Consider the following 67,500-nt stretch of genomic DNA (forward strand, 5'->3'; position numbering starts at 1 on the left):
TTTTTGGATTTTTTTGGTGTTTTTTCGTGTTTGGAGTTGACTCTGTTGGTGTTTTTGGGTGTGTTGGTGTTTTATATATAGTGTGTGGACGTATGAGTGATAGGGATTTGTTATTTTAGGAGTTATTCGGTAATATATAAGGACATCTGGTGTTGATGGTGGTTGGGGTGTGGTTATATTTTTCCTGTTTTTTTGGTGTTTTTCGTTTTTGGTATTGACTCTGTTGGTGTTTTTGGGTGTGTTAGTGTGTTATCTATAGCTACTGGACGTATGAGTGATAGGGAAGTGTTAGTTTAGGAGTTATTCAGTAATATATAAGAAGAACGAAATTGTGGTGGTTGGGGTGTGGTTATATTTTTCCTGTTTTTTTGGTGTTTTTCGTTTTTGGTATTGACTCTGTTGGTGTTTTTGGGTGTGTTAGTGTGTTATCTATAGCTATTGGACGTATGAGTGATAGGGAAGTGTTAGTTTAGGAGTTATTCAGTAATATATAAGAAGGACTCGGCTGATGATGGTGGTGGTGGTGGTTGGGGTGTGGTTAGATTTTTCGTTTTTTTAGGTGTTTTTTCGTGTTTGGTATTGAAATGTTAGGTGTTTTTGGCTGTATTAGTGTGTTATCTATAGTTGATGGGCGGATGAGTGGTAGGAAAGCGTTATTTTAGGAGTTATTTAGTAATATATAAGACGGAATGGTGATGGTGGTAGGTTACTTGTGGAAATATGTTGTTCTTTTTGGTGTTTCTTTGGGTTTGGTATTGAATTTTTAGGTGTTTTGGGGTGTATCAATGTGTTATCTATAGTTCCTGGAGGTATGAGTCTTAGGGAAGTGTTATTTTAGGAGTTATTCAATTATATTTAAGAGAACGAAGCAAAGAGTGATGGTGGTGGTCTGCTATGCGTGGCGTGGTAAGCAAACTATTTTCCTTTTCCATTATTTTCCTATTTTCCCATCATTCTTATGGCTTATATATACATGCTTAACTTTTCATTTTTTCATATTTTCCTTTCTCTGTTTCTATGTCTGTTCTCTGTCTTGTCTTCCGTTTCCTTCCATCTCCCTTTCTTCACATTTTTTCTTCGTCTCTCGTCTATCTTCCTTTTCAATTTTTTGTCTTTCCTCTCTCGTCATATTTACCTTCCTCTCAGTGTATTCCTGTTTTTAGAGTTTAGTTCAGCATCTACACCTGGTTTAAATAAGAGCTTGATTCTAGTTATATTAATAGTGTTTTGAGAGTAAGAAAAATAGGTACCACACGATAAGCTTATTTTTTCACTTTTTTGCTATTTTTATTTGTTTTACGGGGATGTTGAAGGTATTTTAGGCCTTTTATGGTGTTATTTACAGAGGGTGATAGTGAGAGTTGGGTATAAGGGTTAATTTAGGGGGTTATTCAGCTTATTCACACCTGTTCACACCTGTTGTCAGCGCTCACGTGGTCCCAGGTGAGGCGAGATGCAGGTGAGAGGAAGGAGGGGAGGAGGGGGGGGATAATGAGTACTTAATTACCTCCTCCTCCTCCTCATCCTCTTCATCATTATCAGTCTCATTAGTCTAGCTTAAAATCTAAACTAACCTATCCTACCTCACCTCAAAATATCTAATAGTAATCTAGCTCATTGTAATTATAAGGTGTGTGATGAGCTCTTAATTACCTCATTATCATCATCATCATCATTATCTGTTTCTCATTAATGTAGCTTAGTAATTATCTAAACTAATCTATCCTACCTCACCTAGCCTTATCTAATTAGTAACCTAGTTCTTTGTAATTATAGGGGGGGGGGGGGGTTGAGCTCTTAATTTCATCATCATCATCATCATTATCTGTTTCTCATTAGTCTTTCTTAAAATTATCTAAACTAACCTATTCTACCCCACCTCACCATATCTAATTAGTAACCTAGCTCTTTGTAATTATAAGGGGTGGGGGGGTGATGAGCTCTTAATTTCATCATCATCATCATTATCTGTTTCTCATTAGTCTAGCTTAAAATTATCTAAACTAACCTATCCTACCTCACCTAGCCTTATCTAATCAGTAACCTACCTCAGTGTAATTATAGGAGGTGTGTGTAATGAGCTTTTAAGTCCTTCATCATCATCATCATTAACAAATTTTTTTTATTGTCTAGCTTGAAATAAAGTAACCTTGTGTAACCTAACTTAGCCTCACTTCACCCAAAATGGTAACCAAGCTCTTTGTAAACAGTAACCCAACCCCATATAGATTTTAGCCCCCCCTCCCTCCCCCACCCCCTTAGTCACCCTGCCTCATAATTGGTGGGGAAACCTAGGGAGGGGAAACTGTGGTAACCTGGATGTCACTCTTACCCTGTGTCCCGGGGTGATGGGTTCCCTCCCACCACAAGCTCAAGGGCCAATGTGACAGAGATGAGCACTAAGGCCATGTGTAGTAGGTACAGCAGATGTCCCTAACTTTATCATTGTTTGAAGGTTTATTTTTATTTTTATTTTTATTTATGATTTGGCTAGTTTAGCATAATATAATCTAACCTAACCTAACCTCACCTCACCTTATCTAATCAGTATTCTAGTTCTTTGTAAATCTAGGGGGGGGGGGGGGGGGGATGAACACTCAGGTTGGTATAAAAAAACACTCATGCTTCTCACTTTAACTATTTCTAAAGGTCAAAGAGGGGGTCAGTCAGGTTCTAGTGAGTGTTTCTTCAGGTTCACGGTACAGAAGAAGACTCACACTACCACCAGGGTCATAAAACTACCCCTGGAAATGCCCACAACTCCTACGAAAGCCTTGTCAAAATATGTGTTCTTGGGCGGCAATATGTCTTGTATTACGACCCTTAATTGCCTCATTGTCATCATCATTATTGTCATGTTTTTCATTAGTCTGGCTTTTAATACTATCTAACCCAGCATAACCTAACCTTACCTTACCTCATCTAAATAGTATTCTCTGTACTTCTTGTGTCAGTGTTGTAACTTACCTTTCCTTGGCAGATGTGTCGGACTAACGAGCACTCCGAAACACCTTGGCCATGTAAGGTGAAGAAGAGGAAGAGGAAGAAGAAGAAGACAGAAGAAGATGCCCTCCTCCTCCTCCTCCTTTTCCTCCTTCTCCTGCCAAGGTATGTGCATTTTTTAAGATTATTTTGTTGTTTTTGTTACGATAATTTTTGCACCAGCCTTTTTTTATTTATTTTTGTGTTTTTGGTTTGATTTATTGTGTAGAAGTGTTTTTATATGCACAATAAACCCTCTATAAATTGGACTAGTTGGAGAGAGACCATATCTGGATTACCCATAAATCCAAAATATCCGAAATTCAAAAACTCATACATACCCAAGTTGTTTTTGTTATGGTAATTTTTGCACAAGCCTTTTTTATTTTTGTTTGTGGCTTTGGTTTGATTGATTGTGTTGAAGCATTTCCATACGTACAGTAAACTCTCTATAAATTGAACTAGTAGGAGAGAGACCATATCCGGAATGCCCAAAAATCCGAAATATACCACGTAATTAAAAAATCATACATATCCAAGTAAAGCTGTTCTAGAGGTCACCAGCGATTCTGTTTAATTCTTTCATAACAGATTGAGACACCACAAGGAGGCTGGAGTATAGCAGTCATATTGATGTAAATTTACGTGACTCTGAAGTACACTCGCAGTCAACTAGATCATATGCACTGCTAGAGATTGTGCAGCATAGAGAGAGATTGATGGTAGTGTGACGGCAAGGTTGATGGACGTAAGCAAGCATTAAGCATATTGTACCCTTGCGAAACTGAACGCAACAAAATCATGACGTGGAAAACTTCAATACCCAAGACAATATCAAACACGCTCGCAATAAAAAACAAGAAAAGTATATATTCTTCTAACATTATTTACCATTTCTCCTTGTATAAAAGAAACTAATTGGTGGTAATCTTACTTCCTCCTCATGCATATGCTGTCTGGACCCACAGTATATATTCCAAATTTTTTACTTAAGTGTGCAAAATCTTCCTCATATAGATATTGTCCGGACTTGTGCCGTAGAGCCTAAATTTTTGCCCGATTCACTGATATGCATCCGTAGCCCTGGAACTCCGATTTACCCGATATCCATTATACAGAAGTCCGATTTATAGAGGGTTTACTGTATTTTAATTATATATATTGAGATTTTTTTTATTTTGGTTGGATTAATTTAGTATGGAATTTTTATAGTATTTGATATGTGTTGCTGTGTTTGTAGTCCTTTTAAACCACAAGAAATGTATTTGATATGGGTAAGGTAAGTTTTTATTTTTTGTCTTGAATTTATTGGACCTTTCTCATTTTAAAAGGGATCTTTGTAATCACTTTTAAACGCCAAGAAATGTTATTAGTATGGGAAAGGTAAGTTCTTGTTTTATGTTTTGATATTTTTTTTGTATCCATTCTCATTTTAATTTTACAAGGAAATATATTTATGTGGGAAGGTAAGTGTGTGTTTAATTTCTTGTTTATCGGGTATACTTGTTTTTCTACACGATCGGAAAGTGTATATTATGCGAGAGAAAAATTTTGATTATCCTCCCATCATATGTTGCATGTGTCCGGAGCCCTGACAGTCCGATTTACCCGATATCCATTATACAGAATTCCGATTTAGTCTGTCGTGTATTGAATTTTTCCACGTTATTTCTCTTTTGGCTACTCTCTACTTTTTACTTTTGTGGGAGCGGCGAGTAGCGGGCTTTTTTTTCTGTACTCTTTTTGTTGCCCTTGAGACGCTTCCTTTGATGTAAAAAAAAATATATATATCGTTCCATTTTGTCGAGTTTCGTAAAGCATATATATACGATGTTTAGTGCTTGCGTCTATTAATCTTGCCCTCTGAACATCATCACTCTTTCCATCATCACAATTCATGCTTATTTACCCTCCCTTCAATCATCATCATACATCATTATCATCATTCTAGTTTTTCACATTATTTCTTCCCTTTAAATATTTATACGAATCAAAAGCATGAGAAGTTACGAGTGTTTTTTCTCTGCTTTCGCATGCACTAAAAATAACTGTGACGTGGTGGTGTTGAAGGTGGTGGTGGTGGTGGTGGGGCAGGTAATGGGAGTGGAGATGTCAGATTGGTGATGGTGGTGGTGGTGGTGATGACTGCTGCAGGAAAGATGATGGTTGTGGTGATGGCATTAAGGGAGGGAAGATGATGATGGTGTTAGTGGTGATAATGATGGTGATGAAGATGGTGATGAAAAAAGGTGTGTTTAATAGGTTTTGTGTGAAGAGTAAAAGGGAAGAGAAAGGGGAATTGAAGAAGAAGGAGGAGGAAAAGCAGAGGAAAAGGGAGAAGGAAGGGGAGGTTAACTGTGTGAAGGGAGATGAAGGGAAGGAAGGGGAGGGAAGGAGTTGCATTGACAGGTGGGGGTGGATAAAAAGTAGGATTGGGGAAGGGAAAGGAAGGGAAGGTCAGGGATGGCAGGAAGAAGAGGAAAGGGAAAGGAAAGGGGAGGGAAGGGAAGGGGTTGAAGTTTTGGGGGTTAAGAAACAAGCTGCAATACCTTTCATTTTTAGGTAATATTCCCTTCTCTTCACTCTACTACTACTACTACTACTACTACTACTACTAACTACTACTACTACTTCCTTCTTTTTGTTTTCTCATTCACATTTTTCTCTTTTTCTCATTTTCTCTTTTTCTAACTCTAAATTTGCTGATGACACAAAGATTGGTAACTCATTCCTCTCAGACCAAGACCGGGAAAGCCACCAAGAAAACCTGTATAAAATCTCAGCTTGGTCTGATCGATGGAGATGCCCTTTAATATAGATAAGTGGCGTGAAACTCAAAAGCGTAGTGGGTGTCAAAATTGTGTCAAACCTCAAACTCCCACAGCAATTCATCAACGCAGCAAATAAAGTAAAGAGAATGCTGGGCTTCTCATTTATAAAGACTTAATACTTCCTCCGTTCAATAGTTTAGTCTGACCCCACTTGGAATATGCAGTACAGTTTTGGTCTACCCATCATGTGAAGGACTAACTTGAAACAAACTTGGCGGCCATTTCCTCCACCTTAATATTCGCTAAGATAGAGCGTCTTTGTGGGTGCTTGATGTAGTTTTGTTTAGGTGTAAGGACAGACCACCTTGCTTGGACCTAAGGCTCTATATTGTCTGACCTTCTATGTAAATCTCTATAATATTTCCCTTCTTTTTCTTATCGGTTTTCCTTCTTCCCTTTCTTATTTTTACCAATATCATCATTACTTAATTTTTCTTCTCTTCTCCTCTTCCTTAAAACACCTTTCCATTGCGTGTGTGTGTGTGTGTGTGTGTGTGTGTGTGAATGAGCCAGTCAGCCAGTGTTTATAGCCCTCGCACACACACACACACACACACACACACACACACACACAGGTAGCAGGTTTGGCAGATAAGAGAAATAGCTGACTTTCACTTTCAATCCTTTAACTGTGCATACATCTATTTGCTTATGTATTTTATTTTTATTTTTTATTTCTGTTTTGTGATTTTTCTTTATTTCTTTATTTCGCTTTGTATTCTTCATTTTTTTATATATTTTTCTTTTTATTCATTTCTTCTTCTTCCTCTTTCTTTACTTTCATTATTTGTATTTTCTTTTTTATTTATTTATTCTTCCTCTTTGTCATCTTCCTCCTCCCCCTCCTCCTCCCCTTTCCCTTCCTCTTCTTCCTCCCCTCCTCCTCCTCCTCCTCCTCCTTTCTCCTCCATCTCCTCCGCAGCCTCATCACCATCATACATACATACATACATACATACATACATACATACATACAAGGAACAACAACAGCAACAACAAAAACAACAAGAGGTAGAGAGGAACATAGGGTTTATTGGCTAAATCATAAAAAAATAGAAGAAAAAAAATCAGAATACATTATACATTTCAAGAGTTTCATGATAGCAGTGATGTATATATTTATGTATACCGTATGACTATGTATAATGTATAATGGTCATTGGAAACTGATTAGATAATATAAATAAGATAAATTTTTTTTCATTATTTTTATTTGGTTCTGAAGTCGTGTGTGTGTGTGCGTGTGTGTGTGTGTGTGTGTGTGTGTGTGTGTGTGTGTGTGTGTGTGTGTGTGTGTGTGTGTGTGTGTGTTTGGAAAGTGTATGTAGGTAGCTTCTGTGTGTGTGTGTGTGTGTGTGTCTGTGTGCGCATGTGTGTGGAGAAGGGTAAAAGCTTGTGTGTGTGTGTGTGTGTGTGTGTGTGTGTGTGTGTGTGTTTCTTAATTAACCTATTGGCAACATCTCATCACCGGCTTGTGTAATTATCTACCTGTTCTCTCTAATTACCTGCATTTATCTCACTTTTTCTCATTTCTTATCTTCCTTTCTTCCTCTTTTCCTTTCTTTTTTATTTCAGTTTCCCTTTGAATGTTTTTTTTTTACCCTCTGCAATTTTTTCTCTTTTCTTTTATATTCTTCTATCTTCCTTTTCTTCTTTTTCTTCTCGTGTTTTTGTTTTCTTTATCTTGTTTTCTTTGATTCGTTTTTTCTTCGGTTACCCTTTTCTTTAGTGGTTTTCTGGTTTTCTGTTTATTCCTCCTCCTTTATATTCATCAACCGTCTCTTTCCCTTTTTTATCATAATTTATTGCACTTATTCTTTCTTTACTCTATCTTTTACGACGTTCATCCCTTTCTCTCTCTCTCTCATTCACTCATTCTTAACATTCATCTTCCTTTTTATTCCTTTCATTCTTTCTTGCATTCTCCTCTTCTTCATCTTCTTATGTCTCCTTCTCTTTCTTCGTTTTTAGTTCTTTTTTCTATTCTCCTCTTCATCTTTCTCTTCTTCCTTCTCCTCTTCTTCTTCTTCTTCAGCTCTTCCTTTCATCCGTATCTTCTTTCCTCCTTCTCCTCCTATTCTTTGCTCTTCTCCTTCTTCTTCTTCAACCTTTTCTCCTGTTCTTTCTTTCATTCTTTCCTTCTTACTCATCTTTCACTTTCTCCTCCTCCTCCTCCATTCACTCCCAATATCCTCCTCTTCGTTAATACCCTCCTCTTCTTCCTCCTCCTCTCCTGATCATCCATTCGTCCACATCTTCTTCCCTCCTCCTCCTCTTCTTTGCTCGTTCTCGTTCCTCCTCCTCCTCCTCCTCCTCTTCTTCCTCGCTCCTCCTCTACTCCCTAAAGTTCACCTCCGTCTGGCCGAAGTAGCCGTTGGAGGAGTCGTAGAAATTCGGGGAGTCCTCGCAGGGGATGGAGTGCTCCGCGTGGTCGCACACTAGGGCCTCCTGCAGATAGGGTGAGAAAGGGAGAGTTTAGTGTGAGTGCAAGGGGTTAGAAGTCGTTACCAGTACGCCTCTTGCAGTCTCCCTATGTTCTTATGTTCTTATGTTCTTATATCGACTTACACTCTTTATCCTGTTCTCTCTGACCATGAATTGATCTTAGGTGGAGTTAGAAGGGGTTAGAATACTCCTTATCCTATTACATACTCTATCCTACACATACTAAAGCTTCCTCTAATTAGTGTGAAGAAATGGTGAGGAAGAGTGATTGGAAGAACATTAGGAGGAGGAGGAGGAGGAGGAAGAAGAAAAAAAAGAAGAAAAAAAAAATTGTGAGAAATACGATTTAAAAAAAATATATATACAGGTAGAAATATCAAGGTTAAAAGGATTATTTACAGGTAGAGTCTCAGGTGTAAAGGGATTAATTACCTTACCTGTTAGAAGGGCTGTACAGGTAAGGGAGTAGGTGTGGGAGGGGTGAAGGGGTGAGGGCGTGAGGGAGGTATTATGGGAGGGTGTGAGGGAATGTATGGGCGAGAGAGAGAGAGAGAGAGAGAGAGAGAGAGAGAGAGAGAGAGAGAGAGAGAGAGAGAGAGAGAAGAGAAGAGAAGACAGACAGACAGACAGACAACGACAACACACACACACACACACACACACACACACACACACACACACACACATACCACTTATAACTACAAGGAATAAAACACCACTAACGGCCCATAAACAACAACAAAAACAACAACAACAGCAAAAATCTATAAGTAGGGAAACCATAGACGCCGCAAATGACAAAGCGCTTAAGTAAAAGTTTCAAGAGTCTATTAGTCGGTTGAGTAAGAGGAAGAAGGCAGTGTTAAAGGGCTTCTGGTTTCCTTATTGCCCGACAGATGGCGCCTCTTAACCACAAGGAAGCTATGGTCACACTCCTCTTCCTCCTCCTCCTCCTCCTCCTCCTCTGTAATCCTTCACGGTTGAGTTGACAAGACCACATGATTAGTTTTTTTTTTCTTTTTCTGATGTCGCTTTTCTTTCTCCTAATCTGTCTATCTATCTATCTATCTATCTATCTATCTATGTCTATCTATCTTTACAGCTTTCCTATTTTCTCCCTTCACCTCCCTCACCTATCTATCTATCTATCTATATATCTATGTCTATCTATCTTTACTGCTTTCCTATTTTCTCCCTTCACCTCCCTCACCTATCTGTCTATCTATCTATCTATCTATGTCTATCTATCTTTACAGCTTTCCTATTTTCTCCCTTCACCTCCCTCCCCTATCTTCGTCCTTCTCACCTTTAATTACCTTGCTAAACAGAACACACTCAACAGGTAAATATAAAAAAAACTCAATTAGCTTCTTCTATCAATATTCTTCTACCGTTTCTTTTTAATCTACTTCTTATTACTTCACTTTTTTCTCCTATTCTACTTCCCCTTCCCATTATTCTACTTTCTTGCTTATTTTTCTATTTTCTCGTTATTCTGTTTTTTTCCTTTTCCCCTTTTCTACTTTTTATTTCCCCACTTTTCTCTCTTATTCTACTTCCCCTTATTTTTCTATTTTCTCATTATTCTGTTTTTCCTTTTCCCCTTTCTACTTCCTTCTTTCATTATTGCTCCTTCCCTCTTTCGTATCTCAACTTTCCATTTATCATTATTCTTTTTATCCTGTTTCTCCCTTTCCTGTTTTTTCATTTTTCCCTCTTTTTTGTACTTTTCCTTCATTATCTTATTTTCCTTTATTCTTTTACTTTTTTATTATCTTATTTTACTCTTCTCCTCATTTTACTTTCTTCTCTTATTATTATGTCATTTCCTTTCTCATTATTCTTCCTTCCTTTCTTATTTTCCTACTTCCATCTTTCGTTATTCTGTCATTCTCATTATTCTTGTTTCCCGTCTCGTTATTTTTTTCTACTCCCCTCTTTCTCTTTTCCATTTCACCTTTTCTCTACTTTCCCTTCCAATAATTCAACTTCCCTCTCACCCGCTAATCATTCTACTTTCCCCCTCCTCACCCATCCAGCCCCCCCCTCCATCACACACCTGTCTCACACACTCATACTTACCTGGTTGAACACGCTACTTAAACCACAGATGAAGGAAAAGATGGGTAACACCTTTTTTTGGTCATTAGTGTGGTAACAACTTTACCTGTATTCTCTACCTCCTCTTCCCTCCCTTTCTTTCCCCTCTTCTTTTTTTTTTTTTTTTTTGGCCATTAGTCTGGTAACAACTTCACCTGCCCTCTCTCTCTCTCTCTACCTCCTCTCCCTCTTCTCTTTTTTTCCTCTTCGTTTACACCTTCTCACCTGTCCAGCTATCTCATTATGCACACCTGTTTTACTTCTCCGTCTCTCTCACCTGTCCTTCCCCTCCCCGCACCCCTCGTTAACACCTACCTACCTGTCTGTCTGTCTTCCTCTTTTATCTTGTACACCTGTTTGGTTTTCACTCTTACTTTCCTCACCTGTCCACCCCCCCCACCACCCACCTTTAGCCCCCCCCCCCCCCCGCGGATGAAGACAAAGTGTGATCAGTTAGCCATCTGTTCTTCTCCTGTTTTCTTCCTGTGTTGTTTTCTTCCTTTCTTCTTATTTCCTCGTGTGTCCTTTTTCTGTTCCCTTGCTTCTGTTTATTCTTTTTTTTTTTGTCTTCGTTGCTTTTTTTTTTTCATTCCTTCGTTTTTATCATCTCTTTCCTCTACTCCTATTTTTTTTCTTCTTTTGTCTTCCTTGTTTTCTTCCTTTCATCCCCTCGTGTACTATCTCCCTTTTCTTTACTCTTCTTTATTCCTGTTTCGCCTTCTCTCATCTCCCTTTCCTTCACCTCTTCCCTTCATTCCTTCTTTCTCCTTCGTTCTGACACTTCAACTCTCTCTTTCATCTCCCTTCCGTTCTTTCATTCCCCTTTTATCATCTCCATTCATTCCTCCTCTACTCGAAAATACCCTCACTCTCTCCTCTCTCTCTCCCTTTCCTCCATTCCTACAATACCATATCCATTTCATTCATTCTCTTAAGTAACTACCATCACCTTTCACTTCATTCACTCTTCTTTCATTCATGCATTCACTCTTCTTCCCTCTCACAAAGCACCACGATTCTCTCTCCTCCTCTTTCTCGTCCCCTCCCACCTGTGTCACTCACCTGGTTAAACACGGATCCCAGGCCGCAGATAAAAGAGAACATGCGCGTCCTGAGGAACTGCTCGGCGTCCAGGTAAGGGTAGCACACGTGGAACACCCGGCACGCGTTGTTCACGTCGGCGTAGTAACCGTAGGCCAGCCCGTCACAGCTATACATGGGAAGGGAAGGAGAGGTGTTAGGTTAGGTTAGGTTAGGTTAGGTTAGGTTAGGTTAGCGGTAGGAGAGGAATGGTTAAGAGAGAAGTGTGTTGTTGTTGTGTTAGGTTAGGTTAGGTTAGGTTAGGTTAGCTGTAAGAGAGGAAGAGATAAGAGATAAGTGTATTGTTGTGTTAGGTTAGGTTACGTTAGGTTAGGTTAGGTTAGCGGTAGGAGAGGAATGGTTAAGAGAGAAGTGTATTGTTGTGTTAGGTTTGATTAGGTTAGTTGTAAGAGAGGAAGAGATAAGAGATAAGTGTATTGTTGTGTTAGGTTAGGTTAGGTTAGGTTAGCTGTAAGAGAGGAAGAGATAAGAGATAAGTGTATTGTTGTGTTAGGTTAGGTTAGGTTAGGTTAGCGGTAGGAGAGGAATGGTTAAGAGAGAAGTGTATTGTTGTGTTAGGTTAGATTAGGTGTTTATAAGCGAAGATTTGAGGGTAGGGTAGGTTAGGTTAGGTTAGGTTAGGTTAGCTGTCATTGTCAGAGAGGAATAGAGAAAAGAGAAGTGTATTGTTGTTAAGTTAGATTAGGTGTTTGCTCTAGAAGGGAAGATAAGAGAAGAGATGAGAGGGTAGATTAGGTTAGGCTGGGTTAGATTATATTGTATTATGCTTTAAGCTGTGTGATAAGATAGGAGAGGAGATAACTATAAGAGGAATAGAGAAGTGTATAGCAGCGTGAGGTTAGGTAGTGATCTTTAGCTGTAGAGAGAGCAGGGAGAAGAGAAGAGGAGACTTGGAAAGGAGACAAGAGTTAAGCTGTGTGATAAAATAGGAGAGGAGATAACTGGAAGAGGAATAGAATAGTGAGGTTAGGTAGTGATCTTTAGCTGTAGAAAGAGCAGGGAGAAGAGAAGAGGAGAGGTGGAAAGGACACAACAGGAGAGGGTGCTTAGGTTAGGTTAGGTTATATATTAGGTTAGGTTAGGTTATATATTAGGTTAGGTTAGGTTAGGTTAGGTTAGGTTAGGTTAGGTTATATATTAGCTATAGGAGAGAAGATAAGAGGGTGGTTCTGTTAGGTTGTGAATTGGATGTTGAAGCGAGGGAGAGAGGAGAGGAGAATAGAAGGATAGATAATGAATATGTTTTGAGTTAGCAGTAGGGAAAGTTAAGAGAAGAGAGGGCGTGAAGAGTTATGTTCGGTTATGTATTAGCTGTAGAAGGAAAAGAAGAGAGCAGAGAGGGAAGTGTTAGATGATATACGAGGGAGGCGTCAAGGTATATCCGGGAGAGGACCAAATAAAAAAAAGGTGTAAATCAACTCTTTAACAGGTGAACGAAGGAGAGGAAATGAAGGGAGATAGATGGATGGACTTGTTAGGGTGAAGAAAAAAAGGGTTAAAGAAGGGTGGAAGAAGACAAGGGTGATTAAAGGGTGTGTTAAGCTATGTCGATGTATATATGTTAAAAGGAAAGGGAGAAGGGTGATAGAGAGAAACAGGGTGAGAAAAAGAGAAAAAAAGAAGGGAGGAAAAAGGGTGTAAGAAGACTAGGGTGTTGGAAGGGTGTGTTAAGCTATGTCGATGTATATATGTTAAAAGGAAAGGGAGAAGGGTGATAGAGAGAAACAGGGTGAGAAAAAGAGAAAAAAAGAAGGGAGGAAAAAGGGTGAAAGAAGACTAGGGTGATGGAAGGGTGTGTCAAGCTATGTCGATGTATATATGTTGAAAGGAAAGGGAGAAGGGTGACAAAGAGAAACAGGGAGAGAAAAGGGACAAAGAAAGGAAAGCAAAAAGAGTGAAGAGTTACATAAGGGTGAATGAAAACAAGGGTGATTAAAGGGTGTGTTAAGCTATGTCGATGTATATATGTTAAAATGAAAGGGAGAAGGGTGATAGAGAGAAACAGGGTGAGAAAAAGAGGAAGAAAGAAAGGAAAGGAAAAAGGGTGCATATTCCAGGGTGATAACTATTCAAAGGGAGGACAAAAAAAGGGTGTAAAGGGAGAGGTAACAGTTGAAAAAAAGGGTGTTAAGGGTGATTAGGGTGAAGCCAGGTAGAGAGAATGAAAGGGTGTAGGTTAGGTAAGTGTGTGTGTGTGTGTGTGTGTGTGTGTGTGTGTGTGTGTGTGTGTGTGTGTGTAGGAAGATGAAATGCTACCGCCTGTAATTTCAAGGAGGAGGAGGAGGAGGAGGAGGGAACAAATAGGAGTTAAGAATACGTGGGAGGGAAGACTATTGTGTACCTTTAAATTTAGGAGGAGGAGGAGGAAGGAAGGAAGGAAGGGAGGAAGGAAGGGAGGAAGGAAATGGAAGGGTGGAGCAGAATGCGTAAGAGAGAGAGAGAGAGAGAGAGAGAGAGAGAGAGAGACTTACCTCCACATCCCCCATTCCATTAGTCCAATCATCATCATCATCATCATCATCATCACGTCTGTCTGTCTGTCTGTCTGTCTGTCTCACCGTCGTCGAACCTGTCTAGAAAGGAAGGTTCAGATATGTGTGTGTGTGTGTGTGTGTGTGTGTGTGTGTGTGTGTGTGTGTGTGTGTGTGTGTGTGTGTGTGTGTGTGTTTGTTGTTGTTGTCAGTCTTTTAGTTTGTCATAGGTTTTGTTAGTTGTTATTTTTGTTATTATTATTATTATTATTATTATTATTATTATTATTATTATTATTATTATTATTATTATTATTATTATTATTATTGATGGTCATTTTTTAGTCAGTCATAACAAGCTTTATTTTTTTTTTTGCATATATATATTTTCATTCACTATTATTTTTTATCTTTTCTTTTCATCTGTATCTTTTTTTTTATTTCATTCTGTCTTCAGTTTCTTTTTATTCTTTCTAAGTCTGTTTTTCTCTATTTTTTTTTATCTCCATCTTCTTCTCCTTCATTATTTCTTTCATCATATTTCTTTCATTTTTTTATTTCATTCTCTTGCGTCTTTTTATTCTTTCACTCTTGTTCCCTTTTTTAATTTATTCTAAGTCATGTTTTTCTCCCGTCTTCACTTTCTTTATTTTTAATCTCCATCTTCTTTTCCTTCATAATCTCCTTCTATTTCATCTTATTATTCTCTTTATCTTTTTTTCTCTCCCCTTTATCGTTTTCTTGCTCCATCGCCTTTTTCTCCTTCATCTTTTTCTTGCTTTCTTCATCATCTTCTTTCTTCTCCATCGTCTTCTTTACTTTTTTTCTCCTCCATCCTTTTTTCTCTTCCTCCTTCATCATCTTTCAGCGGGTCACCTTCGCGGCCTTACTCATTTACACTACCTTACCGTCTCTCTCTCTCTCTCTCTCTCTCTCTCTCTCTCTCTCTCTCTCTCTCTCGTTCTTTCCATAATTCTTTTTTTTACCATTTGTTCATTAATTTCTTTCATATTCATTCATTTCTTTCATTTTCATTCATTTCTTTCATTTTCATTAATTTCTTTCATTTTCATTCTTATATTCTCTCTCTCTCTCTCTCTCTCTCTCTCTCTCTCTCTCTCTCTCTCTCTCTCTCTCTCTCTCTCTCTCTCTCTCTCTCTCTCTCTCTCTCTCTCTCTCTCTCTCTCTCTCTCTCTCTCTCTCTCTCTCTCTCTCTCTCTCTCTCGTACACCTGGCCTTACCTTTTAATATGAGGGGCAATACCTGGCCATACCTTTCTCATTAATTCACCTGATTAGTCGTAAAGATCTCCTACCTAACATTCCCTGCCTTACCTAACCTAACCTTCCCTACCCTTCCCTTTCCTCCCCTTCCCTTTCCTCTTTTACCCTCCATCTCTCCTTCAGTGTTGGTTAAACCTTAATTTTTATCTCTTTCATCTGTTTCTTCTTTTCTTTTGCTGTTTTTCTGTATGTTATTCCATCTTCTTCACTTATGTTTCCTACTTTTCTTTCTCTCTCCTTTTCTCTTCTTCCTTTCTCTTCCCTTCCATCTCTCTCTTCGTAATGGTTAGACGCAGTGTAGTTCTTCCTTATCTTCTCATCTTTTATTTTATTTTTCTAGTTTATCTCATTATTTTTTCTTCTTCACTCATATTTCTCACTTTTCCTTCTCTCTCTTTTTCATCCCTTCCTTTCTCTTCCCTTCGTTATGGTTAGACGCAGTGCAGTTCTAATCTTTTCATATTTTCTTTTTCTATTTTCATCTCATTGCTTTTTCTCTCCTTTAATTCCTTACCTTAGCTTACCTCCTCTCCTCCTTCCCTTCCCTTATTCTCCCTTTCCTTCTCTCCCTTTCCATTAGTTTGACCTCTTCTAGATTACACAGTGCAGTATATCTTTTCTTTTTTCATCTCTTCCTTATTTTCCATTCGTATTTTTACTTCATCTCTTCATCCCTCCGTTCTTCTCTCTCTTATCTTTCACAATCTTCCTTCCTTCTCTTCCCTTCCTTCTTTCCTTCCTTCTCTCCCTTTTCTTCCTTCCTCTGTCCTTCCTCCCTGCCGCCCTTCCTCCTAAGTCCCAACCCTTTCACAATTGTTATCCTGTATCCATTCATATTCCTCCTCCTCCTCCTCCTCCTCCTCCTCCTCCTCCTCCTCCTCCTCCTCCTGTTGTGCTCCTAATAATACCCCTTTCTCTCCTTTCCTTTCTTCCTCTTCCCTTACTCTGTGTGTGTGTGTGTGTGTGTGTGTACAGGTGAACGAACGCACCTGTGTATACCTCTGGATTGAATAGACATGATTAGGCGTATTATACAGTCATGTCTTCCTCCTCCTCCTCCTCCTCCTCCTCCTCCTCTTCTTCTTTCTTCTCACTCTCACTCAAGGTCAGTTTCGCTTCCTTGTTCTCAGCATCACATTGTATCGTTTTCTTTATTTTTTTACTTGTTTTATTATTATTATTATTATTATTATTATTATTATTATTATTATTATTATTATTATTATTATTATTATTATTTTCTTTATTATTTTCTCACCCTCTTCAAGCTCTTCTTTTTTCTCCTTCTTTATCCATTTTGCTTCATCATCTCCGGTCTATTATATCCTTGTCTCCTCCTCCTCCTTCTTTATCAAATTTTCATCATCATCATCATCATCTTCGTTCTGTTTATTCTCTTCTCTCTTTATCTATCTTCCTCTTTTTCTTTCTCTTTTATTTGTCATTATTTTTTTCATTTTCTTGTAGTTTCGTCTGTTCTCTCCTCCTCCTCCTCCTCTTCTTCTCTTCTCTTCCCTTTTTTTACTTATTTTTACATGATTTTTACTTTTTATTGTTTTCTTCCTTCATCCTCTCCTTCCCTCCTTCTCCTACTTGTCCCTTCTCCTCTTCCTTCTCCTTTTTTCTTTCTTCACTTCTTCCTTTCTTCATTTCTTACTTCCCTGCTTCGTCTTTCTTTAAATTATTTACTTCTTTTTCTTTCTGTCATTCTCTTTCTGGTTCCTCCTCCTCCTCTTCGTTCTTCTCTCTTTCTTCCATCCCTTCTCTTCCATATCACTTCTCCTCCTCCTCTTTTCTCACCTTTAATTGGCACTCCTTTTCTCACCTGTCCCTCACTTCTTTCCTTCTTCTTTCCTTTCCCTAGTCACTTCTCCTCCTCCTCTTCTCTCTCACCTGTCCCTCACATCTCTATACCTGTCCTCTTGCTCACCTGAAGCCGGTCACGATAGGGCCTCCGTTGATGACCGTGGCGTTGGAGGGCAACTCGTAGTCAGAGGGAGAGGAGTCCGCCGCCGCCAGGGACACCAGACCAGCCAGCACGGACGCCACCACCAGGCCTGACGGAGAGGACGAAGGGGGAGTGTTACAGAGGGATGAATGGTTGCTTGTTGACATAGATTGATATAGATGTTAAGTTGATTTATATGTATTGCTTCCAGTCTTTTCTGTTGCTGTTATGTTAAGGAAAGTTCGAAGGAGAGAGAGATAGATGGTTGCTTGTTGACTTAGATTGATATAGATGCTTAGTTGATTTACATAGATTGCTACCGGTCTTTTTTGTTGCTGTTAAGGAAAGTTCGAAGGAGAGAGAGATAGATGGTTGCTTGTTGACATAGATTGATATAGATGTTAAGTTGATTTACATAGATTGCTATCAGGATTTTATGTTGCTATATTCCTCTCTCTTCTACCGTCTCCTCTCCCTCTTCTCCTCTTTATTTCCTTCTTCCTCGTCTCTCTCTTCTCCCTCTCTACCCTCCCCCCTCCCTTCTTTCCTTCCCCTCTTTCTCTTCCCTTACCTCCTCCTCTCTTCTTTGTCCTCTCCCCTTCTCTTCAAAGATTAAGGAAAGTTCGAAGAAGAGAGAGAGATGACGGGTGTTGCATAGGGAAGTTGCTTGTTGACAGAGTGATATAGACGTTTACGAAGAGTTATATAGATTTCTACCAGTCTTTTCTGTTGCTATTATATTAGGGAAGGGACGAAAGAGTGTTACATAGGAATATATAGATTGAATATGTAGATTGATATATATGGTGACAAATTGGTATAGCTGTTTACGAAGATTTATATGGATTGCTACCAGTCTTTTCTGTTCCTATTATATTGAGAAAGTGAAGAAGCGAGAGAGAGAGAGAGAGAGAGAGAGAGAGAGAGAGTCCTTCTATCCTAAAATTTAAAGTAAAAGGGAGGAGAGGGAGAGAAAGAAGGAAGATGGAGGGGGATGAAGGGGAGGAGAAGTAAGGGAGGGAGGGAGAGAGGAGGGAAAGGGGGGTAGGGGGGGAGGGGGAATACAAGCAAGGAACGGGTGAAGGACATGGTATTATAGGTGAAGGAAGAGGAGGAGGAGGAGAAGGAGGAGGAGGAGGAGGAGGAGGAGGAGGAGGAGGTAAAAAGAGGCGAGAAGGGAATGGGAACAAAAAAAAAATATGTATTGAAAATTTTAGGTAACACACACACACACACACACACACACACACACACACACACACACACCTGCCCTGGACTCACCTTGCATAACATCTAATTAACTCATTTACCTGATTTCCTCCTCCTCCTCCTCCTCCTCCTCCTTCTCTTCCTCCCTCTTTCTCTCCCCTTCTCTATCTCTACTTCCCTTTCTTCCTCCCTCACCTCCTTCTTCCTCTCTTCTCTCTTTCCTCCCTTCTCCCTCATTCCTCTTCTCTCTCTTTCACTTCCTTCTCTTTTTTTTCTATTATATCTCTCTCCTACCTTCTCTTTTCCCTCTTCTCCTCTTTATTTCCTTCTTCCTCTTCTCTCCCTTCTCCCTCTCTACCCTTCCCCTCCCTTTTCCCTCCTTCCCCTCTTTCTCTTCCCTTACCTCCTCCCCCTCTTCTTTGTCCTCTCCCCTTCTCTTCTTACCTCTCCTACAAACATTCAACTTTACCTCCCTTCCTCCTCCTCCTCCTCCTCCCCCTCCTCCTCCCCCCTTCCTTTCTTCACGCAGGACTGGATAGGAACGTGTTTTTTACGTGTACACGAAGGTCACGTGACACCTATAGCGTGACTCTTCCTCCCCGGCACTGTGACCTGACCTGACCTCCTCCCCCTCCCTCCCTCCCCCTCCTCCTCCTCCTCCTCCTCCTGTGTATCCTTTCTCCTCCTCTTCCCAGCCATCCGTGACCTCTTCTTTACCGCTGCGTCTTCCTCCTCCTCCTCCTCCTCCTCCTCCTCCTCCTCCTCCTCCTCCTCCTCTTTTTTGCTTCGTCGTGTCACGTTTCTTATTAAATTCATGTTGTGTTGTTTGTTTTGTTGTTTGTGGTGAATTCTTTCTTGTCTTAAATTTGTTTGTTTGTTTTCTTTTTTCTTTGTCATGTTTTTTTTCGGTTTTCTTTGTTGTTTTATTTGTTTCATTTTGTTCTTGTTTCATGTGTTTTTTTTCTTTACTATTTTTTTTACCTTATTTCTTTCTGTCTTTCTTCCTTTGTTTTCTTCCTTCTTATATATCATTGCTATCTTTCTTTCATGCCTTTCCTTCTTTCCTTCTCTATCTCCTTCCTTTCTTAATTCTACCTTTTCTTTGCTCCTTCCTTCTGCCTATCCTTCTTATATTTCCTTCCCTTTCTTCACTCCTTTCCTTACTTCCTTCTTTCATCCTATTCTGCCTCTCTTCAATTCCTCCTTCCTTCCTTCCCTCCTATCTATCACTTTCATTTTTTTTTTTGCTTCCTCTCCTTCACTCCTTCCTTCCTTTCCTACATTCGTCTATTGCTCCATTCTTCCTTTCTTCCCTCCTTCCTCCTCTTCCTCCTCCTTTTATCTCCTCCTATCTACTTATGCAATTCTCTCTTGTATTCAGGGCAGTGGAGCAGTTTTTGTCTCCTCCTCCTCCTCCTCCTCCTCTTCCTTCTCCTCCTCTTCCTCTTCCTCCTCCACTTTTTTTGTCAACAGAGTTATATTGTTTATTTATTATTTATTTATTCATTTATTTATTTCTTGTTCACTTGTCTTATTGTTGTTTTTGTTGTTGTTATTCTTATTGATTTGGTTCTTATTGTTTTTGTTATTGTCATTGTTTTTATTTTTATTTTTTCTTTTTTTCTTCTCTCCTTTGGTATAAATATTCTTCTTCTTCTTCTTCTTCTTCTTCTTCTCATTGTTTTTATTTTTATTCTTATTCGTATTTTATTGATTTTTATTTTTCCGTTTTCTTCTTTTTCTTCTATATCAATTGTCTTACTTTTATTTATTCCTGTTTTTCTTATTCTTTATTTTATATTTTGACGTTTTCTTCTTTTTCTTCTTTATCATTTGTCTTCATTTAATTATTCCTGTTTTTCTTATCTTTTATTTTGACGTTTTCTTCTTTTTCTTCTCTATCATTTGTCTTTCTTTTACTTATTCTTGTTTTTCTCATTCTTTATTTTTTATTTTTACGTTCTCTCTTATTTCTCTTCATTTTACTTATTCCTCTTCTTATTTTTTTTATCTATTTTTATTTTCCCGTTTTCATCCTTTTCTTCTCTTATTTGTCTTCCTTTTAATTACTCTTGTTTTTCTTATTCTTTATTTTTTTTTTATTTTTACGTTCTCTTATTTCTCTTCATTTTATTTATTCCTGTTCTTATTATTTTATCTATTTTTATTTCTCGTTTTCATCCTTTTCTTCTCTCTTATTTCTCTTCCTTTAAAGCTAACTATATATACTCTTTCTTCTTCTTATTCCTATTCCTACTTTTCTTCTTTTTCTTCTTCTTCTTCTTATTATTATCATCGTTATTTTTTCAGTATTCGTCCTTCCCTTTTTATCATCATCCTTCTATTCCTCCTTTTTCTTCAGTAACTTGTCTTCCATTCAAGGGCAAGGTAATGATAGTCTGCTGATGATGACAGTGATGAAGACAGCTCAACAGAACACGTCTCCGTTACCCAATTTCTTTTTTCTTCACTCAATTGTTTCTTAGACCTATAAATTTTCTCTTCCCTCCTCCTCCTCCTCCTCGTCCTCCTTGTCTCTCTCTCCTCCTTCTACTTTTCCTTGTCTTTCTCCGCCTTTATGTTGTTCTCCTCCTCCTCCCCCTCCTCCTTCTCCTCCTCTATCTCACTCTTCCTCTTCTTATCTTTCTCTCCTCCTCCTCTTTGTCCTCCAATTCGTGTTTCTCCTCCCTTCCTCCTCCTCCTCCTCCTCCTCCTTCTTCTTGTTCTCTTCTTCCTTTTTGTTTTCCTCCTTTTTGTCTAATTTCTTTTTTACTTTAGGTCTATGTTTTTTCCTCCTCTTCCTCCTTCTCTTTCCCTTCCACCTCCTCCTCCTTGTTCTCCTCTTCCTTTTTGTTTTCCTCTTTGTTCTTCGTGTTCTATCCTCCTCCTCCTCCTCCTCCTCTTTCTAGTACCTGAACAAATTTGGTAACGTCAATCACTTTTATTTTTATTTATTTATTTATTTTTTTAGCTCCGAACTAACCCGAGATCTTTAAATTACCTCCAAACATTTCAAGCGATTTGATACTGTACAGACATCGGCAGTTTTTTTCTTTTATCTTTTTCAAACCGTGTAATTTTCCTTTCTGTTACGGCCTTGCATGAAACCGTAAGAACGTAAGGAGTCTACAAGAGGCCGGTTGGTCCATATAGGGCAGCTCCTGTGAACCTAACCCCACCTAACCTCACTATCCATGACCCTATCACACCTCTTCTTGAATGTGTCTATTGTATTGGCACTCACCACATGACTGCCAGGCCTGTCCCACTCATCCACCACTCTGTTAGTATTGGCACTCACCACATGACTGCCAGGCCTGTTCCACTCATCCACCACTCTGTTAGTATTGGCCCTCACCACATGACTGCCAGGCCTGTCCCACTCATCCACCACTCTGTTAGTGTTGGCACTCACCACATGACTGCCAGGCCTGTTCCACTCATCCACCACTCTGTTAGTATTGGCACTCACCACATGACTGCCAGGCCTGTTCCACTCATCCACCACTCTGTTAGTATTGGCACTCACCACATGACTGCCAGGCCTGTTCCACTCATCCACCACTCTGTTAGTATTGGCACTCACCACATGACTGCCAGGCCTGTTCCACTCACCCACCACTCTGTTAGTATTGGCACTCACCACATGACTGCCAGGCCTGTTCCACTCATCCACCACTCTGTTAGTATTGGCCCTCACCACATGACTGCCAGGCCTGTTCCACTCATCCACCACTCTGTTAGTATTGGCACTCACCACATGACTGCCAGGCAAGTACCACACATCCACCACTCTGTTAGTATTGGCACTCACCACATGACTGCCAGGCCTGTTCCACTCATCCACCACTCTGTTAGTATTGGCACTCACCACATGACTGCCAGGCCTGTTCCACTCATCCACCACTCTGTTAGTATTGGCACTCACCACATGACTGCCAGGCCTGTCCCACTCATCCACCACTCTGTTAGTATTGGCACTCACCACATGACTGCCAGGCCTGTTCCACTCATCCACCACTCTTAGTAAACCAATTCTTGCCTATGTCCTTGTTGAATCTGAATTTATCTAACTTAAACCCATTGCTACGGTCAACTTAAACCCATTGCAGAATCGACAGCAGAATTCGTTAAAGCAAAATGGATGAGTATTTAAGAATTGCATTAACCGTTACTTCGTTGCGTAAGGAGTGAAGTGAACGGCCCCGCACGTGATAGAAGAACATAAGAACGTAAGGACACAGATCAAGGCCTTCCAATTATCTGGTCCGCTAAGTAAACCAAACTATACTAAACTAATTAACCGCTAATAACGTGTCTAATAAACTAAGTCACCAAGAGGCAATCTCGTTATACATCATCAGTCTTTCTGTAGCCTGATTTTGCGTGTGTTTATGTTTCCCCCTCTTCCCCCTCCTCCTTCTTCCGTTCCACCCCTCATTTTCTTAACCGCTAATAACGTGTCTAATGAACTAATTGTCACAAGGAAGCAGGCTCGTTATATATCATCAGTCTTTCTGTAGCCTGATTTTCCACGTGTTTATGTTTCCCCCTCTTCCTCCTTCTCCATCTTCCATTCCACCCCTCATTTTCTTAACCGCTAATAACGTGTCTAATGAACTAATTGTCGCCAAGAGGCAGTCTCGTTATATATCATCAGTCTTTCTGTTGCCTGATTTTGCGTGTGTATATGTTTCCCCCTCTTCCCCCTCCTCCTTCTTCCGTTCCACCCCTCATTTTCTTTTCCCATTTTTCTTCCTCCGTTTTAATTGCTTCATCTATTTTCTCTCTTTCCCTATTTTCCGCCTGTTGATTCCCTCCTTCCCTCCCTCCCTTCCCTCTCATTTATCTCCCTCCCCCCTCTCCTTCTTCCTTCTCTCTCCTTCTCTACTTCTATTAATTATTTACTCAGTTTTCCTATTAATTGTTTTTCTCTCATTTCAATTATTTCCATTTTTTTTTTTTGACTTTCGTAAATTATCGTGAGGTTTCTGTATATGTTTATTGCAAAATCTTCTCTTCCTCCTCCTCCTCCTCCTCCTCCTCCTCTTCCTCCTTCTCCTCCTCTTCCTCCTCCTCCTCCTCCTCCTCCTCCTCCTCCTCCTCTTCTTCACTACCCACTACAGCACACAAAATTACAAATGTTTCCCCTCTTATTTTCTTTCCCTCTTCTTTCCCCTTCCCTCCTTTTTCTTTCCCCTCACTTTCCCTCCCTTTCCCTCTCCCTCTCTCGTCTGTCTGTCTATCTTTCTATCTAAAACAACACCACACTACACTTTTCTACCTGTCTGTCTGTCTGTTAACTCTACCTGTCTGTCTGTTTTAATTATTTACCTGTCCTTCTATGTCTGTTTTAACTAATTTCCTGCATTTCTGTCTGTTTGAACTCCATCTTTGTCTGTCTCTGTTTCACCTAATTTCTGTATTGCTGTGTCTGTCTAATTAACTCTTCATGTCTGTCTGTCTATCTGTCTTTCAATTCTTTACTTGTTTCTTTGTCTCTGTCTGTGTCTGTTTCAACTAATTAACTTCATTTCTGTCTGTTTCAGCTTTCCATCTGTCTGTTTACTTGTATGTCTGTCTGTCTTAACTTTCCACCTGTGTGTCTGTCTATCTGTTTATCTGTCTGTCTGTCTCTTTCCACTCACTTTTAGCTGCGTTCACTCCACTCATCATCACCATCTTGACAATCAACACCACTTCAACACCACAAACACCAGGTAAAAGTCCTCAACACGGCGCAGGGAAGCTCTGTAAAGGTCCTTCTTGAGTTCACGCGAGGGGCGGCACTTCAGGACAGCTAGGCGGGTGAGGGTGGGCAGGAAGGGTGGACAGGAGGGGTGAGGTGTTACTTGGAGGCGAGCTAGCGATGGACTGTGCCTGTGTGTGTCTTAGCGCTGGCCTTTTATACTTTCCATTCTCCTGGTCCCACCCTCCCCTCTCTCTCTCTCTCCTCTTTCTCTCTCTCCCGGCTTGGTTCCCTCCTCCTTCATCTTTCATCCTTCTCTTCATGATCATCCTTCTGCTTCGGTCTTCTTTTCCTTCCTTTCTCTTTCATTTCTTTCTGTTTTTCCTTTTCTTTTCCTTAATTTTTTTGTTTATTTCCTCGTTTTCCTCTCCTTCTTTCCCTCCTTCTCCCTGTTTTTCCCTCTCCTTCCCTTCTCTCTCTCTCTCCTTTATTTCATTCTTTGCCTCTGTCCTTTCTCCTTCTCACCTTTTTTTCTTTTCCTTTTCCATACATTTCTATTTCCTTTATTCCTCATTCTCCGCGCTCCTTCCCTTCTCCCTTTTTCCCTTCTGTTCCTTTGCCTCGTCTATGTTCATTCCCCTCCATTTTGATTTTCCTATTTTTTTCTCTTTTAATAATTTTCTTTCATTATCTTCGTCTACTTATTTCTCCTCCTTCTCCTCCTCCTCCTTCTCTTCTTCCTCCTCCTCCTCTTCCTTTTAAGTATTCCTCGACTCATCTTCATTCTCATCTTCCTCATTATCAGACATTTTTATCTCTCTCTTCTCTCATCGTCTTCTTTTATTCGCTAATTTGTGTTTAATTACCCTGTGTGTGTGTGTGTGTGTGTGTGTGTGTGTGTGTGTATGTGTGTGTGTATGTGTGTGTGTGTGTGTGCGTGGTTATTGTGGTTACCTGAGATGTAGGTTAGGGTGGTATTGTGGGATGATGGTAATTGTAGTAGTAGTAGTAGTTGTAGTAGTAATTGTAGTAGTAGTAGTAGTAGTAGTAGTAGTAGTAGTAGTAGTAATAGGGAAGTTACGAAGATGACCGCAAATTTGATGGTGATTTGGGTATTTCCTTGAGAGAGAGAGAGAGAGAGAGAGACCTTACCTTGTCAAAATTAGAATGAGTGGTTTACCTAAATACTCTCTCTCTCTCTCTCTCTCTCTCTCTCTCTCTCTCTCTCTCTCTCTCTCTCTCTCTCTCTCTCTCTCTCTCTCACCTGGCTAATGAGGGGTATTCGGGCAGGTAGACGAGCCCTCCCTCACCTCTCACCCTCACACCTGCTTACGCTCACCTGGGGAGGCTAACACCGCTTATTACAGGTGTACCGAGGCTAGACAGGTAGACAAACAGACAGACAAGGAGACAGACATACATACATACATAGACAGACAAGAAGACAGAGACACAGATAGGTATACATATGATCGCAGAAAGACGGAAAACAGACAGACAAGAAGAGGAGAAATACAGATACAGACAGGCAAATAAGACAGGAAGACAGACAGACAGACAGACAGTACAGATCAACTTCCTTACTTCTTGGTTATTTGTTAATTTTGGTTACATAATTTAGTTTACAAATCTGACTCCCTTTCTCTTTAGGTTACTCATTTGATACGCATATTTTGATAACGTTTTGCATTGATTATATTTCTTCGTTATTATTTTTATTATTGCATTTAAGGGTTGTGAGTTAGTGGTTATGAGACAGTAGTGAAGGTTGTGGTGGTGGTGGAGGTTGAGGAAGGAAAGACTAGGAAAAGGGAGGTGTGGGTGTGGGGGGGGCGGGGAGAGGATGATTTAGGATGTCTGTCGGTGGTGATGGTGGTAGGGAAAGGTTGGGGAAAAAAGGTTATCGGTGTGGGGGTTTTGAGGCTACGGGGGGAGGAAGGGGAGGAGGGAAAGATGGGGGAGAAAGGGGGGAGTTGATTTAGTGGGGTGATGGCGGGGTTGGGGAGATGGATATTGTGGTGGGGAGGAGGTTACTGGGGTGGGGGTAAAGTTGGGGTTATCGTGTGTAATGACCACTCTCTCTCTCTCTCTCTCTCTCTCTCTCTCTCTCTCTCTCTCTCTCTCTCTCTCTCTCTCTCTCTCTCTCTCTCTCTCTCTCTCTCTCTCTCTCTCTCTCTCTCTCTCTCTCTCTCTCTCTCGTTCTTTCTATTATTTTTTTTATCATTAACTCATTCTCTTTCTTTCACTTTCATTCTTTTATATTCTCTCTCTCTCTCTCTCTCTCTCTCTCTCTCTCTCTCTCTCTCTCTCTCTCTCTCTCTCTCTCTCTCTCTCTCTCTCTCTCTCTCTCTCTCTCTCTCTCTCTCTCTCTCTCTCTCTCTCTCTCTCTCTCTTTTGATAGGCTTGAAAATTCGTGTGGCAGTGAAATATAGGAACATGAGAGAGAGACGTAGGATGATAATGATTTCAGAATAATGACTGCAGCTAGAAAAGACTATCTCCTCCCATCTCCCTCTTCCCTCCTCCTCCTCCTCCTCCTCCTCCTCCTCCTCCTTTTTTGGCAGACTGTTTGCTATTCATACTTTGTAATTTCAGTAGTTGAGGAAGAGGAGGAGGAGCTGGAAGAGGAGGAGGAGGAGGAGGAGGAGGAGGAAAAAATGGAAGAGCAGGTAGCAGAAAGCATTTTAGGGGATAACGAAGCTACCTGCGCAACAGATTCAATCAACTTACCAGGTGTGTATTTTTTTTTTTACGCCCTTGAACTGTCTCCTTAACTGTAAAACAAACAAACAAATAAACAAACTCATCAGGTGCTTCATTTACCTGAGGAAAAAAAAACATCAACCTTTCTGTACGTACGTCGGAAGGAAGTTTTTTATTCATTCCTGAGACAACTAAGTAACGATCAACGCCACTTTCATAATGTGTTCACCTTATCAAAGACATTATGTGAAAGTAGATATATAACGTTGCTAGGAATATGATCGTCCCAGTTTTCATATATACTGTGGAAGGAGTTTTTATAAGTTGGTCAAGCAGGATCGCCTATTTCTGAAACCGTGCTGGGTATTGGTAATCATATTGTAATCCTTTATGAACTATTTTTTTTGTATCTAATGAGGATGAATAGGAAAGGGAGGGAAGGGAGTAAAATAGGATAGGAGAAAGGGGAAAAGATGAATAAGTAGAGGAGGAGGAGGAGGAGGAGGAGGTAGAGGAGGAGGAGGAGGAGGAGTGGCAGCATCAGGAAGGAAACACAGAGGTTGAAATAACTAAAGGAGGAGAGAGAGAGAGGAGGAGATGAACAACCAGGAGGAGGAGGAGGAGGAGGAGGAGGAGGAGGAGGCTGGGTCATCTCGATAGCTCTTGTAGGTACACCGCCCGCGCCCACGGCCTTACCACGCCCACGCACACACACACACACACACACACACACACACACACACACACACACGCACACACGGTCATGCCCATATTCGCACACACATACATAAGCTTACATGTACACCCTCTCTTCCCCCCCCACACACACACACACACACACACACACACACACACACACACACACACGTTTATTGAAGGAGAAAATCTTTTAAGTGTCTTCACCAACCCATTTTTTTCCTTTTTTTTTGTCTTCTTTTCAATTTCTTTCCTTTCTTCCTCTCCTCCTCTTTTCTTTCCTTTCCTTTTATATCCCTTTTCTTCTTTTTCTTTTTTCATTATTTTCTTCCATTTTCTTTTCTGTTTTCTTTATTCTATTTTTTTTCTTCGTTTCCCTCTTTTTTTCTTCCCCTCTTTCTTTTTTTCTTTTTCCCTATTTCATTACTTCCTTTCTTCCTCTTCTCCTTCTCTTTCCTCTCCTTTAATATCCCTTTTCTTCCCTTTTCCCTTCCTTTCATTCCTTCCCCTCTTCTTTCCTCTCCTATTCTCTTTCATATCTCCTTCCACTTTCCTCCATCTCTCCTTTCCCTTCTTCCTGTCTTCCTTCTTCCTTCTTCCTCCTTCTTCCTTTCCTTTCATATCCCTTTTCTTTCCCTTTCCTTCCTTCCTTGCTCTCTCCTTTCCTCTCCCATGTCCCTCCTTATCTCTCCCTTTTCCTCCATCTCTCCTTCCCTCTTCCCCCTCTTCTTTCCTTCTCTTCTATTTCTCTTTCTCCTCCTTCCTCTCTCCTCCACCCTTTTCAAACTCCCTCCCAGTTCCTCTCTTTATGCATACTCTTCTTCCTCCTCCTTTGCCTCCTCCTCCTCCCTCTTCTTTTTTTTATCTTATCTCCTCTCCCCTTTTTCACACCTACCTCCCCTTCCATCTTCTCCTATCGCCTCGCCTCTTCTTACTTTTGTCCCATTTTCTAATTCCTCTTTATCCATTTTATTCCTTTCCTTTTCATTCTTCCTCCTTTTCCTTTTGTTTCTCTCCTATGTTTCTTCTTCTTCAATCTCCTTCTCCTTAACTTTTCCTTCTGTTCTCTATTCCTATTCCTGTTTATCCATTCTCTTCCATACCCTTTCATTCCTTCTCCTTTCCCTCTTGTTTCTCTTCTATGTTTCCTCTTCTTCAATCTCCTTCTCCTTAACTTTTCCTTCTGTTCTCTATTCCTATTCCTGTTTATCCATTCTCTTCCTTCTCCTTTCCTTATTATTTTTCTCCTATGTTTCCTCTTCCATCTCCATCGTCTTTTCCTTAACTTTTCCTTCTGTTCTCTATTCCTATTCCTGTTTATCCATTCTATCCCTTTCTCTTTCATTCCTTCTCCTTTCCCTCTTGTTTCTCTTCTATGTTGGGTCTTCTCCTCTCCCCTCCCTCTTACATAACACTTCTTTATCTTCCTTCTTCTCCTCCTTTTATCTCTTCCTATCTCTATTACCATTTGTATATAATTCTTTCTCTACTTTTTATTCTTAATTTTTTCCATTTTTTTTCTTGCACAATCTTTTCCTCTTCTTTCTTTTTCCTCCACTTCTTTATCCCTCTTTTCCTCTTCATTCTCTCTTTCTTCTCCATTTCTTTATCCTTCTCTCTTTGTCGTATCTGATAATTCCCTTCTTCACTCTGTCCTTTTCTTCTTTATCATCCTTTTTTTTCTTCTTTCTTTCTCTCATTCTCTTACGTAACTTTTGATCTTCTCTTTCTCCTCCTCTTCACGTCATTTTCCCTCCTTTACCATAACTTATAATATCTTCTCTACCTTCTTTTTTCTTCCTCCTTTCTTCCTTTTTTTTTTTATTCTTCTGCATTCCAAGAAATCGTGAGAAAATATGACCTGAAAAAAAAACTGACTTCATATTCTTCTTAAAAATCATTTCAGAAAGCTTACTGTACCTCTCCTCCTCCTCCTCCTTCTCCTCCTCCTCCTCCTCCTCCTCCACGCCCTTACCTTCACCCTCCCATTTGAAGTCCACCCACACACGCCCACGCCCAATTGTAAGAAAGAAAACAAAAAAAATATATTTAGAAGATTATTTCACGTGTGTTTTAAAAGGAGCGAGGAACCGTAGGGCGAGAGAGAGAGAGAGAGAGAGAGAGAGAGAGAGAGAGAGAGAGAGAGAGAGAGCCTGTCTGTCTCACCTCTCAATTACACATAAAAAAGGTCGGTTGTCAAGATTCAAGATAGAGAGAATTTTGTGCTATCTTTATTTTCTTTATTGTCTTACTTTTGGAGATTGTGTTTTCTTTTTTTCTTTTTTTTTTCTTCGGTTTGATGTCTTACTTTCCTTCCTTTCTTTTTTTCCTTTCTGCTGAGTTTATTTTTTTTGCATATTTTTCTTTATTTTTCTTTATGTATTATTTTCCAACTATTTTCAGATTTTCTTTTCATTAATTTTCTTTATATCATGTTTTTCTTTACTTCATATTTTCATTTTCTTTACACATTTTCCTTACTTTAGTTTTTCCTCTTTTTTTATCTTCTAATTTTCTGTTTTGTTTTCATTTTCTTTGCATCTTTCCTTTCTTTATTTTCTTTTTTTTCTTTATAATTTTTTAAAACTAATAATTAATCTTTTTTCAGTTTTCTTAATTTTCTTTTTTCTTCATTTTCTTCTACTTCTTTCTTCTATTTTCTTTATTTTACTTTCTTTCTTTCGTGAATTTGTAGACCTTCTTGGGAGCATCTTTTGTCTTGCTCAGGTAACATTCAGGTGAGAGAGAGAGAGAGAGAGAGAGAGAGAGAGAGAGAGAGAACTAGACAGAACGAGAGAGAAAGTGACTGGCGCATACTTCTCCTTCTCCTCCTCCTCCTCCTCCTCCTCCTCCTCCTCCTCCTCCTCCTAAGCCACACGAGAGGAAAGGGTTGTAACATGACCTTGAGGGTTTTGTGTGTGTGTGTGTGTGTGTGTGTGTGTGTGTGTGTGTGTGTGTGTGTGTGTGTGTGTGTTTCCAGATGATGGGGTGGAGGATGTGAGACTGGGAGGAGGAGGAGGAGGAGGAGGAAGAAGAAGAGGAGGAGGAGGAAGGTTATTGGGTAGCGTTATCCCTTCCACATTCCCTCCTCCTCCTCCTCCTCCTCCTCTTCCTCCTCCATTTATCACATCTAACTCCTCATTCTTCTTCTTTTATACTCCAACCCTTTGCAATTTTCCCCTTACCTCCACATTTTCCTCCTCCCCCTCCTCCTCCTCCTCCTCCTCCTCCTCCTCCTCCTCCTCCTCCTCCTTCCCCCTTTTGTCCTTTCTCTCCTTCATATTTCTTGGTTTTCCCTTCTCACCCCCCTTTCTCTCTCTCTCTCTCTCTCTCTCTCTCTCTCTCTCTCTCTCTCTCTCTCTCTCTCTCTCTCTCTCTCTCTCTCTCTCTCTCTCTCTCTCTCTCTCTCTCTCTCTCTTCTTCCTTCTTTACGTTCCCTTTTTCCCTTCCTTCCTTTCTTCTTTGATTCCTCGTTCCTTCATTTCTTTGCCCCTTTTCATCTCCTTTTCCCATTCTTTTCCGTTCCCTCTTCCTTTCTTTCCCTTCTTCACTTTCCATGATTTTTACGCTTTCATTTTCTTTCTTTCCTTCATTCTCTTTATTTTCTTTCATTCCTTCATCCTCTTTGCTTTCTTTTGTCCCTTATTTCCTTCCCTTTATCTTCTTCATATTCTCCTTCATTTTCTTTCATTCCTTCATCCTCTTTGCTGTCTTTTGGCCCTTCTTTTCTTCCCTTTTTCTTCCTCATTTTCTCCTTCATTTTCATTCATTCCTTCATCCTCTTTGCTTTCCTTTTCCCTTGTTTCCTTTCCTTCTTCATTTTCTCCTTCATTTTCTTTCATTCCTTCATCCTTCTTTTCTTCCCTTTTTCTTCCTTCTGTCTCTAAGAAGTAAACTGAACGGCCGTAGCGAAGTTCTTTCATCTACCGGACAAGAACTTCAGTAACTGTCGAGTAGATTAAAACATTACAGTCTGCAACCTCGAAGTGACCCAATAGTCTTCCAATACTCTTTTTTTATCTCCTTTCCTTCACTTGTCTTGTTTTATTTTCCTTTTACTTTCTTTTCATCCTTCCATGTATATTCCTCGTCTTCATTCCCATCCCTCCCTCCTTCCTCTCCTTCACGGGTAGAGAAAGAGAAGGATTCGTGAAGGTGTTCTCGCGGGGTACTGAAGGAAAGGTGAAGGTTGGTTAGGTGATCTGGAGGCTATGATTACAGGTGTGTGTGTGTGTGTGTGTGTGTGTTGGTGGTTGGTAGAAGGAATACTGTGGTGAGAGAGAGAGAGAGAGAGAGAGAGAGAGAGAGTATTGGTATTATGATTTCTCTGTTTTTCTTTTGTTTGTTTGTTTGTATGTTTGTTAATCCTTAATTTCACGGGTGTCCAGACTGTGATAGGGCCGTAAATAAAGGAGGAGGAGGAAGAGAAGAAGAAGAAGAAGAAGAAGAAGAAGAAGAAGAAGAAGAAGAAGAAGGAGGAGGTGAAGAAGAAGAAGAAGAAGAAGAAGAAGAAGAAGGAGGAGGAGGAGGAGGAGGAGGAGGAGGAGGACTTAAGTGAATAATAATAAGAATAAGAATAGAAACACACACACACACACACACACACACACACACACACACACACACACACACACACACACACACACACGTAAAGGTATTGTCTTCGCCTAACTGTATCATCGTTTGCTTTTCTTCTTTTTTTCTTTGATTTATTTTCCTTTTGTTTTCTTTTTAATCTATTGTTTATTTCTGTTATTGTTTGTTCTCTTGCTTTTTCAAGGGTGAGGAGGAGGAGGAGGAGGAGGAGGAGGAGGAGGAGAGGAAATTGGGTGCAAGGAGATGAACAAGAAATATAGTACTTTTTTTTTCTTTTTTCTTCCTCCTGTTTTTCTTGGTCTCTTGTTTTCTTTCTTTTTCTTTATTTTCTTTCTTCCCTCTTTCCTTTTCCTACTTTTATTCTTCCTTTATCATATTTTTCCTCATTTGTTTCTTTTCCTCACTTTTTTCCTCCTCTTTTCCTTCTTTCATTTTCCTCCTTTCTTTTCCTCTTTTGATCTTCGTCATAAATTTTTCCTTCCTCCAATTTTTTTCCTTTCCTCTAATTCCTTCTTTTCCTCCTTGGTTCTTATTTTCCTCTCCATTCTTCTTCTTTTCCTTCTTTTCCTCCTTTTTTTCCTTGCTTTTATTGTTTTCTAGATAATTATTTGCTATCATAATTATTTCCTGTTACTTAAGTGCTTTGAATAAGTTAACACACACACACACACACACACACACACACACACACACACACACACACACATCGCCTTGAATTCACCCTCTCCCAAAACTCCTCCCTTAAATCCGCTATGTCCTCCTCCTCCTCCCCTTCTCCTCCTCCTCCTCCTCCTCCTCCTCCTCCTCCTCCTTCACCCCTTAATCCTCATAGCAGTTCTTCATTCCTTTTTTTTTTTTATCTCCTCTTGTCTTCTCTTTTTATTTTATTTTCCTTGTCTTCCTTTTCTTCTTCCTCTTTTCTTCCCATTCTTGTTCTTTTTCCTATTTTTCGTCATGGTCTTCGTTTTCTTCCCTTTCTGTTTTTCTTTTTCTTCTTTTTTCTTCTTTTTTTCTTCTTTTTCTTCTTCTTCTTCTTCTTCTTCTTCTTCTTCTACTTCTTCTTCTTCTTTTTCTTTGTTTTCTTCCTTGTTCTTTTGTTTCGGTAATTGTTCATAAGTTCTTGGTCTTCTTTTCATTCCTTCCTTCTTCTCTTTTTGTCTTCCTCCTCCTCCTCCTCCTCCTCCTCCTCCTCCTCCTCCTCCTCCTCCTCCTCCTCTTATTTCAGGGTCGTCTTCTTAATTAATTCGTGTAGGTAACTTGTTCGTATCCGGTGCTCTCTTTACCTCCTCCTCCTCCTCCTCCTCCTCCTCCTCCTCCTCCTTAATTTATCAAGTATTTCTTTTTTTTCACATTTTGTTTTTTTTATTTTCCTTTCCTGTGTTCATTTTTATCCTGTTTTCTTCTTGTTCTTGTTCTTGTTCTTGTTCTTCTTGTTCTTGTTCTTCTTCTTCTTCTTCTTCTTCTTCTTCTTCTTCTTCTTCTTCTTCTTCTTCTTCTTCTTCTTCTTCTTCTTCGTCCTTCAACTCTTTAACTGTTATTTCTGACGTACATAATTTGATCAGATACGGTTGAGAGAGAGAGAGAGAGAGAGAGAGAGAGAGAGAGAGAGAGAGAGAGAGAGAGAGAGAGAGAGAGGGCGGCGGTCTCTTTGGTTTCCTTGAATTAGAATTATTATTATTATTTTTTTTCTTCATTTTCCTCCCTTTAGAAATATAGATATGTGTTCTCTTTTCTTCCTTTTTCTTTCTTTTTCTTTCTTTTCCTCATTATTGCACTTTATTCCTCCCTCAATTTTCTTTTCATTATTTTCATCTTCATTCCCTTTTCATTCCCTTCATTTTCTTTTCTTTTTTTCTTTTTCTATTTAATTTTCCTTCATATTTCTCTGTCCATTCTCATTTCCCTCATTTTTGTATTTTCTTTATCTTTTTCTATTTAATTTTCCTTCACATTTCTCTTTTCATTCTTTTTTTACCTCTTTATGTTTTTGTTTTCATCCGCCTTCCTTTTATTTTCTCCTATTTTCTTTTACTTTCCTCATTCTCTTTTCATCACTCATTTACTTTTTTCTCTTCTTTTTCTATTTAATTTTCCTTCACATTTCTCTTTCCATTCTTTTCTTACCTTGTTTTGTTTGTTTTTTTCATCCTCCTTAATTTTTTCCCTTTTTTTCAACTTTTTTCTTACATATGAATTCCTTTTCTTTATCTTTCTTTTCTTTTCCTTATTGCAGTTTATTTCTCCCTCTCATTTCTCCTTCAATTCTCTTCTTATCATTCTTTTCTTTTTTTATTCCCCTCCTTTTCCTTTTTCTTTTTCTTTTTATTATTTTCACATTTCTCTTCATTCTTTTCTCATTCATTTTTTTATTTTATCATCCTCCTTTTTATTTTTCTTCTTTTTCTTCTTTTTATTTGCTTTTTATTACTCGTGAAACTCAATTTGATTCACACATTGATACATTTACATATTCACACACACACACACACACACACACACACACACACACACACACACACACACACGAGGTCAGAAGGTTAACGCACGTACATACATACATACATATATTAATTGACACTCATTTACATATTAATAAACTCATTGGGTTGAAACAATAGTAGATAAAACAAATTACTACTACTACTACTACTACTACTACTACTACTACTACTACTACTACTACTACTACTACTACTACTACCACCATTTTTCTTTCCCTTCTTTTTTTATTCGATTTTCTGTGTCCTTTTTTCTTCCCCTTTTCATCTTTTTCTCTCATTTTTCATTTTTCATTTTTTTACCTTTTCATTTTTTTCCTTTTTATTATTGCGATTTATTCCCCTCTTTCTTTCCTCTTTCCATTTTTTTCTTATTCTATTTTTTTTTCATCCTTCTACTACTGCTATTACTACTACTACTACTACTACTACTATTACTACTACTATTTCTACTTCTAATGGACTTATAAGAGGCAATTAGAGCTTTAAATTATACCAGAAAAAGAAATGAGTAAGGCAAAATGGAGGAGGAGGAGGAGGAGGAGGAGGAGGAGGAGGAGGAGGACCATTAGCAGTGCATGAATAGGGTTAGAGAAGAAGGAGTGAAAGGGGGAGGAGGGGGAGGAGGAGGAGGAAGAGGAGGAGGAGGAGGAGAAGGAGGCCATTATCTCACCTTGAAGGGAAAGCAATTAACACCTGGATGACCGCATTTTTGTCCCTTGATGGTTCATTAATTAAGATAACCAGGTGGCCCCTCCTCCTCCTCCTCCTCCTCCTCCTCCTCCTCCTTTTCTTCCTCCTCCTCTTCCTTTTCTTCTGTTCTTTTATCTTCTCTTTATCTCTTCATTCCTTTGTTTACTTCTTGTTTATATTGTTTTTCTTTCTCTTCCCTTCTCTCTTTCTATTTCTCTTCTTCCCTCTCCTCCTCCTCTTCTTCTTCCTTTTCGTTCTCTATATTTTCATTCTTTTCTTTACTTTTCTTGTTTATTTATATTTTCGATCTTTTTCTTTCTCCTTCCGTTCATCTCTTTTGCTCTTCACTCTTCCTCTTCTTCCTTGTCTTCCTCTTTTTCTTCTTATTCCTTTTTTTCTTCTTCATTGTTTTGCTTTCTTACTTTTGTCTAACTTATTCAGCTTTCTCATTTTCCTTCCTTTGTCCTCTTCTCTTCTTCCTCCTCCTCCTTTCTTTCTCCCTGCTGTTTCATTTTCTCCTCTTTCCTTTCTTTTTCTATTTCTCTCTTCCTCTTCTCCTTCTCCTATTTTCTACTTCTCCTTTATTTTCTTATTTTTCTTTGTCCTTTATCTTGTCTCCTAAATTTATCAACTTCAGGTATCTATTCCTCCTCCTCCTCCTCCTCCTCCTCCTCGTCCTCCTCCTCCTCCTCCTCCTCCTCCTCCTCTTTCCTAATGTTACCTCTCCATAATTGGTCATGTGATTTTATTTTTAATGGGTCTGAATGTGTTATGTCTCTCTCTCTCTCTCTCTCTCTCTCTCTCTCTCTCTCTCTCTCTCTCTCTCTCTCTCTCTCTCTCTCTCTCTCTCTCTCTCTTCTTTATTCTCCGTTTCCTTATTTCTCTCCTTTCTTCCCTTTTTAAACCTATCCTTATTTTTTTCCTTCCTTCTTACCTATTTTCTCCTTTTCTTCTTTCCTCCCTACATATTCTTACCTCCCTATCTTTATTCTTCTTCTTCCCTTCTTCTTCCTTTCTTCTCCCTTCGTTATTCTTCCTTCTATTTCATCTAACCTTCCTTTTGTTGCTTCTTTTTTTCCTCACCATTTTCTTTTCTCCCTTTAATTCCTTCCCATTCTCTTCCTCCCTCCCTCCCCCTCTTCTATAGTCTTCCATCTTCTCCCTTATCTCCATTTTTATCGCCTAACACTCTATTTACAACCATTTATCTCTCTTATTGACCCCTACTGTGTTTACGAGCGCGTGGGAGGAGGAGGAAGAGGAGGAAGAGGAGGAAGAGGAGGAGGAGGAGGAGGGAGAAGAGGGTACTTGGTTGAACCTCTTCCTCTTACATTGCTCTTTGGGAATGGAAGGAAGGAAGGAAGGAAGGAAGGAAGGAAAGAAAGAAAGAAAGAAAGAAAGAAAGAAAGAGAAAAAGAAAGAGTGAAAAAAGGAAGAAAGAAAGTTGTAAAAGAAAAAAGAAAGAAGAAAAGAAAGAAATAGAGGAAGGAGGCAAGAAGGGAGGGAGTGAAGAAAGGAAACAAAGATAGAAAGAAAGAAATAAAAGAAAGAAAGAAAGAAAAAGGGAATGGAATAGGAAAGAAAAAAAGGTAAAGGAAAGATTGAGAAAAAGATAACTGGTGAATGTCATTAGTGTGTGTGTGTGTGTGTGTGTGTGTGTGTGTGTGTGTGTGTGTGTGTGTGTGTGTGTGTGTGTCGACATTCTTGTGTATACGTGTAAAGAGTTGTGGTTTGTGACAATTTGTACTCTCTCTCTCTCTCTCTCTCTCTCTCTCTCTCTCTCTCTCTCTCTCTCTCTCTCTCTCTCTCTCTCTCTCTCTCTCTCTCTCTCTCTCTCTCTCTCTCTCCATACATAATTTTTTTTTTCGTTACCGTGAAGTCAAATTTACGTGATTTCCTCCTCCTCCTCCTCTCCTCCTCCTCCTCCTCCTCCTCCTCCTCCTCCTCCTGGAAGAATATGTAAAAAACGAGCAACGGAAAAGAAGAAAAAGGAGAAGAAAATGAGGAAAAAAATACGACAGTGGAAAAAGAGGAAGGAAAATAAACAAAAAAAATAAATAGAAAGAAAAAAACGAACTAAAAGAAGAAAATGAGAAAAACAAAACAAAAAAGTAAACAAATAAAAAAGAAAAGAAATAGATAATGTTTTTTTCTGTTGTTTATATTTTAACCTTTTCTTTTATTACGTTCCTCCGTCATGTTTTCGAGAATCTATTACGCCTTTGTTGTTATGGTGTTCGCTCCCTTATAGCTTTTGTTTCTGGCGTTTATTGTTTTCAGTCCCTCTTCCCGTTTTCTTTGTGTGTTTGTTTATTTGTTTGTTTTTTGTTTGGTGTTGTTTATGGGTTCTTGTGTATGCCTTGTGGTGCCTTACGGGAGAGAGAGAGAGAGAGAGAGATAACTATTTTTTATCATTAGTTTGAAACCCGTTCTGCTTGAAGCCCTATACGGTCTCTCTCTCTCTCTCTCTCTCTCTCTCTCTCTCTCTCTCTCTCTCTCTCTAATCTAGTAGGCATCGGTTATTTTCTTTTTATCATTCTCTTGGTCATCTCTCTTCTTCCTCCTCCTCCTCCTCCTCCTCCTCTTCACTCTTCTTCACTTCTTCTCGACAGTCTCTGAAATACCCTCAAGGTGTGTGTGTGTGTGTGTGTGTGTGTGTGTGTGTGTGTGTGTGTGTGTGTGTATCAAGTGGCGTCTGTGTATGCCTACCTTGAGATATATTTTGCCTGGAGGAGGAGGAGGAGGAGAAAGAAGAGGAGGAGGAGGAGGAGATGTACGGTTGAAGAAGGAAATTATGTTTTATCAGAAGTGAGAAATTGATTTAAACAATAATTAGTAATACTATAAAAAAGTTAAATGTTTAAGAAGATAAGATTAAGTGAAGGAGGAAAATACATAACGAATTAGAATAAAAAGAAAAATAGAAAATAGGCATAGAAATAGGAATAGGAAAAATAAAGAATAAAAAGAAGAATTAAAGAAGAAGAAGAAGAGGCAAAGAAATACCATCATTGAGGTTTAGGAATGAGGAAGACACTAACTTTTATAGGAGGAGGAGGAGGAGGAGGGAGAAGGGAAGCAAGGTAGAGGGGAGGGAGAGAGGGCTGAAGAGGTAAAGCTAGGGAGTAAAGGATAGGGAGGAGGGGGTTGAACAGTTAAGGGAAGGAGGAGAGAAGGGGTGGGATGAAGGGGGAACGGGGAAGGTATGGGTGAAGGGAAGGGGAGGGTCTCTCGCATGTATATTTGCTTGGGGTGATAGGGAAGGGGAGATAATGAGACTAATGGGTAGGCCTTGCCCATTAATGACACACTGACACTAAGGGAGGGAGGGAGAAGGGAGGTAAGGTTATGGGGTGTTAAGATAAGGGAATGAAGAAGGGGAGGGAAAGGAGAATAGATATAGAAGGTAAGGGATGGGGAGAAAGAGTGGATGGAAGGGGAGGAAAGAAGGAAGGAGTAAGGAGGGACAGGAATTAAGGAGAAAAAATGGAGAGAAGGAAGGAGGAAGAAGATAAGAACTTGTGAGAAAGGGAGAGGAAGAGGAGGAAAATGGAAGAGGGGGTAAAGGAAGGAAGGATGGATGGAGAGAAAGAGTGAAGGAAAGAAGGGATGAAGGAGAGAAGAAAAGGTTAAGGAAGGATGGGGATTAAGGGAAGAAGAAATAATGAAAAAGAAAAGAGAAAAGAAGCAAGAAAGGAAGGATAAGAATTGTGGAGAAAAGAAATGAAGGGAAAGAGAGGAAAGGAAGATAATGGCGTTAAGATATGGGGAGGAAGGGAGTGGAGGGGAGGGGAGGGGAGGAAAGGAGAAAAGAGGTATGGAAGAAAGAAAAGTAAAACAAGAAATAAGGAAGAAGAAAGCTTGAAAAGAAGAAAGGAAGAAAATAGACGAGGAATAGAAGAGACAGGAAAGAAGGAAGAAAAGGGGGAAGGAAAGAAGGAAGAAATACTGAAAGGGGAAAGAGAAGGAATGTCGAGAAGGAAAAGAGAAAAAGGAAAGGATGATAAAGAAGAAAAAAAGAAGAAAAAAATAAGTAAAAGAGAAGGGTAGAGGAAAGGAGAGAAGATATTTAAGGTGTGGGTGGGTGGGAGGAATGAACGGAGAGAGGAGAGGGGAAGGGAAGGGAGGAGGAGGAGGAGGAGGAGGAGGAGGAGGAGGAGGAGGAGGAGGAGGAAGAAGAAGAATTATGGGGAATGTAAGTGAGGTAGCAAAGAGTGTAATGGGAGAAAGAACGAGGAAGGAATGACAATGAGAGAGAGAGAGAGAGAGAGAGAGTAGGCCAGAGGAATACCAGAAACTAAAATAAAAAAAAAACACACACGAAGAGTTAAAAGGAAAAAGGAAGAAAAAAAGCGTTGGAACAGGTTAACCAAATGTGTGTGTGTGTGTGTGTGTGTGTGTGTGTGTGTGTGTGTGTGTGTGTGTGTGTCATCCCCATCTCATCATTTTCCATCTACGTCATTCTCCTCCTCCTCCTCCTCCTCCTCCTCCTCCTCCTCCTCCTCTTCCTCCTTCGGTCCACTCTAATTATGTCTTAACTCTTCTTTATTCGCCTTTCCATCTTTCGTTCAATTTATTTATCTTTTTTTTATTTCTTGTTTATTTGAGGTCGAATTCCTTTTACGAAAGTCTCCCCCGTTAGCTAAATGTTTTGAATAAATACTAATAATTATTGCCTCCAGGATTATGCTTAATGATAGACTTGAGGTAAACACACACACACACACACACACACACACACACACACACGGGCCTACGTTTGTTGACCTAGAAAGAAAATGGAAAAATGCGAAATGTCATGGAATTCAGCATTTTTTTGGGGGTTCATAATCTTGTCTAATTTATGATCCTTAATTATTTTTACTTTATGTGCGTCTTCCTAGAGTTTATGAAATGGGTTATGATGGATCTTTCACCCCGTTTTTTTGCATTTTTTAATTATCTCGTTAGACAGGAGAAAGGAGGAAAACACGGAAACATGTAAAGGCAGGCAACAGAAAGGTCAGAGAGATATTCAGTTGGCTTCTAATGAGTGTTTCTTTACTTTCAAGGTGCAGAAGAAGGGTCAAACTACCACCAGGCTCATGAAACTATCTCTGGAAACGCCCCAAACTCCTACGAAAGCCTTGTTAAATATGTGAACTTGGGCGACGAAATAACTAGTAATACGGGAAGGAGGAATTTGGCTAGGGAGAGGACAGGCAAAGGGCCAAACTACCACCAGGCTCATGAAACTACCCCTGGAAATGCCCAAAACTCTTACGAAAGCCTTGTCAAATGTGTAAACTTGGGGAGGAGGCATACAGAAAAAGGGCCAAACTACCACCAGGCTCGTGAAACTATCTCTGGAAATGCCCAAAACTCCTACGAAAGCCTTGTCAAATGTGTGAACTTGGGGAGGAGGCATACAGAAAAAGGGCCAAACTACCACCAGGCTCATGAAACTATCTCTGGAAATGCCCTCAGCTCATACGAAAGCCTTGTCAAATATGTGAACTTTGGGCGACGAAACGTAGAGACTCTCAATTCGATTCTTAAAGGAGTTGATGGTTTCCCCACTAACTACTGCTTCAGGAATGTTGACTTGGGCCGAGAATAAGCTCCTGCCCTTGTCCCCACTACGTCACCTCGCTTGAGTAGATAGCCCGTTGTTTCCAGTTCTCAGGTTAGTTTGCAGCTCAAAAAACTTGGAATGATCGACGTTACTGAACTTCTGACACTTACGGTCGTATTATGAGATATTTCGCCGCCCAAGAACACATATTTGACAAGGCTTTCGTGGGAGTTTTGGGCATTTCCAGAGATAGATTCATGAGCCTGGTGGTAGTTTGACCCTTTTTCTGTATGCCTCCTCCCCAAGTTCACACATTTGACAAGGCTTTCGTATGAGCTGAGGGCATTTCCAGGGGTAGTTTCATGAGCCTGGTGGTAGTTTGGCCCTTTTTCTGTATGCCTCCTCCCCAAGTTTACACATTTAACAAGGCTTTCGTATGAGCTGAGGGCATTTCCAGAGATAGTTCCATGAGCCTGGTGGTAGTTTGGCCCTTTTTCTGTATGCCTCCTCCCCAAGTTCACATATTTGACAAGGCTTTCGTGGGAGTTTTGGGCATTTCCAGGGTCTATAGTTTCATGACCCTGGTGGTAGTTTGACCCTTCTTCTGTACCATGAACCTGAAGAAACACTCACTAGAACCTGACTGACCTCCTCTTTAACCTTTAGAAATTGTTAATATGAGAAGCTAAATTGTCTTATAATGCCGACCTTGAAGACCTGTATCGTATTTCTCAAACGTCTCTTTTTCAGCTTGAGTCTTTTATTTTACGGGTGAGACCTCAAGAGTGGGTGAAGGAGGTGAAGGAGGAGGAGGAAAAAGTGGAGATGTACAGGTAGACAGCGTGGTAGTGAAAGTGAAACAGGGAGGAAGGAGTACTCGGCAGGAGAGGAATTAGGTAGGAATTTTAAGACATTCGGTTCTCACATCATCTACTTCTAAAGGTCAAAGCGGGGGTCAGTCGGGTTCTAATGAGCGTTTCTTTAGGTTTACGGTACAGAAGAAGGGTCAAACTACCACCAGGGTCATGAAACTATAGACCCTGGAAATGCCCAAAACTCCCACGAAAGCCTTGTCAACTATGTGAACTTGGGCAACAAAATGACTAGCAATTCGGGAAGGAGGCATTTAGCTAAGGGAGAGGACAGAAAAAGGGCCAAACTACCACCAGGGTCATGAAACTATAGACCCTGGAAATGCCCAACACTCCCACGAAAGCCTTGTCAAATATGTGAACTATGTGAACTTGCGAGCAGGAGGCATTTGGCTAGGGAGAGGAAGGAGGCATTTGGCTAGGTTAGAGGAAGGAGGCATTTGGCTAGGGCCGCTAGGGGGAGGAAGGAGGCATTTGGCTAGGGAGAGGAAGGAGGCATTTGGCTAGGGAGAGGAAGGAGGCATTTGGCTAGGGGGAGGAAGGAGGCATTTGGCTAGGGAGAGGAAGGAGGCATTTGGCTAGGGAGAGGAAGGAGGCATTTGGCTAGGGAGAGGAAGGAGGCATTTGGCTAGGGGGAGGAAGGAGGCATTTGGCTAGGGCCGCTAGGGGGAGGAAGGAGGCATTTGGCTAGGGGGAGGAAGGAGGCATTTGGCTAGGGGGAGGAAGGAGGCATTTGGCTAGGGAGAGGAAGGAGGCATTTGGCTAGGGGGAGGAAGGAGGCATTGGCTAGGGAGAGGAAGGAGGCATTTGGCTAGGGAGAGGAAGGAGGCATTTGGCTAGGGGGAGGAAGGAGGCATTTGGCTAGGGAGAGGAAGGAGGCATTTGGCTAGGGGGAGGAAGGAGGCATTTGGCTAGGGGGAGGAAGGAGGCATTTGGCTAGGGAGAGGAAGGGGCTGCGTGGGAGTGAAGGCCGCCGCCTCACGCACGTTCCCCGGCAGCCAGACGCCCGGGCCTTGTAGCTGTCTGTCTGGCAGGTGGCGGGGTGCACTGCCTACCTGGGTGACGTCACGACCTTACCTGCCCACCCCTCGCGTGCCAGCTGGGGGGTTAGGGGGTGGGGTGGGGTGGGGGATGCTCTTGTTTGTGTGTTTGTTTGTTTGTTTCTCATTTTCTTGTTCTTGTTCTTCTCGTCTCGCTGTCTTCTCTTTCTCCTGTTCTCCTTTTCCTCCTCTTGTTCTCTTCCTTCTCCTGTGTTTGTCCCCATTTGTTCTTCTCCTGTACTTCTTTTTCCTCCTTCTGTTCTTGTCCTCCATATCTTGTTCTCTCCTTGTTCTTCTCCTCCTCCTGTTTTTGTAATCATTTTGTTCTTCTCTTGTTCGTCTCCTACTCCTGTTCTTCTAATCCTTCTCCTTCTCTTCTTCCTCATCCTCTTTTTGTTATTGTCCTTCTCCTCACCATCTTGTTCTCCTTCTCCTCCTCCTTCTCTACTTCCTGTTTTTGTCCTTTTTTTTGTTCTTTTAGTTTATGTTCTAGTTCTTGAGTTTTTTTTGTTCTCGATCCATATTTAAAACTATTTTCATACCCCTCTTCCTTCTCCTCCTCCTCCTCCTCCTCCTCCTCCTTCTGTCCTTCCTGTTCTTTTTCTTCTAGTTCTTGTTCTGTTCTTCATCTTGTTTGTCTGTTCTCCTTCTAATACATCTTCCTTGTTCTTTTTTTATTTTTTATTTCGTACTAGTAAATGACTTCTTACGCTTTAGATCTTCTTCTTCTTCTTCTTCTTCTTCTTCTTCTTCTTCTTCTTCTTCATCATTTCAGCTTTTCCTGTGTCTTAGTTGTTGTTGTTGTTGTTGTTGTTATTGTTGTTGTTGTTAGAGCTGGTGTTTTCCTATTTTTATTTCCTGTTCATTATATTACTACAACTACTACTACTACTACTACTACTACTACTACTACTACTACTACTACTACACAACATAAATGATACCTCCATCCATGTTTATTTTCCCGACACATAATAACCACCACCACCACTACCAGCACCACTACTACTACAACTACTACTACTACTACTACTACTACTACTACTACTATTACTACTACTACCACCGTTGCATTGAAATTGAAACACACGAGCATGACCACAATTTATTCTTCTCTTTAATAAAAAAATTAAAAAAACGAATGAAATAAAAAAATGAAAAAAAATAATAACAGATTCCTTCCTTGCATTGTATAAATCCCTCCGCCATTCCTTAGCAAATATTCATGACCTTTACATTATTTCTTTTTTTTTTCATTTTTGGATTAATATAAAGATCACATTTTTCTCTTCGTTTTTGTCTGTTTTTTTCTTCATTGTTATTCGTTCACCTTTCCGTTATGATAATTAGTACTTGCTTATCTTCGTTACCTACCTGGATTTTGGGAGGAGGAGGAGGAGGAAGAGGAGGAGGAGGAAGAAGAAGAAGAAGAAGAAGAAGAAGAAGAAGAAGAAGAAGAAGAAGAAGAAACGAAAGGAAGGGGTTTGTGTGTGTGTGTGTGTGTGTGTGTGTGTGTGTGTGTGTGTGTGTGTGTGTGTGTGTGTGTGTGTGTACGTGATTACATACCGTTGATGATGTATGGGTGATCGTGTAGTACCTGTGTGTATGTGTGTGTGTGTGTGTGTATGTGTGTGTGTGTGTGTGTGTGTGTGTGTGTTATGTTAGTGCGTGCGTGCGTGTGTAACCTCATTATTTATTTTTTTTCTAATCTCGTGTCTTGCTTTACCTTGCCCTTTGTCCTCTCTCTCTCTCTCTCTCTCTCTCTCTCTCTCTCTCTCTCTCTCTCTCTCTCTCTCTCTCTCTCTCTCTCTCTCTCTCTCTCTCTCTCTCTCTCTCTCTTCAGGTAGAGAGAGAGAGAGAGAGAGAGAGAGAGAGAGAGAGAGATCAACTTTTTCCTTGTCCAACGCATATCTTTCGGCAAGTCAATTTCATGGTAGTGGAGGAGGAGGAGGAGGAGGAGGAGGAGGAGGAGGAGGAGAGCTTACCTGAATGGATGGGACAGGTGAGGAAAGGAAGGGAAGGGAACGTGTTAATGAAAAGATGAAGGGGAGGTGAAGGGAAGGAGGAGGAGGAGGAGGAGAAAGAGGAAGAGGAAGAGGAGGAAGATAATGGAAAAGAAGGGAAGAAGGGAGAAAAGAAGGGAAGGAGGGAGAAAGACTTAGTAAAAGGAAAATTAAGGGAGAGAAAAGAAGGGAGAAGATGGGAGATAGGGAAAGGAGAAATATACAAGGGAGACGAAGGGAAGGGAGAAAGAAGAGGATGGGGGATGTGAACGAAGGGAGGAGATAGGAAGGAGGAAGAAAGGATAACATAAGCAGAATAAAGAAAGAAAAGAAGAGGAAGGAGGGATGAAAGAGGAAAAGAAAGGGAAAGGATGGGAAGAAGATAGGGAGATAAAATATGGGAATGTGAGAAGGGAGAAAAGGGAAAGTGAATAAAGAGAGATAGAAGGGAGAGAGAGAGAGAGAGAGAGAGAGAGAGAGAGAGAGAGAGAGAGAGAGAGAGAGAGAGATGAAGGGGAAAGAAATGTAGTAATAATAATAATAATAATAATAATAATAATAATAATAATAATAATAATAATAATAATAATAATAATAAAAGTAATACAAATAATGAAAATAATCCAAATAAAAAGCCAAATGAAGATAAAATAAAAGATACACGAATAAAAGAAATAAAAGAAGTCAAATAAAACTCGTTCTTTAAACTTGAATATGAAAAAAAATGATGAAAAGAAAGGAAATAAAAAAAATCATACACGTGGAGTTGTAACCTGTTCACACACACACACACACACACACACACACACACACACACACACACACACACAGGTCAAACAGGTAAATGAGAGGAGTCACAAAATGGTCTTTGATTACAGGTAGGAGGAGGAGGAGGAGGAGGAGGAGGAGGGAAAGGTGATGGTGATGGTGGTGTTTTTCTTGAAGGAACTGATGAAGAAGAGTTACCGAGAGAGAGAGAGAGAGAGAGAGAGAGAGAGAGAGAGAGAGAGAGAGAGACTGTTTATTAAGCTTTATATCTTTGTTTTCTTTATATTTATTGTTCGTTTTATCTCTATTTTCCTCTCGCCTTTTCCCTCAATTTTCATGTTTGTTGCTTTTTCCTTGCAGGTTACGTCTGTCTTTCTGTCTGTCCGTCTGTCTGTCTGTCCGTCTGTCTACTTCACCCGTTTTCTTTTCTCACCTAAAATACTCCTGCTTTCTATTCTACTTTTCTACTTTTTATCTTTTCTACTTCATAGTTTTTTTTCTTCTCCCTAATCACTTTTTTGCTTTATGGTTTTGTTTTCTTTGTTGTTGTTTTCTATTTTCACTTTTTCTACTTTTTTTTCATTTTCAATTATTTATTTTTTCCTACGTTTTGTTTTTTCCTCCTACTGTTTCCTACTTTTTTTTTTATAGTATTTTGTTTTTCCTACTTCGAAATTTACTGCCTGTTTTCATTTCTCACTTAAACACTTGGCTACTGTTTATCTTCTTTTGTTTTCATTAATTTTACTTTCCACATTTCTGCTTATTTTTTCATTTCTCTCACATGTAGTTTTTTCTTTTATCTTAGTTTTACCTTTTCAATTTTCATTTTTATTATTTTACTTCATTTCATTTTTAAAACACTCCTTCACACATTCTTTTCTCTCCACAAATATCTAGTGTTCAATTTTCTGGTTTCTTTTACTTTTTCCCTCATTTTCCATTCTATGTTTTTTTCCCTTTTCCTTTCCTTTTTTCATTATTAAGCTTCACACATTCTTTTCTTTCCACACTGAAGTAGTTTTTCTGTTTTTTTTTTATATTTCTGTTACTTTTTGCCTCATTTTCCATTATATTTTTTTTCCCTTTTCCTCTCCTTTTTCCATTATAAAGCTTTCTCTTCTTTTCTCTCTTTATTCTGTTTATGTAATCGTTTCTTCCTTCTCTCCTAGTTCCTCCCTTTCTTTCCTTCCTACATCACCTGCCTTTATTCCTCTCTCTCTCTCTCTCTCTCTCTCTCTCTCTCTCTTGTCACATTCCCTTATTCTCTCCCTTTATTCTCCTTTACTAACTCTTTCTTCCTCCTTCCCATTTCCTACCTTCTTTTCCCTCCTTTCCATCTCTCCTTCCTTCTCCGTTCTCTCTCCCCTTCTCATTCCCATATTCTCTCCCTTTCTTTTCCTTTATTAACTTTTTTATTCCTTTTTCTTCTATTTTGCTCTTTCACAAACAACTATTTTCCGTTTTATAGATTATGTTTATTATCTTTATCTCACTTTTATCACCATTCTCCGTCATACCTCATCACTCACCTGTACAATTATTTTTCGTCTACCTGTAACATAAGCTCACCCCTTAATTAAGCTACCTGTGCAGGCTTCATTAACTCCGTACCTGCCACGCACACCTGATAATTACCGTAAATCACTGTCCTCTTAATCATAACCTCACCTGCCCACGAAAACCTTATTTGGGAGCATACCTGTGCGTGTATACTTTATATTTACTACTACTACTACTACTACTACTACTACTACTATTATGACTACAACTACTACTTGATGTGGGTGTATGTGTGTATGTGGTGTATGTGTGTATGGGTGTGTGTATGTATGTATGTTTTTATGTTTCTATGTATGTTTAAAGGAGAAGGAGGATGCGAATGAAAAGAAAATGAGAGAATGAAGATAGGAAAAAGGAGAAAGATAGTGGAGGAGGAGGAGGAGGAGGAGGAATAATGTTAATAATAAGAATAGAAATAAGAAAATGTGATAATTGATATGATAAAGAAGAAAAGAAAAAGAAAAAGAAGATGCAGGATTTAATAAAAGAAAAAAAAGAAAGATTATTTTATGAAGAAGCAGAAAAAAAAAGAAGAGGAGGATGAAGAAGAAAAATAATAGGAAGAGGAAAAATTCAAATAAAAAAATGAGGAGGATGAAGAAGAAAATAGGAAGAGGAAAAATTCAAATAAAAAAAATGAGGAGGATGAAGAAGAAAATGGGAAGAGGAAAAATTCAAATAAAAAAAGAGAAGGATGAAGAAGAAAATAGGAAGAGGAAAAATTCAAATAAAAAAATGAGGAGGATGAAGAAGAAAATAGGAAGAGGAAAAATTCAAATAAAAAAAGAGGAGGATGAAGAAGAAAATAGGAAGAGGAAAAATTCAAATAAAAAAAGAGGAGGATGAAGAAGAAAATAGGAAGAGGAAAAATTCAAATAAAAAAAGAGGAGGATGAAGAAGAAAATAGGAAGAGGAAAAATTCAAATAAAAAAAGAGAAGGATGAAGAAAAATAGAAGGAAGAGGAAAAAGTCAAATAAAAAAGAGGAGGAGGAGGAGGTGGAGGAGGAGGAGGAGGAGGAGGACACGGGTCACCTGTTTGTGGAGGTGTTCAGGGACACAATTAAGTGGATCCTTACCTCACCTGTAATTACACGCCTCGGCACCTGTCTGCTTTATAGGAGGAGGAGGAGGAGGAGGAAGAGGAAGTGATGTTGTTGTTGTTGTTGTTGTTGTTGTTGTTGTTGTTGTTGTTGGTGGTGGTGGTGGTGGTGGTGGTGGAGAGAAAAAGGAAAGAAAGGAAAGGAAAAGAAAAAGGAGAAGAGTGAAAGTCGAAGAAAAGCTAGAAAACATTGTTAAAAGAGGAGGAAGAGTAAAGAAGAAGGAGGAGGAAAAAGAGGAAGAGGAGGAGGAGGAGGAGGAGGAGAAAAAAAAACATGGTGAAGAAGAATTTGATGGGAAAGAGAGAAAACAAAGATGACATAAGTAAAGTGAAGAAAAAGAAGAGATAAAAGGAGGAGGAGGAGGAGGAGGAGGAGGAAAAGGAGGAGGAGGAGGAGGAGGAGGAGGAGGAGGAGTGTGATGTAAGGAGAAGAATATGAAGAGGAAGAAGATTAAGTAAGAAATAAAAATGAAAAATACAACCAACGAGAGAGAGAGAGAGAGAGAGAGAGAGAGAGAGAGAGAGAGAGAGAGAGAGAGAGAGAGAGAGAGAGTCGAATATGAGAAAAAGAAAAAAAGTTGAAGACAAGAGAGAGAGAGAGAGAGAGAGAGAGAGAGAGAGAGAGAGAGAGAGAGAGAGAGAGACAGATAGAGTGAGAGGAAGAGAGAGAGAGAGAGAGAGAGAGAGAGAGATTGAGAGAGAGAGAGAGAGAGAGAGAGAGAGAGAGAGAGAGAGAGAGAGAGAGAGAGAGAGAGAGAGAGAGAAACCAGTCTTCTAAGCGATAACTCACCATCACCCTTTCACCCCCCCCCCCCCTTCTCTCCCCAATTTCTCTCCCCCTTCTCCTCCTCCCTTCCCTCCCTTCTCTTCCTTATGCAATTCCTCCCTTTTTAATTTGCAGTGAAGGGAAGAAAGGAGGAAAATAAGGGGAATGGGAGGAAAGAGAAAACTGGATAAAAGGGAAGAAGAGAAAGATGAGGAATAAGGAGGAAGGGAAGAAGGAAGAATTGATTGAATGGAAAGGAGAGGAAGAGAATGGAAGGGATAGGAAGGAAAGGATAAAGAAGAGAAGAAAAAGAAAAGGAAATGAACTTTAAATATCGATCTTAGGAAATGAAGGGAAGGGAAATAATAGGAAGGAAAGGATAGAGATTAAAGGATAAAGAAGAGGAAAAACAAGAAATAAGAAGGAAAGTATAAGGAAGAGAAGAAAAAAAGGAAATTAGTGGTAAATATGATCTTAGGAAATTAAGTGAAGCGAAATAATAGGAAGGAAAGGATAAAGAAAGGATAAAGGATAAAGGATAAAGAAGAGAAAAAACAAGAAATAGGAAGGAAAGGATAATAACAACGAAAGAGTAGAAAAGTTAGGAATAGGAAATGGAGGATGGAAGATTGAGAAAATGAAGGAAAGGAAGGAAAGGGGAAAAGGGAAAAGGGATATAAGAGGGAGGTGTAATGGTGACGGTAAAGAGGAAGAAGGAAAAAGAGGAAGGAAAAGGGAACGAAGAAGGAAAATGTATTTGATATGAATGAAAAAAAGAAAAGAAAAGTAGAGAATTGTGATGTAAACGCATAAATGAATGAAGGAATGAAGGAAAGAAGAAAGGAAGAGGAAAAAAAGAAGGAAAATACACGAAGGGAAGATAAGAAGGAAAATAAATAGCAAACAACAGTAAAGGAAAGGGAAATAAGAAAAAGGGAAAAAAATGAATGAAAGCAGAAATGAAGCAATGAAGGAAAAAAGGAAGGAAGAGGAAAAAAAGAAGGAAAATACACATGAAGGGAAGATAAGAAGGAAAATAAATAGCAATGAACAGTGACGGAAAGGGAAATAAGAAAAAAGGGAAAAAAAATGAATAAAAGCAGAAATGAATGAAGGAAGGAAGGAAGAGGGAAAAAAAGAAGGAAAATACACTTGAAGGAAAGAAAAAAAAACGAAAATAAATAGCAAACAACAGTAAAGGAAAGGGAAATAAGAAAAAGGGAAAAAATGAATGAAAGCAGAAATGAAGGAAGGAAGGAAGGAAGAGGGAAAAAAAGAAGGAAAACACATGAAGGAAAGATAAAAAAAAGAAAACAAAAAGAAACAACAGTGACGGAAAGGGAAATAAGAAAAAAAAGAATAAAAATGAAAAAAAAAGAATGAATGAAGGAAGGAAGGAAGAAAAGAAGGAAGGAAGAGAAAAAACCGAAGGAAAACACACGAATTAAAGATAAAAAAAAAACGAAAACAAATAGTATAAAACGCTGACGGAAAGGAAAAGAAGAAAAAGGGAAGAAAGAAAAAAATAATAAAAAAATGAATAAAAAAAACGCAGAAAGGAAGAAAGGAAGGAAGCAAGGAAGGGAGGAAGAAAACTATTAAAGATAGGACAAGAAAATACCATAAATTGTGCTCCGGCTTCTCCTTGGAATACAGATCGGCAGAAGGCAAGGTAATGGGACGGGTGAATAGGCGGATCGCTATGCAGGTACACTAATGGGAGACAGGAGGGCAGGATAACAGGACAGGTGATGCATGTCGGTATCTGCAAAGGGAGAAAGGGAGCCGTTTAGGGAGATGGGTGCGTAGCTATGTAGATGGATAGATAGATAGATAGAGGGAAGTAAGTATAGATAAATGATAAAAAGAAAAATAGGAAGAAAAATAAAATAATGACAAGAAAAAAAAGTTGGAATAAAAGAAAGTAAGAAAAAAACAAAGATATAGAATAGAAAGAAGAGGAAAGAAAATTACAATAAAAAAAGAAGAAAGAAAAGGAAGGAAAAGATGAAGATACGAAGATAAATGGACAGACAGATAGATAGATAGATAGTTTTATAGATATATAGATAGAAAGATAGATATGGATGTTTACATAGAAAGGGATATATGCATGGTCTCTCTCTCTCTCTCTCTCTCTCTCTCTCTCTCTCTCTCTCGTGACCCTTCTCTGTGACCTTGAATGCCCCGCCGTGACCTCTGACCTCGTGTTGCAATGGAGGATCTTCCGATGACCTCACTCCTCCTCCTCTTCCTCCTCCTCGTCCTCCTCCTCCTCCTCCTCCTCCTCCTCCTCCTCCTCCTCCTCTTACTTTTGTTTCGTCTTTAACTTTTTTTCATACACTGATGGTTCTCCTCCTCCTCCTCCTCCTCCTCCTCCTCCTCCATCGCGTGTCAGGTAAAAACAATCAGTAGAGGAACGAAAGTGAAAGTAGACTGACCAAAAAAAAAGAAAATAAAGAAGGAAGGAAGAGGAAGAAAAAAGGGAGAAAGAAGAAGGAAAGGAAGGATAGGAGAAAGGAAAACAGAAGGAAAGAAGGAAAAATATGAGAAAGAAGGAAGAAAGAAAAAAATAAAGGAAGGAAGAGAAAGAAAAATCGAAAGAAGGAAGGAAGGAAAGATGGAAAGAAGATAGGAAAACAGGAAAAAAAGAAGGAAAGAAGAGATGAAAAGGAGAAAGAAGATTAGGAACACCAATTACCCTCTCTCTCTCTCTCTCTCTCTCTCTCTCAAGGTAACTCATCGCTTTTTCTCACCGTGTTTCAGATCCGGGGAAGTCTTGAGAAAAATTCCTATGTTTTTATTTTATTTTATTTCTTCCTTTTTAAACGAATTTCAACATGTTTTTTATTGCATCCCTAACGGCCGTAAGCGTCGCCATGGAGTCGCCTCGTTTAATTTACGCTTTTATGAGATTTAAATTCATATGCATGTCTGGTTATTTTTTATTTATTTTTTTTCGTTTTTTTTTTCGTTTTTTTTTTTTGGGGTGTGGTTCCTTTTTCTTTTTTTGTTTTAATTGTTTTGAATGTTCGTGTCTTTTTGTTTCTTTTTCATTCACTCATTTTTTTGTTTCGTTCATTCACCTTTTTTTTAGGGGTTGTTATTTTTGTTTCTTGATCAATATAGTTACTTTTTTTGTCTTTATTTTCACGTGCGTGTGCTTAATATTTTTTCGTGTTTTTTTTTTTTGTGTTGTTTTGGTTGTGGTTACATTTTTTTGACTGTTCGTGTGTGTTTGTCGCTTTCGTTCATTCGCTGGTTTGTTTTTAGTTTGCTTTATATTATTTTCTGTTTCTTTATTGTTATTTTTTTTTTAGTTTCTTCTCTTTTGTTTTGGCTCATATTTTGGTTAGTATTTTTTTGTTGATTTTTATTTTGTCCTTTAATTTTGGAGTTTCGTGTTTTTTCATTCATTCGTTCTGTTCCTCATTCATTTTTTTGTTACATGATTTTATACTAACACTACTACTACTACTACTACTACTACTACTACTACTACTACTACTACTACTACAGCTACCACCACTACCACCACTACACCTGCCACACTAGGGACAGGTAGAGTGAAGGCATGATAGGTGTTGTGTTAGCACCTGTGTGGTAATTACCCCTTTACCTGGCGTACCTGAGGAGGAGGAGGAGAAAGAGGAGGTGGAGATAGTCAGTTGGCGGAAAGTAAAAGGATGACGATTAGGAGAGTAGAAAGAGGAAGGAGGTGAAGGGGGATAAGAGAGGGGGGGTGAGGAAGGGGGGGAGGGGGTGTAATTGAGGTTTATGATGGGGGGGTTAGGGGGGTGAAGGTGAGTTACATTAGGGGGGGAGGAGGGAAGAGGGGGAGAGATGATGGAGGAGGAGGAGGAGGGGGAGATGATGAAGGAGGATAAGAGAGGAGGAAAGGAGGTAAGGAGGAAGGGTTATGTCTTTTATTGTCTGAGAGAGAGAGAGAGAGAGAGAGAGAGAGAGAGAGAGAGAGAGAGAGAGAGAGAGAGAATATGTGTATAGTTATTTTACTTTTCTGTTTCTCGTTTTTTTATTGTATTTTATTTATTTTTGGTTCATTTATTTATTTCTGCTTCATTCATATATTTTGTTTTTATCTGCTGTGATGTTTGTTTTGTTTTGTTTTCTTTCTTTTTCCTGTTATTTTTTTCTTTAGTATCCTTTTATTTTTTTATAGCGGGCTTTTTTTCAGTAGTGGGCTTTTATTTTCATTATTGTTTTATTTTTGTTTACGCCCTTGAACTGTCTCCTTTGCTGTAAAAAAAAAATTATATATATATCTAATTCATGCATCTATTTTTCTTTTTTATAAGCTTTCTATTTTACTCCCACATATAATTTTCTTTCTCTGTGGTTTTTATTTATCTTCCTCAATGTCATTTTTTCTTCATTTCAATAAAACTTTCAACCTCACAAAAGTCTGCCTTACTGTTTTCTATTTCAGCATTTTATTTAATTTTTATATCGCTTATTTTCACTTTTATTTTACTCCCACATATAATTTTCTTCCTGTATGGTATTTATTTATCTTCCTCAATGTCATTTTTTCTTCATTTCAATAAAACTTTCAACCTCACAAAAGTCTGCCTTACTGTCTTCTATTTCAGCATTTTATTTAACTTTTTTACTTCACTTATTTTCACTTTTATCACTATTTTATTACATTATTTTTAGGCTAACTCCTCCTCTTAACTAGCTAACTGCACGCCTCCACCTTTCCCGCGGCCTCGATTCGCAAGACTTTCTACTCAAGCTCACCTTCATATGCTTGTCCAACTTCCTTATGCAAGAGTTAACTTACCCATCTTCATTCTCTCATCCCTTTCGGTGGTAATCTTTGGACCTTCCTTTTGTCTACTTCCTCTTTTTCTAAACTTCATTTCTAGAGGTGAAGGTGAGGAAGATGTGGTGATGATGTGGATGATGATAGTTGCTCCTTGTGGTAATGATGAAGATGAAGATGGTAAAAGATGATGGTGATGGTGGTGATGACAGAGTACTCCTTGCGGTAATCATGTTAGTGGTGATGATGATGGTGATGGTGATTGTGATGATGAGGGGTGAAGAGGTGAAGGTGAAGAAGGGAAGGTGATACGTCAACACCTGTCACCTTCCTCAGTTGTGTTCACCCTCGACTCACGGTTCTCAGGTGTGTTGGAGATTCTATCATACCTGTACTGATCGATTAGACTTACCTGGAGACGTGATAATTAGCGGGGTGACTCTCTCTCTCTCTCTCTCTCTCTCTCTCTCTCTCTCTCTCTCTCTCTCTCTCTCTCTCTCTCTATTCTCTTTTCTCTATATCTTTCTATTCCTCCTATTTATCTTTCTCTGTGTCTCTCTCTTCTCTCTTTCTCTCTTCTTCTCTATCTTTCTATTCTATCTTAATATTCTATCTATGTCTGTTTCTCTCGTCTCTGTATCTAAAGGTAAGGTTAGGTAAAGTAAGGTTAGGTAAGGTTAGGTTAGGTAAGGTTAGGTAGGTTAGGTTAGGTTAGATAAGGTTAGGTAAGGTTAAGTTAGGTTAGGTTAGGTTAGGTAAGGTAAGGTATGGTAATGTTAGGTTAGGTTAGGTTATGTTATGTTGGTAAGGTTAGGTAAAGTAAGGTTAGGTAAGGTAAAGTAAGGTTAGGTTAGGTAGTTGGTTATGTAAGGTTAGGTAAGGTAAGGTTAGGTAAGGTTAGGTTAGGTTAGGTTAGGTTAGGTAAGGTAAGGTAAGGTTAGGTTAGGTTAGGTTAGGTAAGGTTAGGTAAGGTAAGGTAAGGTAAGGTTAGGTTAGGTAAGGTTAGGTTAGGTTAGGTTAGGTAAAGTAAGGGTAGGTAAGGTAAGGTAAGGTTAGGTTAGGTAGGTAAGGCTAGGTAGGTAAGGTTAGGTAAGGTAAGGTCAGATGATGTTTGTATTTATCCCTCCATCTAGCTACCTTTCTATCTTTCTGTCTATCAATCAATCATGCATTCTTTCCTTTCATCACTGTCTTTTTTTTTTTCCTCTTCAATTTCGTGTTTCTGGTCGCTGTTTCGTAATGTGATAATTCACGGTTCTCGTCTCTGCATTTTCTGTTTTCCTGTTTTTATTTTCTTGTTTCGTTGTTTTATCGATTTTTCTTTTTCGCTTTTTTTGCTTACTTCTTGAAATGGGCAGGTGATCATTTTCCTTTTACCTGGCGAGTGTGCGTTTGGAGGTAGATTGACGTACACACACACACACACACACACACACACACACACACACACACACAGACCTTACCTTACCTCACCTCACCTGAACTTACCTTACCTAACCATCTTAACTAACCTTACCTTACCTTATCTTACCCTATCATCCCTTACCACGCGCACACACACACACACACACACACACACACACACACACACACACACACACACACACACAGACCTTACCTTACCTCACCTTAACTTACCTTACCTTACCCTCTTAACTAACCTTACCTTACCTTATCTTACCCAATCATCCCTTACCACGCACACACACACACACACACACACACACACACACACACACACACACACACACACACACTCAGATCGTAATATACTTATCATTCTTATTTACAAAGTTGCCTGAGTCACTTTCTTTATATCAATTGTTTTTTTTTAGCTTGTTTATTTATCTATCTTACCTGCAATCAGCGATCCATCTTACCTGACCGCGATAGTGACAGCGCCTTGCACGCCACAGACTGCATTCCACACACACCTGGCTCCCACCTGACTTCACCTCCACCTTACCTTAGTTTACCTTACCTTACTTTTCCTAATTTTTACCTTATCATAGCTTAACCTTACCTTATTTTACGTTATTTCTTTCCTTTCCCCTTCTTTCCCATTCGTTACTTAACCTTACCTTACCTTAACATACCTTACCCAACCTTACCTTACTTTTCCTAATTTTTACCTTATCTTAGCTTAACCTTACCTTATTTTACGTTATTTCTTTCCTTTCCCTTCCTTTCCCATTCGTTACTTAACCTTACCTTACCTAACCTTACCTTACTTTAAATTACCGTACCTTACCTTACTTTAAATTACCGTACCTTACCTTACTTTAAATTACCGTACCTTACCTTAGCTTAACCTTATCTTCATTTCCGTTATTTCTTTCCTTTTCCTTCCTTTCTCACCCGTTACCTAACCTTACCTTACCCTAACATACCTTACCTAACCTTACCTTACTTTAAATTACCGTACCTTTCCTTGCTTTAAATTACCGTACCTTACCTTACTTTTCCTAATTTTTACCTTACCTTAGCTTAACCTTATCTTATTTTACGTTATTTCTTTCCCTTCCTTTCCCATCCGTTACCCAACCTTACCTTGCCTTAAACATACCTTACCTAACCTTACCTTACTTTAAATTACCGTACCTTACCTTACTTTAAATTACCGTACCTTACCTTACTTTAAATTACCGTACCTTACCTTACTCTCATCTAACTACCACATCATCTCCTCGAATTTTCTAGATTTTCTTTTTTTTATGATTATGTATTTTTCTGCTCCTTGTTTTCTTGCTTGTGGGAACCGTTGGGAATGGAGGTGGCGAGTGAGTGAAGCGACGCGCCCCTAGCGTATGCTCCCAAATAGTTTATCTAGTTTTCTTCATCGTTTTTTTCGTCTTTTCTTTCTTTCTTACTTTCTTCTTCCTTTCCTGAACTAACCACACCTCCGATCCACCCACTCCACCCCACTCACCTCCACCTCCTCCTCCTCCTCCTCCACCTCCTCACCTCATCTCCACAAGCTCACTTCCACATCCTTGACCTCCTTTTAGTCTCCACCCTCACCTCTCTACCTCTTCCTCCTCCTCTTCCTCCTCCTCCGCTTGCTCATTCCTCTTCCTCCTCCTCGTTCTTCATCTCTTTATGTCTTGTCTTGTTGTACTTTGCAATTTTCTTACCTCACTTTTCTTTATTTTTCTTTGTTTTTTTCTTTTTCTTTGTGATTTTATATATATTTTTATTTTTCTTGTTTTTGTTTTTCTTGTTCCTGTTCTTCTTCTTCATCCTCTTCTTCTTCTTCTTCTTCTTCTTCTTCTTCTTCTTCTTCTTCTTCTTCTTCTTCTTCTTCTTCTTCTTCTTCTTCTTCCTCCTCCTCCTCTTCTTGTTTTTGTTGTTGTTTTTGTTCCTGTTCTTGTTCATCTTCTTTTTCTTCTTTTTCTTCTTCTTCTTCTCCTCCTCCTCCTCCTCCTCCTCCTCCTCCTCCTCCTCCTCCTCCTCCTCCTCTTCTCACCTGACCTCACCTGCCCAAACCCTTTATTAGTACCTTGTCCATGACCGGAACCTGTTATGTGTGCTACTCTCTCTCTCTCTCTCTCTCTCTCTCTCTCTCTCTCTCTCTCTCTCTCTCTCTCTCTCTCGACTTTGTAACCCTGAAAATATAGCTTACGTTGTGTCGAGAAATAGTGAATCGAACGACGCTTCTCTTTTTTTCGTTCCATTTTCCATCTTTTCATTTATTTTCATTTTTTTTTATGATTTATCGAAGTTCCCTCTTGTCTCGCTATTTATTTTGTTTTGTTTTCTTTAGACTGTTGAACCTTTTTTTCCTCTTTATTTTGTTTTTGTTTTTCTATAATTTATCGAACCTTCTTTATCTCGTCTTTTTCTATGTATTGTGATTCTTTTTTTTTATCTATTATCTCGAACGGTATAGTAAAGTCTTCCCTCTTTTCAATATTTGCCCTTTTTTTTTACTTCTCTTTGTCTTCTCTATTTTGCTAATCACTTCTATTCATGTTCTTATAAGTCTTGGGGCGCATAACTTCACTCACTCACCGCCTCCACTCCTTTCTTTTCTTTTCTTTCTTTCTTCGTTTCTTCGTCTGTATTTCTCTGTGCCCATTCGTTACATTTATCCAGTAGCTTCTCGATCATACTAACTAACTAACTAACGGGAAGCATATTAGTCTGGGGGCGCATAACTTCACTCACTCACCGCCTCCACTCCCGAGCAAGCCCCCTCACAGCCATCCTTTCTTTTATTTATTTCTATCTTCGTTCCGTCTTCTGTATATCTCTGTGTTCATTCGTTACATTTATCCAGTAGCTTCTCAATCATACTAACTAGCCAACTAACTAACGGGAATCATATGAGTCTGGGGGCGCGTAACTTCACTCACTCACCGTCTCCTCTCCAGAACAAGCCCCCTATTTTCTTTATTTCTCTCTTCGTTCCCTATTCTATATTTATCTATGCTCTTTCGTAATATTTATCCAGTAGTTTCTCAACCATACTAACTAGCCAACTAACTAACGGGAATCATATGAGTCTGGGGGCGCGTAACTTCACTAACTCACCGCCTCCACTCCCGAACATGCCCCCTCACAGCCATCCTATCCACGTCACTGCTCTTAAGAAAATCTATATTCTGATACTCAAATGATTCTATATACTCTCAGTTGACGTCTACACATACAATCCATCCTTCACTACACTTATTGTTATTATTATTATTATTTTTTTTACAGCAGAGAGTCAGTTCAAGGGGATAAAAAAAGGTAACAAATATGAAAAAATAGCCCGCTACTAAAAAAAAATAAAGCCCGCTACTCCTTTGTGTTTCAACCTTACTATCTTTTAAAATATATATACTGATAGTTAAAGTTCATCTCTTCATAAATTCTCTAAGGTCGTAAAGTAAAGGTTTCTGCTACATAATATTCCTCCCTTTTAACTTCACCTCTATTCTTCCCTTTGCTTATATATATCCATCTTCAAAGTGTTTATTGCCTTTTAAATTTCGTTCATTATGTGGCGCTATGGAGGACCACCTGTGTGTGTGTGTGTGTGTGTGTGTGTGTGTGTGTGTGTGTGTGGGATGTAAGTATGTTTACCTGTGTTTGTATATCAAGGTAGTGATGTGTATGCATGTACGAGAGAGAGAGAGAGAGAGAGAGAGAGAGAGAGAGAGAGAGAGAGAGAGAGAGAGAGAGAGAGAGAGAGAGAGAGAGAGAATCATATATTTTAGTGAGTGTGTGTGTACGTGTGTTGGTACTGATATTTTTTTGCCCCTTGCTTTGCTTTTAGAGAGAGAGAGAGAGAGAGAGAGAGAGAGAGAGAGAGAGAGAGAGAGAGAGAGAGAGAGAGAGAGAGAGAGAGAGAGAGAGAGAGAGAGAGAGAGAGAGAGAGAGAGAGAGAGAGAGAGAGAGAGAGAGAGAGAGAGAGAGAGAGAGAGACTTAGAAACAAAAAATTGGTATGTTAGTATTTTCTGTGATGGTTTAAGTGTTCTGTTTCTCACACACAAAGTAAAGTTTAAGTATTTGGTTAGGTAATTTTTTTTTCATGTTTTAGTTTAGTAATGGGAGGAAATCGGGGTAAGTGAAGTTAGGCAGTTATATGTTTATGAATTCTTCGTATTATTAATATTACATACATTAGATTTCTGTCGTAATTTGTTTGGTTATATTTTCATTGTTCAACTTCTGTCATAGTGAGGAAAACTTTGGTATTTGTTATTGGTTAGGTTATATTTTCATTGTTCAACTTCTGTAATAGTAAGGAAAACTTAGGTATTTGTAATTGGTTAGGTTAGGTTTTCATTGTTCAACTTCTGTAATAGTAAGGAAAACTTAGGTATTTGTAATTGGTTAGGTTAGGTTTTCATTGTTCAACTTCTGTCATAGTGAGGAAAACTTTGGTATTTGTAATTGGTTAGGTTAGGTTTTCATTGTTCAACTTCTGTAATAGTAAGGAAAACTTAGGTATTTGTAATTGGTTTGGTTATATTTTCATTGTTCAACTTCTGTCATAGTGAGGAAAACTTAGGTATTTGTAATTGGTTAGGTTAGGTTTTCATTGTTCAACTTCTGTCATAGTGAGGAAAACTTAGGTATTTGTAATTGGTTAGGTTAGGTTTTCATTGTTCAACTTCTGTAATAGTAAGGAAAACTTAGGTATTTGTTATTGGTTAGGTTAGGTTTTCATTGTTCAACTTCTGTCATAGTAAGGAAAACTTAGGTATTTGTAATTGGTTAGGTTAGGTTTTCATTGTTCAACTTCTGTATTAGTGAGGAAAACTTAGGTATTTGTAATTGGTTAGGTTAGGTTTTCATTGTTCAACTTCTGTCATAGTAAGGAAAACATAGGTATCTGTAATTGGTTAGGTTAGGTTTTCAATATATCTGGTTGTGAATGGTTATAAAAAGTGAGAGATTAGGAACTCTCTAAGGTGCAAATCAGTTTGTTAGAGAACTCCTGAGATGGACAAGTGAACATAACCTTAATCTATACTTCGTCTATATTTCCTCCTGCCTCTGACTTGAATTCTTACAAGAGGAATGTATCAAGACGCCTCTCCTCCCGAAGTTGACCTCTCTTTAGGCCGCTCATAACTGTTGTCTTTGTGGGAGCATCGATTAGCGGGCTTTTTTTTTTCTATACCCTTTTTGTTGCCCTTGAGCGGTTTCTTAAGCTGTAAAAAAAAATACAGTACTAGACTAAAAAAAGAAAAAGATCGAGGACTTGACACTAGAACAAGATAGAGACGAACATAAAACCCACGAAATGGATACAGCGAAGGAGTGAACATAAGAAGCGAAGTAAGACAGTACTAGACTAAGAAAAGAAAAAGATCGAGGACTTGACACTAGAACAAGATAGAGACGAACATAAAACCTACGAAATGTATACAACGAAGTGAACATAAGAAGCGAAGTAAGACAGTACTAGACTAAGAAAAGAAAAAGATCGAGGACTTGACACTAGAACAATATAGAGACGAACATAAAACCTACGAAATGGATACAACGAAGGAGTGAACATAAGAAGCGAAGTAAGACAGTACTAGACTAAGAAAAGAAAAAGATCGAGGACTTGACACTAGAACAAGATAGAGACGAACATAAAACCTACGAAATGTATACAACGAGGGAGTGAACATAAGAAGCGAAGTAAGACAGTACTAGACTAAGAAAAGAAAAAGATCGAGGACTTGACACTAGAACAAGATAGAGACGAACATAAAACCTACGAAATGGATACAACGAGGGAGTGAACATAAGAAGCGAAGTAAGACAGTACTAGACTAAGAAAAGAAAAAGATCGAGGACTTGACACTAGAACAAGATAGAGACGAACATAAAACCTACGAAATGTATACAACGAAGGAGTGAACATAAGAAGAAAGTAAGACAGTACTAGACTAAGAAAAGAAAAAGATCGAGGACTTGACACTAGAACAAGATAGAGACGAACATAAAACCTACGAAATGTATACAACGAAGGAGTGAACATAAGAAGCGAAGTAAGACAGTACTAGACTAAGAAAATAAAAAGATCGAGGACTTGACACTAGAACAAGATAGAGACGAACATAAAACCTACGAAATGTATACAGCGAAGGAGTGAACATAAGAAGCGAAGTAAGACGATTTTGCACGTTAACAGGAAAGTGACGCAGAGCTAAATTTTCCTCGTGAGTTGCGATGTCGTAAGTGAAACACCGCTCAGAGTGTTTAACAATGTGATTCTTTTTTTATTATATACAGATTCAACTTAGTGCTTCTTGTTTCTCTTTATCATCATTTTTACTGCCATCATTCCCATACCTCCTGTACTCCTCCTCCTCCTCCTCCTCCTCCTCCTCCTCTCCATCCCGGATTTCCGCGTCCCCATAATCCTCCGCTATTTATTCACCGTAAAATTCCTTATATTGCTATTTTATGCGTAACTTCGTGTGTGTGTGTGTGTGTGTGTGTGTGTGTGTGTGTGTGTGTGTGTGTGTGTGTGTGTACCTATTTGTCATTCTTGCTATTTATGCACACACACACACGCACACACACACATGGAGAAAGGTGTACAGAGAAGCTAATTAACACAGGTAAAGAAGATGAAGGGGAAAGTAACAGGTGCACATGTAACACACAAACAGACGAACAAACATACATACGGACATACAAAGAGAGAGAGAGAGAGAGAGAGAAGAGGAGGACAGTAGCTTGTGAGATAATAAAGGTTGACAGGTGAATAGGAAGAGGTAGAGGAGGAGGAGGAGGAGGAGGAGGAGGAGGAGGAGGACAACAACAGGTAGGGCCTCTTTGCTGTCCTCTCACCTGCATCTCATCAGCTGGACAATAAATGAACAGGTGTGTTTACAAGACTCACCTGCCGGCATTTTGTTTATACCCACAGGTGAGGTAAGGAGGAGGGAGGAGGGGGAGGAGAGGAGGAATGACCAAGAAGAGGGAGGAGGTGAGGAAGGAAGGGAAGGGAAGGAGAGGAAGATACATTGAAGAGCAGGTGGAAGGGGTGAGAAAGGAAGGGAAGGAAAGGGTAGGGGAGAGACTAAGGAAGGGGTAAAGGGAGAGAAAGGGAGGGAAGGATTGGGAAGAGTGAAAATAAGGTAAGGAAAGGGTAGGGGAGAGAGACTAAGGAAGGGGTAAAGGGAGAGAAAGGGAGGGAAGGATTGGGAAGAGTGAAAAGAAGGGAAGGAAAGAGTAGGGGAGAGAGACTAAGGAAGGGTAAAGGGAGAGAAAGGGAGGGAAGGATTGGGAAGAGTGAAAAGAAGGGAAGGAAACGGGAGGGGAGAGAGAGACTAAGGAAGGGGTAATGGGAGAGAAAGGGAGGGAAGGATTGGGAAGAGTGAAAAGAAGGGAAGGAAAGGGTAGGGGAGAGAGACTAAGGAAGGGGTAAAGGGAGAGAAAGGGAGGGAAGGATTGGGAAGGGTGAAAAGAAGGGAAGGAAAGGGAAGGGGAGAGACTAAGGAAGGGGTAAAGGGAGAGAAAGGGAGGGAAGGATTGGGAAGAGTGAAAAGAAGGGAAGGAAAGGGTATGGGAGAGAGACTAAGGAAGGGGTAAGGGAGAGGAAAGGGAGGGAAGGATAGGGAAGAGTGAAAGAAGGGGAAAAGAAGGGAGGAAGGAGGGGAGGGAAGGGGGAAGGGAAGGAGAGGAAGGAAGGGAAGGATTGGGAAGAGAGAAAATGAGGAAAGGGAACGATAAACTAAGGAAGGGAGCTGTTAAAGGAGGAAAGAAAAGGGATGATAGGGAAGGGAAGGGTGGGAAAGATTAACTGAGGAGACGAGAATGGGTGAGGAAGGAAGGGAAGGGAAGGGAAGGGAATGGAAGGGTACGAAAGGTAGACAGAGGAAGGGAGAAGAAGAGGGAAGGAAATGGGAAAAATGGGTAAGGAAGAGTAACTGAGGAAACTGGAATGGGTGAGGAAGGAAGGGAAGGGAAGAGAAGGGAAGGGAAGGGAAGGGAAGGGTACGAAAGGTAGACAGAGGAAGGGAAAAGAAGAGGGATGGAAAGGGGAAGGGAGAGAAGGGTTGCAGGGAAGGGGAATATAGGAGTAAGTACAGACATTAGTAACCAGGAACGGAAAGGAATGGGCAGAAAGAAGGGGAGGGAAGGGGAGGAAGGGTGAGGGGAACTGACTCTTCTCAACTTCCCATCTCCTTTTCAATCATCTCACTCTTCCTTTTCTTTTCCTTCTTTTTGTTTTGTCTTTTCTTTGCCTCTACTTTTCCTCCTCCCTCTGTTCTTTCCCTTTTTCCTCTTCCTCCAAACTTTTTATCTTCTTTTTCCCTTCTATCTCTTCCCATTCTCTTTCTTCAGTTCTTAGTTTCCCTGTTCATTTCTTACGTTCTTTTTTTGCTCTTCTCTCCCCTTTCCTTAGCTTCATTTCTCCCTTTTCTTTCCCCTTCCCTTCCCTTCTCTTCCTTTCCCTTCCCTTCTCTTCCCTTCCCTTCTCTTCCATTCCCTTCTCTTCCTATTCCATCCCTTCCCTTCCCTTCCTTTCCCTTCCCTTCTCCCCCCTATTCTCACAACAAGCCTTTCTACTCTAGCTCATCCTTATTCTGTCCCATTCTCCCTTGCAAGAGTTGACCAGCATCCTCACTCCATCATCCCTTTCACTGATAAACTCTGCACAAGACTTTTACTTCAGCTCATCCCTGTGCTATCCTGCTCTCCTGTGTAAGTGTTCGCCTGCATCCTCGCTCTTTCATCCCTGTCACTGGTAAACTTTAGGACAACCTGTCTTTTGTATGTCATCTGTCCTGTACTTCAACGCTTTCAAAAGGGGAAGAGTCGGGGAGAAAAGGAGAGTGGGGATGGAAGGATGGAATAGGGAGAAAGAAAAAGATGGAGAAATACAGAATGGAGGGAGAGAGGAAGGGAAGAGAAGAGGAGGAGGAGGAGGAGGAGGAGGAGGAGGAGGAGGAGGAGGAGGAGGAGGAGGAGGAAAGAATATTATCCACTGTCATATCTTGCTTTGTCGAGAGAGAGAGAGAGAGAGAGAGAGAGAGAGAGAGAGAGAGAGAGAGAGAGAGAGAGAGAGAGAGAGAGAGAGAGAGAGAGAGAGAGATGGTAATGCTGATGGTAGTATTAAATCACATTCTAATCATACCTGGAACACCTCGACACAGGTAACCAGCCTTCATTAATTAGGGCGAGGTATGCAGTTAACACCTGGGCGCCAATATTTACCTGTAGACAAGAAGAAGAAGAAGAAGAAGAAGAAGAAGAAGAAGAAGAAGCGGTTGGGGTAGAAACGAAATGAGGAATTCTATGAACGAGAAGAAAAATACCTGTGGAGTTTAAACGAGAGGAGGAAAGGAATGAACGAAAAAAATACCTGTTGAGTTTAGACGAAAGGAGGAAAGAAGTGAACGAAAGAATTAACGTTTGGAATGTAAACGAAAAAAAAAAGGAGAAAAGGAAGAAAAGATAATTAGATGGTTGAAAATTTGATGTACAAGCCTCTCTTATTTCATTCTGTTTTGCATAATTGATGAAGGGAAAAACAAGATTATCGTGTGTAATGAAAATTCGAAAAAGGAGAAATAGAAGAAAAAAAACGTAAATGTAAAAATATAGGTTCTTAAGATTTTGACGTTTATGCAGTCTATTATTTTGTCCTGTTTTGCATGATGATGAAGGAAAGAATAATACTAATCTTGTATAATTAAAATTCGAAAAAGGAGAAATAGAAAAAGAAAAAATCGTAAATGTAAAAATATAGATGGTTAAGATTTTGACGTTTATGCAGTCTATTATTTCATCCTGTTTTGCATGTTGACGAAGGAAAGAATAATAATAATCTTGTGTAATTAAAATTCGAAAAAGGAGAAATAGAAAAAGAAAAAATCGTAAATGTAAAAATATAGATGGTTAAGATTTTGACGTTTATGCAGTCTATTATTTCATCCTGTTTTGCATAATGATGAAGGAAAGAATAATACAAATCTTGTGTCATTAAAATTCGAAAAAGGAGAAATGAAAAAAAAAAATGTAAAAATATAGGTTCTTAAGATTTTGACATTTATGCAGTCTATTATTTCATCCTGTTTTGCATGTTGACGAAGGAAAGAATAATAATAATCTTGTGTAATTAAAATTCGAAAAAGGAGAAATAGAAAAGGAAAAAATCGTAAATGTAAAAATATTGATGGTTAAGATTTTGACGTTTATGCAGTCTATTATTTCATCCTGTTTTGCATGTTGACGAAGGAAAGAAAAAGAATCAACAGTTAAAAGGAGAAAAATAAGTTGAATGTAAATGTGTCGAGAGTTAAGGAAGTTATTTATTATCTTATCCTCTTTTGTCTTGTCTCCTTTACATATCTGATTAAGAAACGAAGAAAAAAAGACAAGCTGTATGTTAAAGATGAAGAAATAGTAAAAAAATACTAATAGAGGAGGTGGAAACTTTTAATGATGACGATAAATAAAGAAAAAGAATCGACAGTTAAGAGAAATCATTTAATACTTTGTCTTTTTTGCATATTTGAGAAAGGAACGAAATCAAAGAGAAGGTAAATCTTAATGAAAAAGAAATAGGAAAAAATGAATCTTCTAGAGGAGGTGTAAAACATAGCGATGATGAGAATGTGAAAAATTAAAGTTCGGAAAATGATTTAATGTTTTAACCTCAATTGTTACATACCTGAAAAAGTAGAGGAAAGGAATAGGAAAAGATGGAAGTAGAAGAAGAAGAAAGTGGAAGAATTGCAGTTCAGAAAATCATTTATTACTCCTCAATTTTACATACCTGAAAAAGTAGAGGAAAATAGGAAAAGATGGAGAAGTAGAAGCGAAGAAAGTGGAAGAATTGCAGAGTTTAGAAAATCATCAATTACTCCTCAATTTTACATACCTGAAAAAGAAGAGGAAAATAGGAAAAGATAAAGAAGTAGAAGTGAAGAAAGTGGAAAAATTGCAGTTTAGAAAATAATTAATAACTTCAATTTTACATACTTGAAAAAGAAGAGGAAAATAGAAAAAAAGATAGAGAAGAGAGGATAGAATAGAAGGTAGTGATGGTTAAGAAGATGATAGGAATGGAAACGAAGATAGTATTGGTTAAGGCGATAGTTAATATGGTGATAGTTATGAGGGTGATGGGGAGGGTAGAGAGGGGGAGAGGGGAGCTTCCTTTTAGTCAGACAGCGCCCCGGGGGAGACAAGACTTCATGTTGTTAGCGTGGCGGGGGGTGGAAGGGGAGGAAAGGGGGGAGGGGAGGGGTGAAGGAGGGGAGGAGAGATAAGGGGAATGGAGTTGAAGGTTCTTGGTCATGTTTCCTCTCCTCCTCCTCCTCCTCCTCCTCCTCTCCTCCTCTTCCTCTTCCTTCTTTTCCTCCTCCTTATCATTATTATCTTCTTTCTCCATTTCGTCTTCCTCGTCTTCTTTTTCTTCTTTATTGTATTTTATTCCTCGTTTATTTGTTTTCCTTTTGTCAATTTCACTTATTTTATCACATTATCTTTTCTTGTTCTCGTTCTTCTTCTTTTTCTTCTTCTTCTTCTTCTTCTTTTTCTTCATTTTCCTTTCTCTAATTCTCTTCTTTCGCTTCCTATTCGTCTTTATAATATTCTTTTACTATCACTCTATCCTCCTCCTCCTCCTCCTCCTCCTCCTCCTCCTCCTCCTCCTCCACACAATACCTCTGCAGGCGATGGACAGGTAAAAATATATTCTCACCTGATATATTACCGCCTCTTGCACTCTCTCACCTGTTTCTTCACCATTGAAATATTAAAAAAAAACTATCCAGGAGAATTTTTTTACGATATTCAACCTTAAAAACAAAAGAATAAAAGAACAGACTAGGTATCGTATTTTTCTCCTAATGTTGTAACTGTTTCAGCGGTCAAAAAATAACAACCTAATTTTGTTCTTTATGATAATTTTGTAATGGTTTCAGCGGGAAGAACATTGAAAACAGGAATAATTATCTAACATTCCTTCATTCATAATTCATTAACATAACATTCATAATTCCACAACGGTTGCAACGTCTAAATCGAAAAGAACATGCAGCTTGTCTTTTTTTCTTCGTTTCTTAATTAATCAAATATGTAAAGGAGATAAGACAATAGAAAATAAGATAATAAATAACCTCCTTAACTCTCTTCCTTAACTAACGTTCTCTTCACAATTCCGTAAAGGTTTCAACGAACGTGATATCGAAGTACAAACCAAATGAACGTACCTTTTCATAATTCGTATTGGTTTAAACGTTCTAAGTATAAAAAAAGACCGATTACGTTCTTTTCCATAGTTTTCAATCGTGTCAAGAGCACAAAAACAAACAAACAATAAAACAACCCACATAGATCATTTAATGTAT

The 67,500-nt window shown here is 39.3% G+C and overlaps 1 protein-coding gene across 1 annotated transcript; it reads right to left on the reverse strand.

The window, feature by feature from the left end:
* Positions 1-7,055: 7,055 nt before the first annotated feature.
* LOC127010003 (U-scoloptoxin(01)-Cw1a-like) lies at positions 7,056-24,239 on the reverse strand. The gene is made up of 4 exons (XM_050883701.1): positions 24,019-24,239; positions 17,144-17,270; positions 11,421-11,568; positions 7,056-8,261 (listed from the first exon to the last, which is right to left on the reverse strand). Exons 1-4 carry the CDS (start codon positions 24,050-24,052, stop codon positions 8,148-8,150), a joined length of 423 nt encoding a protein of 140 aa, XP_050739658.1. The 5' UTR covers positions 24,053-24,239; the 3' UTR covers positions 7,056-8,147.
* Between the last annotated feature and the right edge of the window lie 43,261 nt (positions 24,240-67,500).

Source organism: Eriocheir sinensis, chromosome 42 (genome assembly GCF_024679095.1).
Source record: "Eriocheir sinensis breed Jianghai 21 chromosome 42, ASM2467909v1, whole genome shotgun sequence".
NCBI lineage: Eukaryota > Metazoa > Arthropoda > Malacostraca > Decapoda > Varunidae > Eriocheir > Eriocheir sinensis.

What these genes read in the sequence shown, in the direction of transcription:
- LOC127010003 (XM_050883701.1), bottom strand. Translation starts at nt 24,052, where the DNA reads ATGGTGATGATGAGTGGAGTGAACGCAGCTAAAA. An exon ending in TGGAGTGAACGCAGCTAAAA is followed by an intron (nt 17,271 to 24,018) that starts GTGAGTGGAAAG and finishes CCTCTCCGTCAG; the next exon opens with GCCTGGTGGTGGCGTCCGTG. An exon ending in CCTATCGTGACCGGCTTCAG is followed by an intron (nt 11,569 to 17,143) that starts GTGAGCAAGAGG and finishes TCCCATGTATAG; the next exon opens with CTGTGACGGGCTGGCCTACG.